Genomic DNA, 71,685 nt, shown 5'->3' with positions numbered 1-71,685 from the left:
CCCTTCAGCAGAAGTAGCAGAATTGGCCTTTGAAACAGTAAAACCCGGGAGACTCGCTATCTAGTACTACAGTTGTACTAACAGCTACTGCTTGGTCCCCATCGTGAATTAAGTTCAGGTTTTGGCTTACTCGCTATCTAGTACTACAGTTGTACTAACAGCTACTGCTTGGTCCCCATCGTGAATTAAGTTCAGGTTTTGGCTTATATACCGAGCCAGAGGTAAGGAAGCACGTGCATGGCCAGCAGATCAGACCCCATTCCTGTCAGGTGGTTAGATGGAGGTGTCTGACAGGGCACCCTGGTTTAAGGCCGGTGACTTTTTCTTATTTCTCAACATGGGTGCAAGAGAGACTAATCAGCTAAGTTTTTATATGATCTGGCTTTACGTATCTTCTTGAGCGCATTTCTCTACTACGATGCAATGTATCAACAAGATAAAATGAAACGCTGCTTTTTTTTTTTTTTTTTTTTTTTCATAGCAAGCAAAGGTAAACACCCAGCCAAATCTCCCTGAGAAGGTTGGGAAAATCTGTGGCAGACAGTTTAAATGCCAGTGCAAACACAGTCTAGGTGTTTTCTAAATATCCAAAATACAAAACCATCATTAACTGATCTAATTTTCTTACCTCTCCCAGAAACTAACACACTTTGCCTGTTGGATGTTATATCGACTTGATTTTGTGAAGGAGACACTAGACACAATGGCTCGGTTATAGATTAATAGTCACGGAGTAACTCAAGTTAGGAAAACACGTCTAGCTGCTGCAAGGGGTATCTAAAAGAAATAAAGCCAGAGCTATCGTCCAGAAGGCAAGCCAGTGGAGAAAGCCATAGCGGGTATTTTGAGGTAAAGAAAACTTTAGAGATTGAAAATAATAATAAATATGAAAAATCTGATTTAATACGCCAGAGAAATTATCAGATCCCTTATTCTCATCTCACCAAGAATAGCATAAAGGCAAGTCACGGGAACTTAGAACTTCTATGTCAAATTCAACGTGTGCTTTTTTGCTTTGATCGGTAGCCCATGTCCCAGGAATATGTATATTTAAAATAAAAAATAATATATATATATATGTTCTGTCCCTGTATTCCAGGACACAAGACATCAAGCTTGCCCTCTTACAGCCTGCTGAGCCCCTGCGCCCACCTTTTGTTGTTGCATCAGCACCGTTTCCAACGGCAGGACAGGGCACAGCACCAGAGCTGGGGCCAGCTGCTGGGACAGCTACTGGGGAGCAGGAGGTCAAAGGCAAGAAGAAGTGACACAAATACTGGGAAAGGGGGAAATGGCTTTGTGCTCCTCCTGCGCTTGCCAGTAGGGCTTGCCCAGCGAGGTGAACCTGCAGAGGTGCAGGCCGGGGTTGTGCTCATGTCCCACACAGCAGAAAGCATTTGCCCGTCACGTAATTCTCCGCCTGTCTCCTGAAGGTTTTCTCCTGTCTTCCTTTGCCTGGAGGCTTGGAAGTAAGAACTCATGGATGATGAAACTTGGGAAGAAGCAAAATCTATCCGGGATTTCTTCTTTCCTATTGTTACCCAGACACTGGACTTTGGTCGATGGCTCCTATGCAGATTGCTTTACAAAATCAGTTTTTCTCCCAGGTGTACATGGAGAACCACTACCCCGGCGTGTGAGTTTTATGGGGGGAAAAGGGGTCCGTAAGGCTGAAGATTCTGTTTCCCTATGGCCCAGGTGCTGGATGAAGGGTGAACAGAGAGATCCGAGGCAGGATTACTATCTTGAGGTGCCTTACTTTCACTGTGCACACATGCTTTTCAGACTTACTCTATTAGTTGCTCTCTGTTTGCTTTTCTGCACCATTAATGCTTCACACCGACCTCAGAAAAGCCTCCAAAGCCAGGCAAACTATGCCCCTCTCCCCCCTTTCTTTTTAGATTTAAGAAGTGTCTCCTGAACGTTGTCTCTTCTGCTGACAGCTCAGAATTGGGTCCTTGGTGAAGTATTGTGTGTGTTTGAAGTTTGACAGATTAACTTGTGTCGGCATTTTTTCAGTCCGAAGGACAAATCGCGCACACCATGGAGCAAAACACCCCTTCTGCCTTCACAGCCTTGTAAAAGCTTCTGGCTGCCATCACACATTATCCCTGGACAATGCGAGGATTCTGTTAACGTTTGACGTTGGATTATTTTTTTGTACTCGTGCTTACATGGTAGAAAGGTGGAAGAGCACCCAAAGAACTGGGCTACCAAAAATTAGGGAAAAAAACAGACATGAGGAGTCCTTCAGTCCTTCCTTTAGGGGCATCACCGATCCTGTTTAGCAACTTGCCCCAGATCCAGGCTTCACTGGTAGATGATGATGGTTCGGTTTCTGGTCTGGCTGAGGTTCTGCTGACCTACACCGGCTGAAGGTGTGAGCCAGCTGCTCCCACTGCCCTGGCTCCTCACACCCCGTGGTGAGGGCTCTCCCATCTGCTGTGTTACTCTCTCAGCCCCATCCACAGCCCTGTGCTGCTCTGTTCCCTCGGTTCTCCTTTCACTGCTTCGTGGCCCAGTTTGCAGCACTATTTCTGTTAGCAAACAGTTTTCCACTCCCACGTCGCAGTGGATTAAGAGCTCGTAATTGCTGTTGCTTTAAACTCCTCGTTAAAGAGCTGGTCAAAGCAGGTTTAATCAAGACAGCAGCAGCTGCCTGTCTACAGAAAAGCTCCCAGTGTTGGCAACAAGCGGTGGGAGCTTTTAAGAATATATCCCTGGTACCTGCGGGGCCCAGGGCCTTTCAGGGAGACTAGATGTGGGTAAACAAGCTGCTGCTCCCCACAGACTTTCTTGTGGGATCCTCAGGTGGTAGTTTGTTGGGTTTCTTTCCATGCACTTCACTCTCACCACCGAGATCTCCTTGTGAGCAGAAGCCAGCAGCTTGTCAGCATCACACCATGTGCTCAGTCCAGGCTGTAGCCACACACAGCAGACCAGATTGCGTGTGCTCAGACTCCACAGACTAGGGATTTGGCCGCAAACGCTCCTTCAGATTTTTTTTTTTTTTAAGAAAAAAAATAAATCATCCTAAATGTGCAGCTGAGGGATTTTAAAAAGCTATTTCTCACTTTTGCACTGAGCTCCTCCTTCGCACGGCTGCTTCCTTGCCTCTGCTGCCAGAGCAGGGAGGGACTGTGCAAACTTCCCAACAGCCTTGCTAGCAGCATTCAACAAATTCCTCCGTGGGGAGTCCTTAATAGCAGTCGCCCATAACTCACTGTGCTTGTTCACTCCTCGCCCAGCTGCTGCCAACGCAGAGCCTGCTGACCCACTTCCTCTGCGAGCCGCTTTCTTCTTGGGTTAATTCCCAATGCCTCACAAAAAGTGGGAAACCAAGCTCTCCCTAGCATTCGGGCATAGAAGGGAGCACATCCACACGAACACACAGCAGGAGCCGAGATTGACTGTTGATGCAACATAACTATAAGTGCAATGTAAACACTGAGGCAGCAGATGATTCGGTGCTGGAGGAGGCAGGTTGTTCAGTTCCAATCCAAACGCGGTTCATTAGTCACAACGGTCGCTGTGGCACGCTCCAGCGCGGGGAGAGGCAGGGAATGGGAGAGGGGAAGGCGAAGCTAGCCTGTTTTCCCAGTGAGTACTGGCAGGGGGATGCAAGCTGGGTGTTCTTCAGCTCTCTCCCTTGCATGCTTCTTGCCCTGAAAGGACTTTTTGGCAAGGCTTCGTAAGGGCAAGAAAGGGTCAGTTGCAATCAGGATTTGCAACTTTAATTCTCGCCAGTATCTGCATAGTTATTGCTATTGAACGCTGGTCTCCAAAGTAACCCTCTGTCTCTGTGTGGCTCAAAACCAAGGCTGCTTGGCTGGCAGCGCAGTGCCTCAGCCTGAGAGTCCCGGCAATCTTTGCTCCTTTCTTTTTGGAAGAGCTCAGCGAAGGAATTGAAAAGCCTAAGCTGTAGACAGAAATATTGTTTTGGTGCAATATGCAAATAAACCATGGAACTCCCCCCAGCGAGTCCAGAACCTGGTGAGGTTCCACAAAGGAGCAGAATCTGCACTTGTCAAAGATAACCTTGCGTTTGAGGAAGGGTATTTAGCATCTCATTTAAAAATATCGTCTAACTCCTAGCAACTACAAACAGACCTGACAAGCAGCATCTGTTATCTCACATCCTTCTGAGGTGAGGATTCCTGTGTTCCTCTTTAGAGCAGAGGATGTAGGCTGGAATGTAGGTTTCGGAGGTTCTTTTGCTTGACAACCCCCTCCCACCTTTCCCCTCAAAAGACCCCAACCTATTGCTTCAAATAATGTTGTTTTTTGTAGGAAAAAAAGCACTGATGGCATGGCCTGAAAGATCAGTGATCACACTCTGCACAGCCCTGTGAAAAGCTGATGGTGAGGGTGCAATTAACCTGTCACGCCAGAAGCACCATCAGGTTCAGTGCAGTCAGGCACAGTTTACCCAGTAAGAAAGAAGAATCCCATTTTGCAGTGGTGGGAACAGACATGATCCAAATGTTACAGAAAAATAACATCCAAAAAACAGACTCTAGGACCCCAAGGAAAAGCTGCATTTCTACTGTGGCTTTCGCGTAACTCATTGCTGTGATTTTAACCAGAAAAACATCACCGTGGGTTGATGGTATCATGCTTCACTCTCAGATTTCAGCGCTATGCCCGGTCTGTGCTGGGATGTTCACGTCTCCCTCCGAGTTCCCTGGATCAGTGTGTGACCTGGGAAGCCCTGCCCAGGCTGGAGGGAGCAGCCGTGGGGGTACTCCCCTGGGATTTACCATCTGCCACCCGATGGTTTGGGAAGGAGGGAGGTGAGGACACCCTGGGAAGCTCTAACAAGGTGACAACACACATGCCCAAACTTCACACTGGTTTTTGTTGTGGTTGATCTTCTGCCACAGTACCCATGTACACCAACAACAAACCTGTCAGAGCATGGAACGTGGCTCAGCGCTTGAGACTGCTGTGAAAGATTTTTGAGGAAAAGGGAGGAAAATTGTTTCTAACAATGGAATCTTAGTTTTAATATTTTGAAATCAGATTTCTGTAACTGGACAACCTTCACTATTAGACGTTACACATAAACAGGGCTAGGGAATAAAAATAACTTACTTTTTCTCCCTCTCTCTCTCCCCTCCTGATCTGATTTGCTGATGCAGACTTCAAATCAGCACACATCAGAAGCTCCCTTGAAAGACAAAGCATATTTTCAGGGTCTGAATATGTTCTGGTAAACAGCGCGGCATCTCTTAAGCAGGGCAGGAGGGAGCACCTCATTGATGGAACTGCTTGTGGGAGAAAGTGCTCAAGGGCAAAAGAAAGAGGTTTGAAGCTAACGACATGCACATAGACACATCGACTGGGTCCACAAAGGTACTACCGATAGACCTCATCTAGATGGGCTTTCAAGCTTCTGTGGTCAGGGATGGGAGAGATGTGGCAATCATCCTACAAAAACAGCCAGGTATGCTCAGTGCAGAAAAAACCCCTGTTAAGCTAATTTCTTCTTTATTGAGTTTAAACAAATTGAGCTGACCTTTTCATATGCTACACTTTAGGATGTGCCCATGGGAATAGTACATTGGCAAGGATTGCTTTTTCCAGACTCAGTCCTAACGTTTAGCGTTCAAGTTGCAAGTAAACAAAAAAAAAATTTTGCTGCATCTAATGGCTGGCAGCTTTCAAAGCAGGATGGAGATCAGGAAGGCTGGCTGCCTATACAGCGAGTAAGGACTATGGGACCAGACCCACCGCACTGACCTGCAAACCCCAGTCCTTGTCTCCAAAAGGCTGAGGCAAGACTGATGAGGACCTGTGACTGCTTACAGCTTTAGCCAACACCCATGGGGGCCTCAGCTGCTCATACCTGGTTCTTGGGATGCTTTGGAGTGATTAGGGTGTTACGCTCACAGAAAGAGTCCCAAAATAGTGAGAAAAGAGGCACAGACGTCACACTCACATCAGCCACTGTAGGTTAACACTACCCCAGGGCTCTCCCCCCGGCTCGGTGCCTGTGATAAGGGGCATGGAACCCATATGAGACACCCGGAGCAGCCCAAACGCAGCTGCACAGCCCGTGGGCCATTGCCACCGCAGGCTGGCCATTGCCATGAGTGTTGCCAGCAGGGACAAGAGTCCCACTTGTCTCCAGACCTCAAGGAACAGCAAACTGTGGCAGTATCTGATCCGCACTTCCCAGCTCCTCCGTCACCTAGGGGTTAAGAGTGACAGCAGCTCTAAGCACAGCCACTGCCAGGTTCTCCTTCTGTGGGTGTCAAGCCGGAGGGGGAGCACACAGTGAGTGATCTCCAGTCCTCAGGCTGAGGACCTTGGCAAATCTACCCCAGGTGCCTCCTGTTTGGACACAGCCCAAAGGAAAAGCTGCCCTCACCGAGAGGTTCATCATTACTAATTGGCCTCTGATGCTTCCACATAGCTCCAAGCAGGCAGGAGAGCTCCCACACCAGGGTTGTGCCTGCTGGGGGCAGGTCACGTTGCCTTGTAACAGCATTTCTGAAGCACTGTGGGTCTTGGTGGGCTCACCTCATTCCTCAAAACCTTCAGTCACTCAGAGAGCAGCTTTTAGGGGAGGTAAAGCAGGGCTGGCCAGCATGATGAACCACACAGGACCCAACAGGTCCTCTCAAACTCTGGTAATAACACTGTCAGACTCCCAGCCCCACCTCAGCAGAGTCCCAGAAGGTAAAGCCCAAGATCTGCCCGGTCCCAGCTCCCAGGCAGGGGTTCCTTTCTGGAAGACCACCCTATCTGCTTACTGCCCCATTTAATGGTGGGTGACCAGGGCCGTGCCACCCAGGCTTTGCCTGATCCAAGTCCGTAACTGCTCCCTCTCTGCTTCACCCAAGCCCAGCCGAGGGCTCCTTGACTCTTCTGGTGTTTATCAAATATATTTAAGCGTTCTGCTGGAGGCTGTTCCTCCCCCTATAGATACCTCCACCACTTGAGCTCATCTTGAGTTTTGCTGCAATGAACCCATTCGCGTTTCCGCTGTTCTTACACTTTCGAGGCAACATGTATTTTCCCCAACCTCACTGCAAAGCCTTGGTGGGGGGGTTAAAGGACATTCACAAGGAACTAAAGTCTAAAGGGCTGATTTTAAAACAGTGGCTTCGGGAGAAGCAGGCAAGGCTTACTGCAGCAGTGATCCTGGCGCTCTGCTCATCAAGAACTTTCTCGTTCAGCAAAGCACAGATCAAACGCTCGGCGAGTTCCCGGCTGAAACACCGTTCGCTCCTCTGGAAGAAAAACTCTGCCTTAGCTGCAAGTATTGTTTGGAGCATGAACACAGCCCGACTTTGAAGCAGTCTACAGTCTTCCTGGTTTGGAAAGATGGGGCTCTAAATATTCTCTAATTAACCTATTAGTTTTAATTAGATACCACAGCCACTTATTTTCTAATCTGGAAAATGAGCATTCCAGACGTAAAGGGGAGGATTTCTTTCTTTCTTCCTCCCTTTATTTTTTTTTTTTTCTCTCCGCTCAGTGAAATGTTTAAATGCCTTGTCAACACAGAAGAAACACAGAAAAAAAGTGACACTTGATGAAAGATTAAGGAAAATGGGGAAGATTAACAAAGCTTGATAGGCAGGCAATTAAAATAGAAGTGAAAGATCGTTAGTATTCATTACTAGAAAACACAGGCAGGGAGGACTGTGCAGCTGTTGGAAATCCCCAGTATCTAACTGCAGGGAAGTCATTCCAAAAAATAACTTGCTCTTTTCACTGGTGAAGTTTCCACCGGCAGTTAAGTGGATTAGCTGCTTTTTGTTGCCTCTTCACCCTTCAAGCCTTATCTGGACTAAAGACTGTTTGAAAGGCCTTTGAAATGTGGCGCTGGTAGGTTCTTGTCAAGGAGGCTCTTGCTTTCAGGAGGGTGAGATGGCAAAGAGCTCCCTGCAACAGCCGTACGTTCTGATTAAATTGGAGTCCAGGAGGGACAAGCTGCAGCGGAGGTGCCAGGCAGCAGGTTTTAGAACAGTCAGAGAAACAAGCAACAAGTAGGTAAACATGGGACTTCAGCCTCCCCTTGTCCCAGTTTCTGTTTTCTCTAATTAGAAGTTATTACAAAAAAAAAAAAAAAAAAAAAAAAAGGAAAGAAAAAGAAGAAGGGATATGCAAGGTGATAAAGGCAAAGTCTGCACTTCAGCAATTATTTCAGGCTGAAAGGAAGACGAGGTTACTGCAGTCTGCAAAGGGAATTTGTGGAGGGGGGGACCAGGACCGGCCTGGAAGGCGATGAGAGCAGCAGGATTGCTTTAAAGCCATTGTAGACACCAGAGAAGAGTCAGATTGTTGCAGGCAGGGACAGGATCCTACGCTTCAACAGGTCCCAGGAGCACAGTGCACCAACGCTAACCCACTTCATGGCAGCATGGGAGAGGAACAGTAATTTCCATCACTAAGGTGCAGAACTGCTGGCAATAATCCAGCCCTGGGGTAAAAACATCACACCTTCAACGCGGGCCTGGGCTGCCTCGACAACTTCTCAGTATGTCTTGAAAACAGAGATATGTTGTTTCCATGCAACATCCCCCAAGGTACCATAAAGCAGAAGAAGATTCAGAAAGTTTGAATTGCTTCTTTCTGAGGGAGGAAACCATATCTGGTCTGTTCCTCAAGGACAACTGAAATATATTAGTTGATTCTTTGGGCTTTTTTTTTTAGATAGTAAACAAAATGCATTCCTATAGATTCCTGCAAGTCTCTGGACGAGGAAAGAGGGATTTTTTTAATATTCCGCCCTCCATTGGAATGAACAGTCATGGATAGGAATTCCCACCTAGCATCACCTTTACCCCTAGGACACTAACACCAGTCGTCCTGGCACCCATTTAAGCAAACCTGTTAATTGAAAAGCAAGCTGATACTCACATACAGTACAGAGCACTAACCACAGACAGGAATGCGGGATAGAAAATGAGTCAGGAAGCAATGGGAAGTCTTTCCTGCTAGAGGATAACCTGGAGCCTTGAACAAACAGCAAGAACCACAGACAAACCCAAGGAATTGCACTGGCTGTACCTGGCCAGAGCCCCTGCAGCATCCCCAGTGCCGGGGGGGCTGCGCAGTTACACCGCAGGCATGAATCACACCTGATCCGCTTCCCTGACCGTGCTAACAGCAGCTTCATTTCTAGTACCTCTTGCTGAAAGAGCAACAAAGGTATTTTCTTCAGGAAACCTTTCCCCCAAGAAGAGTGAGCCAGCATGTGTCTCACGGAGGAGGGTGGAGGTGGGGCTGCGGGTGGCAGCTCCCGGCTCCGTTAGCCCATCTCCCTTCAAATTCTTCCCACGCCGTTGTGGCTGTACATGCTGCTTCGGTATCAATGACTTGTTAAACTTGTGGTCCTGAAAATACCTTGTCTAATGCTTCCCGTGTTACTACAGCGACAGCCACTGCGGTGAGCACCCGGCCAGAGCCTGGGCGGACAGAGCAGCATCGCTTGCACCGGCGCTGCCACTCTTCCTAAGGGAGGCTCCTGCTTCACACTTTCCCTGCTTTTTCATCATTTGTGGCCTTGTGACTCTGCTGCTGAATGAGAGCACAAATCCTTCCTTCTGCCATGGGGGAAAAAAAAACTCAAAAGAAAACGGCTGCAGGAACTACCCACTTCCCCCTCACCTCCACTCTTTGAAGTCAGGTCCTTTGTGCCACTGCTGCCAGTCCCAGCCTCGCCCCCACCTGAGCTTCCCCATCTTTAATTTGGGAGCCTTTCAGCTGAAGCATCGATTTGCTCCTGGGTAGCTTCAGGCTCATCACTTTCATGTTCCATAATCTGTGATCTGATGGATTAGGGGGATTATTTCAGGCTAGAGCCCAAATTAACTATGGTACCGACAGGCAGGAAAGAGATGAAAACTACCCCAACGTTTTTCATCTTCCTGTTGTAAATACAAACTTTGTGCTAGGAAGTATCTTGTACAGCATTTGAATGGAAACACAGCCAGAGCTTGTTGGACCAACTCCTGGAGCTGGTAGTACAAAGCTAAGATCAAAACATATGTGCGCAGGGGGGCTGTGTGCACACTGCGTGTGTGTATCAACAGACAGACGGAAATTTCTGTGCACACGCTGTGCTGCATCACTCTGGGCACAGCCCAATTCAGCTTTCATTCCTCTTCTTCGACTGAACTGAATCAGCTTGGCCCTGTCAGTAATGGGTCCAAGCTGAAAGCAGGAGCCGAAGACCCTCCGCACCAGCTCAGCCAGGGACAAAGGCCTGCTGGCTCAGGGTGGCTCTGCCAGGCTCATTGCACACGAAGGGCAGCAGCTCCCACCCAGACCACACCAGCAAGGCCCCCATTTGCAGAAATCATTTTGCTGTGTGCTCATCTCATCCGGCTAGCCTAGGGGAGGATGAACTTCCACGTAGGGTGAAAGCAGCTCTAAGCTCCTTGTCAGCCCTGGACCCTGCCCATCACTTCCCTGACACGAGCACAGCAAGAACCACCGAGCAGCTGGCCAGGCCAGCAGGCAACCCGCCTGTTCTGCTTTCTGCCCTGGGAAGGTGGGGGGCACCACGCCACGCAGTCCCTTACCCTGCCCGGGGTCTCTCCTGCCCAGCAGGGTGCTGGGGCTCTGACACAGCTGCCACAGGAGGATGCAAATGCAGTGGGTGTTAGGCAAGGATGTTATAGCTGCAATGAAAGGTTTGCTGCTCTAGAATCTTCTTTCCTATACTTGGGAATCCTGCAAAGGGCTCCTATTCCTAAAACACTTATCAGTCTTCTGGTTTGCATCTGAGCAGGACTGTGCTGGTACCCAAATCACGTTTTCTCTCTTTAGAGCTGCTCAGGCTTGTTTTTAAGGTTCAATAACATTTGTTCTTTTCCCCAAGTGAACACAAAGACAGCTATTCCAGCAGATCCCATTCACATCAGTTCGGCAATCACCTTTGGTCTGTGTTTCACCCTGAAGCACTCACATAACAGAGGAACAAGCAAGTGTAAGCAAAGCTTCCCTAGCCTCTCCCACCCTGCAGACCCCTCTGGCATTCCTAAATTGGGGTTGGACCCTTGGCTTAGCACCTGCCTCTAAAACAAGGCTTTAAGTGGGATCTGGGTTTTTCAAGAAGGAAGCTGTTCATGCCCTGGGTTTTGCCATAGGACCTGTATCCCCACGCTCACCCTTGCTGGACCCTCAGCTGAGCCAGCCCAGCTCCCCCCCCAGCAGATCGCTGTGGACCTGGGCGCTCTCACCACCTCCCTGCCTGCCAGCACACGTGAGGCGAGGAATCTCTTGATGAGAAAGAGCAGCCTGGATAGCACTGTGCAGCTCTCCCTTCCCAGATCTTCCCATCGCAAGGATCCAGCCATGTCCTTCCAGGTGGAAGGGTCATTCCCTGCCACCGGCTAGTGCCCCAACAAGGCAGCACCGGGGTTTGGTTTGCAGGGTGGGACCTTTCGTCATCAGAAAAGAAGGGGAAAAGCTGGCTGTGCAGGGGAGGGACGTGCTGAACTTGGCTAGGTACCTGGTCAGGAACAAGCTGAGCTAGTAGAAGTGTGCTTTCTGTTCGGTATTTTGTTCCAGTTTGTTGGAGACCTCCAGACATGCTCCACTTACGGACCGTGCTGCAGAGCGGGCTAGATTAGAGGGGTAATTCATGGAGATCTGAAGGTATTTTTGGCTGGAGTGAACTACTGTAGCTCATACATGGAAACAACTTTAAATATGGAAAGAGACAGTAGCATAGCTTCAAGCAAGGTTGAGAAGCTCCATGGTTTGTTCTATGACCCACTGAATCTTCAGAGAAGCATGAATAGATGGCAGCTGCATGTTATCTGTGAACTACGCACTTTATAGGTTCACTTAGGAGACATTTATCAACTTATTTTCTAATTGTGATAGAATTTTGAAAGCAGAAATAAGGCTCAGTCTATCTATTTCTTTAGGGTTACTTCCCTTTTTATGTATACCAAACACCCTAGGGAGCCAGTGTCTGGCTTTCAGCCTACAGACACATAATAATAATGAAAAATAGATCCTATGAAATATATAATCAAAGTGATTCAGCCTGATGATACAAAAGGCAGGATTTCACACAACACTTTCAGATACTTCCTAATCAATAACAGGCAAGAACAGTCCCCCTAGCAATACAGAAAACAGGAGCTCATATTTGAAACAAGAGACCAGGAATCAAACCCAGCACATGTTATTTCTGGTACGGTATTTCTGCAAACTTACAGACTTTTGGGTACAGCAGTTACCGCATCCACAAGGAACAAAACGCGTGCTACCAAAAGGACACTAAGGAACCTTTGTAGATGCTTATGAGTTGTAAGCCTGTGATGAAAGGCTCTCAAGTTGAGACAGTTTAAGTACCACAAAGTGGACACAAGGAATCTGCATTAGTTTTGCTCACCGTTGATGCTACTTATCCGCTGCTGCACCGCTCTCCTCTTCCAGGAACACTGTTTGAAGACCCACCTCTTACACAAGTGCTTCTGGCTTGTCTGCCAGGAAGGTTATAACAAAGGGCAGGGCATCAGCACAGCTTTTCTGAGTTAGGTATTTGAGGGTTTGGGTGGTGGGGGGTTTTGGGGGTTGTTTTTTGGTTTTGTTTTGTTTTTTTTCTTTTCTTTTTCTTCTAACTTTTCAGAAGTCATGTGAAAGGGTAAGTGTAACCCAGCTCAGCTTGCCAGCCACTGAGTAACCTTGCAGTGGCCTTGCTATTAGCTGCCTTCGCTTCAGATCCAGGTGGCTTCAGGTGACTCACACTTCTAATTAATGCCCTTGCCTGTCTAAATGAAGCAGTGCTTTGAAGCTGGAGCCAAACAAATTGGTCCCTGGGGAAGAGAATGATGTGTGGCAATGCTAGTTGCATCATCCAAACAGCATCATCCCAAGAGCTAGGCTACTCCGCATCCTGCATCCCGGGCTTTTGTGAGAGGGAACTGAAATGGAAGGAAGCCCCTGGGAACCAGGGATGTAATACACCTGTGAGTGTGCATCATTAAAGCACTGCTGTGCTGCTGGAGAGGCTTGCTAAGGCTTTCCTCTATGTATTTTGTGATTTAAAGCCTCTTCCATTCCAAATCAGGTCAGGCTAAAGCAGTAGGGAATATGCTGCAGCCCAAGTAAAGAGTGCAGGCAGGAGGGGGACATGTTTGCGTGGCTGAAAACGTCTTAAAATGGCAAAGCTGCCAAGAAGATTCCTTAAATACTTGAAGGCCAGTATTAAAGCAAATATCCTTCCCCCTGCTGACTTTGATGCCTGGTGGTCAGGCAGCTGTGGGAGGGATGGGACCGATGCTGATGCACGGTCAGGACAAGCCTGCCTGGTATTCCCGAGCCCCAGGCCACGTGTGTGTTGCTTCACTTCTGAGGTGAAGAGAAAGCATGACAATTATTTTATTCGTTTGCAGTGGCATTAATCATGTAGCGTGTCACTTCGCAGCAGCTATCCTTACTTCCCGCCCCCCCCCAGGTTTAACAGGAGGCTGGTGCCTGGCTGGTGTCTGGAGCTGGGCTTTGGGAGGGCAGCGTTCCTTTTGTGCATCTGTTACAATTTTTCTGTATGAGTCAGGGCAAATCATTTCATCTGTCTGCACCCAGGGTTCTTATCAGTAAAACAGGGACAATTACTTTCCTCTGTCCAGTTTGAGTGAAAACACTTCAAGATCATCCTTAAATGTGCACGTCCTTGAACAAGGCTGACTGTGGTGGAGTTCAAAGGAACCATCTGAATCCCAGCTGAACCAAGATGTAGCACAAGTAGTGTTGCAATGCCCAGGAAACACCCTGGAATCTGGTGGGAGTGTTTGGCAGGACGCCATGGCAAGCTCCCTCCTGCATTGCTATCCCCTGCGCTCCAGCCGCTGCGAACAGATTATCCCCCAGGCTGCCCATGTCCCTCACCTCAGTGAACTGGGTATCGCTGGCTGGGTGAACTTTGAACATTCACCTGATGGAAGTCTTTGCGCTCCCAGCCAGGCCAGTCCGGCAGTAACTGGGGTGGAGCTTTGCCTGACCACAAGCCAAGCTGATGCAGAGGATGTCACCCCGTCTTGCAGTTCACCGGCAATATTCCCCTGTGCCCCCCAACAGCCAAAGCAAGATCTTCACGTTGCTCGTGTCTCCAGAGATCTTTCCTCATGGGCAGCCAAAGCTTCCTCACCCCCAGCATCACGTACCAGCTGCGGGCTGCCTGAAGGTGCCTCGCTTGCAAAAGGTGGGGTCTCACTTGTGTTGCTAAGTAGCTTTTTTTTTTTTTTTTTTTTTTTTGTCAAATCATTTTATTCCGGGCACTTTTGCTGGAGACACTGAGAATGACTCATTATTAGACTTTGTGGAGGTCATTGCTTTGTATTCTCCACCCCTTCGTCATCCCTTCCTGGTACTCATTAAAAGACTTGCTGTAGCACAACCTGTTTCTGATCCAAAGGCTTCTGTCTACTCGGGGTTCTCCAAATATGTTTCTAAAGGAATTTTTCTCTACTTTTCTTAAGGAAAATCTGAAGGAGGACAGTCTTACCTGGATTGCCTTCTTGTAATGGTAGCTGGCTGTTAGGTCTCTAGCTTCTAATCTTTTAATTACGAGATGCACATGCTTTTTTGGAAGATGAGGAGGAGGAAAAAAAAGAAGATTGTTGTGCAACAACAGACCCAGCAGAATTTGCACAGCAGAAAATGGCAAAGCAAAATTTCTATGCCGACGAAATGGAAAATCAAGAACCTCTGTGGCCTAAACGTTGGCAGATTTTAAGGACCAATTCTGTTATTGCCTCACCCAGCTAAACTCTGATGACTTCAGTATATGTTTCTTCTACACTGGACCCAATTGAGAAAGAGGAGAATCAGTTCTGGGAAAACAGTAGCCTGTGAAGATCAAATGGAATTTCCCATTACATGGCTTCAGTCACTAAAACTGCCATTACACTCGCAAAATTATTGGCAGCCACAGAAGGGGACAAAAATAGTTTTCTTGGAGGGAGATGGAGAGAAAAGAGCACAGCTATGACAGAGGACCTCAGAGCATGTGTTGAGGCCAAAACAAGATGAGGAGCTAAACAGAAGCTCTTCAGAAAATGCCAGGGTCCCCTGTAGGGTCCCCTGCTTTTTCTGTCTCTGCATAGGAGCCACATGCAGGAATCCCCGAGTGCCATGGTCCCTAGAACAGGATCAGCACTCCTCACAGCCACTACTGTGTTGCTAATTACTTTTAATAAACGCATGCTGTGGAAAATGCACTGAATTTATGGCCAAATTAAGCCACATAGTTTCTGTTCTTTTCCTCAGACCCTTCATGTATAAAAAAGAAGCTTATCAATAGTAAATAGATGAGTTCAGCTTGTTTGAAGCCTCGCTCCCTAAGCTAAGTCGCGGGGGGGGTGTGGGGGTGGGGTGTGTGGGGGTGGGTGTGTTCAGGTGATGCCTTTGGAAAGATTATGGGGTTTGAAGCTGGATAACGGGAGATTTTGTTTCTGTGAGGGGCAGAAGCTGCCTTACTCCGTGGTATCAGATATCTCTACATGCACAGAAATCCTGTGTGCGGCTGTGCTGAGATGTTCCTTGGGGTTCCAACCTGCGCTACGTTCCATCTTTCCGTTGATTAGTCATGGACTTTGCTGTATGATAAGACCATATGCTTTCCTTTGTAGGATTTGATAGGATTATTTTTTTTTTTTTCATTTTCATCCCAGTGTCTTACTGCTAAAAAGACCACATTTCTTCACTTGACTGACAAAGGTAATGAATTTCAAGGAGGAAAACCTGAAAACGTGACATTTTTTGATGCAGAAGCTGTGTTTTCCAAAATGCCCTTTCTGCTCTCTCTGAAGAGGTGTACCTGCATTCACGTACAGTTTCTTTCTTAGATTTGTGGAGCAAAGCACTGAACCCATCATTCAGCCACTCTGTTCTCCGTCATGCTCTGTAAATTATGGATGAAGTTACAGAGGCGCGTGAGCATTTATAACTACAATATTCTGGAAGCGGCGGAGCACTGCAGCCAGGCTGGCCAAACAAATCCATCAGATGACATTCAGAGATGTTTAAAGGAAAAACATGGACCCCTTCCTAAAAATTTCATGGTCAAATTTTATTTTGGATTAAGGACAAACGAAAACTGAAAAAATAAAGACACCTTTCCCCAGAGGTTTCTCTGCCTTGGTTTTTTTTCTGTTCAAGGTACCAAACCCACTCCTCACTCCTCACAAATAATCAGTGAAACCCCCATCCAAAACATGCCTCTGTATCATACAGGTTCAGAGGGGGAAAAGCTCTATTTTAGTATGGCAACAAGTTCTATCGCTTAATAAATTACCGAGCTTTTGTTCTGTATGGCCAGCATCAGTGGAGGTTATGCTGGAAAAGAACCATCAGCGGCTCAGCACCGTGCGTTTTCCCAACACCTTCAGGTACCCTCACGCCTCACACCGATCCATCCACCTGCATCCTGCCTGGAAGAAGGAGCGTCAGCCTTGTCCATGGCCGGGAGACGAGCTGCGTTAGTAAAGCACTCTGAAAACCTATGGAAAAAAATTGTTCATACATAAATCAGGAGGGATCTGAAGGAACATGGTCTGGACCTGGCTGGATCGGCAGCTGGGAAGCCGTATTTTACTTGTGCTCACCCTTAGGTAACAGAACAACTCCTTGGGGCTCTGTGTGCACGCGTACAACTTTGCTGACATAACGAACAACTTCAATTTTCATTGGGAATCAAATTGCCATTAAGGATTTTGATGCTGTCACTGCTGTAGCACCTGGCAAATAGTTTATAGAGCTTCGTTCTGGGAAAGTGAACGAGGTACAACACCTGAATTGGTGGCAAGCTGGCATTTTCCACTCCTTTTTAAAAGAGGGGAGGAAAAAAAATGATCTATTATGACTAGAAGTCATAATGATATTTTCCCTGAAGGCAATGATAAATTCTGAGATTAAATGGAAGCCACTGCCCCCACCCTTTTTCTTCCATGATTTTAGGAAATCACAAGGAAACCAAGGTTTTTTTTGTATGGTTTTATCAGCAACAGGAGTTTTTAGGACAGGATTGAAGCTTTGATTTCACAATGGAGATCATATTTTAAATCACCTAGGGCTTTTTTTCTTGACATGATGCTTTTAAAGTCACCTTTTATGACCATCTGTTTTGTTTCATATCTGCAGTAATGATGCCACTTCAATTAAAAGGGACTACCCAGAGATTCCTTCAGCAGGGCAGCTATTCCAAACACCGCACCAATTCCATCTGCCGGTGATACCATGATTAAGGCAAATGAATTGATTCCTTTGACGGAGCTTGCTGGGTTTTGCTACCACCGCCTGTACAAATGCTTCTGTTTCTACAGCTTGGGGCTGTCTTCAGCAATGCAAATTGCTGATTAAAATGGTCACCTCTCCCACAACAGATGCATTTTTCACCTGAATACAGCTCAAAAATGTAGTAATTTGTGCCTCATGATGTTTGTGTTAGTCCATGCATGGGAAGACTTGAAAAAATATGGAAAGCAGAGTCCCATCACACCAAGGTTTATTTGGATTGAATGGCAGGTTTGGGGTTAGCTGCTTTGTGTTGCTAGAGAAAGACTGCAGGAAAAGATATCAAATTCTGTAACAGCTGATGATGATGATGGTGAAATCCTGAACAGAGTTATTTCTCTCCTGCCCTGGGACAGGGGGCCTGGTTACTTGGACGGATTTGTGCTGTGCCCTGTTTGCACAACATGCACAGTCCCACCGATGCTCTGCAAGGCACAGTCCCTCGCTCCCAATCATTTTTGCCCAGCAGAGCCTCCTTCATCGCCTGTTGCTGCCAGCTTGCCCTGCGCAGAGCTCCTGTTCAGCATTTGGAAGCACTGCCCTGTAACCCCGGCGCTGGGAGGACTGAGCATCTGATTCTCACTCAGAAGCACAAGGGCACCCGCTGTTCTCATTGCAGTGAAACGAGAATGACATGGTCCTTTCTCTTTACTCACCGTTTTCCATCTTTACAGAGGCTCCGTTCTGTTACTTGATGGGGAGAGATGCATTTTCCTTGGCACAGCCACAGCAGAAAATGAGCCCAAACCACCACCTGTGACTCTCATGATTCGGAAATATTTGTCATCTCAAGCTGCACAGATCTTGAGTGGATCTTACTCAGATGCTTCCCACCTCCTGCCTGGACTTCCCTTCGCTCCACACCCTCTTACCCATGTCACAGGTGCCTTATATCTTGCAGTGCACAGGGAGAGCAGTCACATTCACCTTCCCTAATTAATGGGATGATAAACAGTCATTGCTTTTTTTGTCCTTACCTTGAAATACAGTTTTTGGCTTAGGCTCTCTGCATCTCGTCTCTGTGCCAAGGACTATCTGTCTGTTGTTAGTAGGCACATCACTTAAAAATCTTTTTCCCCGGTGAATCACATACTTGACAGAAACTGTTCTCCAAAGGCTGTTCTCACAAAATGAATGGGTTATCCTGATTCCTGCAAACCACAGTTTATTTTCTCCCAGCTGGTCTTAGCACTTAAACAGCACCAGGTGACAATTTTACTATTCCTCAAGAGTTTAGAAGAGCTATGAACTAATGGCAGCACAGTGGTGCTAGGCACTGGTGACATCTCTCCTGTCCTTCATGCAATGACTTGTTAGTGTGTTCTTTTTTTCCCCACCTGTAGTTCTAGACGAGCTAGAACTTTTTGTGTCTGCCATGGACCAACATGGGGTTCAAGATTTTTTCAGAGTGACTGTTGATGTAAATAACCTAGATAACCTTGCCTAACTGCACTATTACTGGGAAACAAATTCTCCACAATCGTTTTGTGTAATACAGAGCATCAAAATGCTTAATTCCCATCCTTGACAAATGTGAATTACACTCGGCATGGTAGCTAGAAGTGAGTTAAAGGCACTATTGGAAAAAATCAGGCACCTTCGAACCTGTTATCCTCTCTGGTGCGATGTAAACAACAGTACCAGCCACAAAAATGCCACCCTGGTGATAGAAAAGTTTTCAGCTTTTACTCCTCCCAGTTCCTCCATCTCTGATTGAAGATGACACCTTCCCTTCCCAGCTTTTCTGGAACATCTTTCACTCTCTAAAATCCTTTCATTAATCTGAAGGTATGACTAGCGTCAGATAATGAAACGCATTATTAAACATTATTAAATGCATTAGATGAATCCACTGCATTTATTAAACTACGGTAGAAGACAATATAGATGTTTTTTAGCAGCTCCAGAATATTTCAGAAGATTCTCTAGGTGGAGGTTTAGGTTCTTGGGACACAGAATGCTGTAGGTGCCTGTAGATGTGCTTGGTTAAAGAAACCTCTGGTCCCCACGTAGAATGATGATGCTGTGCTGCTTTGCGCTCACCCACTGCCTGCTTGTCAAGTCCACCGCGAGTGTGGTGGGATCCAGGCAGGCAGCAGGAGATTAGCTGGGGTCTAGTGAGCCTTGAAAATATTCCAAAGTGCCACTAACCAGCGTTGCCAAAGCGGATGACACAACGTGACATCTCCTGCCAGGCAGCCAGCAGCTGGTTATGTCTGTGGTATGTTAATGCTGACTGGTATTTGGGGAGGGAAGGAGCCTCAGCTGCTCTTTTGTTGAAATGTGGGGCAGAAGGATGTTTGAGGGACTGATCACAAGCAAGATTCTGCAGCAAGACCACTTGTTCGGGTAAGAGCCCTGCCTGATGTCCTCATTACAGGAGGCTGGTGACTAGAAGAAGAAGACACACAGACTGGGAGCTAGAAAAAGAGATGGGGAGAAAGCTGCAGCGATGGAAACACCGAATCAGCCCCAGAGAGCGGCAGTGCTGAAGATCCTTGCCTATGTGGTTGGCAGTTGTGCAATATTTGGGTGTGTGTCCTTTCCTTATTATATATATATATAATATAAATTACAGGCTGATGCCGATTAGCCACGAGAACCATCTGAACGATGTTCAGATATTTGCAAGTGTAGAAGCTTAATGAAGAGAGAGAGAAGGTGCAGGACCTCCATTTGGTTCAGTGTTTGCTGCCTTCCCCAGTCGCTGTCAGGGCTCATTCGATAAGGACGAGAACCACCAGCAGCTACCAAAGCTGGAGAGCCTGGGCTTCCTTCTGCCGCTCCCTCCCACGCGCCAGCCCCCACTGCAGTTAGCTTTCTTAAAGAATATTGCTGTTTGCCTTAACTTTCTGCTTCCTGCTAAAATCCACAGGGCTGCCTTTCTGGATTCCCACTGGGACCTGCAATCCAAATCCTTCCTGCTCCACAGATGGAGGGGGAAACCCACAGGCAGAAAGAGGCGTAAAGACGCCTTGGCTCCCCGCAGCTGCTGGGGCTTTTTTGCACTAAGTCTGCAGAGTCAATGCCTTCACTGCTATATATTCAGCATATTAATTCAGATTGCATTCTCTGGGCCTAGTGGAGAGCTCTGACAAGGCAACCTATCTTTTTGTCCCTTTTATAAATCCTGTACCATTTTTCGAGCATCTTCTGGATATCTCTTTCACGGCCCAAAGCAACCGACACGTATCTTTTTAATATCTAGGGTGAACTCCTCTCAGGGATGAACATCCCCACTCATAACATTTTCTCATTCATCAGTTCCAGGTTTTGCTCTGTCTGGAAATGACACCCTAATATCTGCAGCTGTGTCCTGCTGGCTGGGCTGCTAAGCTCCTTGCTCATGTTGGTCACTTTATCACACATGACAACTCTGTGGATGGAGAGAAGCCTCAGTCAGTGCTGGACAAAGGTGGCACGAAGCTGTGAGCCCTGTGATTCACAGCCCTGGTTTGCACGTTGGGGTAGCCAAGAAGATTTTCAGGTTTATCTTCTTAGGAGATTATTTGGGTCTGGAACAACTTTCAGTGAATTCTCCTTTAATCTAAAAGAAGAATGTACGTGGGCATCTCGGTGTCTGGGGTAGCAGTTGATTTTTCCTCTGTTTCAAAGCGAACTGGAATTTTACAGTATTCTTCCCCTTAGCTCTTTCCTTTGTGAATGTTTTACTGGGAAGGAGGATTTTTAATGGCACGTGTGAGTTCTAAATCCCTGTGTTTAAATGGTTCCCTGTTCAACACTTCTGATTCCCTGTTCAAAAGTGAGAGGGTAACGCTCCTGACAGAGGAAACACAGAAATCAAGGCAGAATTTAGGGCATCTGAACATAGATATCCCGAGTGTAGGATCGTGGTGGTACTTTGTACATCCTCCATACCTAAATGTTTTTAAAACCACTGAGCATCTGTCATGACCACCTGTTCTCCTCTTTCCTGAGCTCAGCTTTACAGACGGGCTTTGGAAAGAATGCATTTTGAATCACTTGGCCATTTGCTTCTGCTAGTATGACTTGCTAGCTCAGTGAAACCCAGGAGCCACTTGCATACAACAAAACTCCTCTTTATCCTGAGAGGGATTGTCTGTGCCAGCTCATCCACTTATTGCCAAAACCATCATCTGATTCATGAGCAATTACTGCAAAACAAAGCAATGAACCGATTCTTGACTACAAATCAGAAATGGGGACACTTCCCACAGATGTTACAACCCTTTGCAAGGGCTATCTGTGAATGTAAGCACTGTATTTCTTCATGCCTGCCCTCAGGATGGCATCTGCTCTAGAGAACCAGCCCCACCTGCCTTAAGGGCCGGTGAGATCTCAGACAGGTTAAATTCAGGCTACTTGCACAGGAAATATGAAATCTGTGGAGTTAGTTCGTGCAAGCGCTTGGATTCTGGACTGATCCTGAAATCAGCTGCCTGAGGTCCAGGCTGACTCAGCCTTCATGATTCATTGTTCATTGATGAATTGAAAGAACCGGTTAAAACCACAAATGTGGCAGAAAGAGGCAAAAGAAATAAGGTAGGAACTGGAGCCTAAGTGGAACATAAGTTATAAAGGCAGTACCTTCCTCTTGCAGTTGCATGTCATTCCATGTTGGTTATCCCAAAGTTTTCCCTGCAATTGAACTAAATGGAAAGAGAAGAGCAAGTTCTAATAGAGCACTTGTGTCACACAAGCACTCTCTTCTGGTGCAATGCTCACTTGGCCATCTGTGAAATTAAGACCATTAGAGTATTCTCACTGCAGCTCCCTGGCTCTTCTTAAGCTTACAGGAATGCTGAGGTGGGAAATATTTCTTCCCAGAGCCTGTTGATTGAATCCATGTGGAAAGCTCTACCTGACAGTTCGGCTCACATGCCTGAGCTGGAGCACAGATCCCCACTGAGTTGCTGCTTTGGAAATTTAACTCCTGGAAGAAGTGTTTCCTCTTTTCTTTGAGGCACCCTTCTTTCAAATATTCTGGATAGAATAAAACCTGTGTATCAATTCCTGATGTGACACAGGAGAAGACCAGAGGTAAAGACAACTTTCGCCACGGGCTACTCTTACTGTCATTTCACTAGAGGTCACACGTAAGACAGGGACATGGACTGTGCTCTTACTGGTGCCTGGTAAGAAATGATGGGTATGCTTGAACTGCCGGCAATTTGCACTTTGATGGCTCTCCAAATGAAGGCTGGGCCCATCCAAGTCTCCAAACAATAAAAAAACTAACCAAGTAAAGGTCGCTTTGAGAGGATTTTCCACTAAAACGTTTGAGTTGGATGAGCTACAGGACTAGGAAACCCAGCGATATTCTGTGATTGAGACAGGAGTGTGTTTCCTCAGACCAAGTAAGAGACTTGGTTTGGATCCTCTGCTTTGGGTAACAGAGAGCCCTGGGATCTACACTTGATGCTGTGGCGAAGAGATCTGAGTCTCCTAAAAATAAAGGCTGTAGCATCATATAGTGCTAGCCTCTTATCTGGAACTATTCCGTGGAAGCCAACAGGACAGGAACCAGTAGCTGGCTGCAAATCCAGAATGGGACCGTAGGAGATATTTACCTTTCCTCACCAAGAAAACTGCTTTTTCAGCTTCAGTTCTTGCCAGTCTTTGCCCTGCTCTCCGTCTTGACCGTACCCTTGAATATACAGCGATCCGCCACAAATGACTGCAAATCCAGAAGCTGGTCTTGGGAGGAACAAGTCCTGCTCCTCAGCTTCTCTCTTATTTCATGGTGGACTTGGTTCCTCAGTTACTATTTGTACAATCCTTGTCTCAGTTCTCACCCTTAATTTTTAACTTAAACACTTCTACCTCAGAGCATCCTTTTTATTTATCCTTTGTGAGTAACTACAATAACTCACTGTTTCATGCCTGCCACAATGTTTTGTGGCCATGGCTTTGCATCCATCGCTTTGTAAGGAAAAGAATGTGCTTTCAGCTAGTTACACTTCGGTTCAATTTCTGGTAGCATGACTGCTGTGGAATGGAGACAGGCAGAGGTGAATCACACCGCAGCTGTTTTGCCCTGAAAACTGATCCTTGTGGTGGGACACACTCGCTGACACTGGGAGTTGTCACTAGAGCAGGTGGCTTGGGTCTCTGCGGGACCAGGCTGGTGGCATTCCAGAGGGACTACTGTCTTTATGCAACCAACCACCTCCATGCAGCGTTAGAGGAAACCTCTCCAGCTTCAAGCCTTGCCCACAGGGAAGGTGCCATTCAAGCCTCTTTGAGAAGCATTGGGAGGGAGCTACATGTCTGGAAAAGGGGGAGCACTGATCCTGACCTCCTGCTGCTGCCCTGGTTCCTCAATCCCATTTCTTTGACCTTGAGAGATGGCCATTTCAAAGCTAAGCCCAGTCTCTTTGCCAAGTCACCTGTTAAATATTGGGGAAATGTTCAAAGCAAACATGTTTATCCTTTCAAAGCAAATGATAGGTTCACTTCAAACCGAGCCCCATTCTGCTGTGATTTATTCTTGTAGTCTATATCTCTCTTTCCTTTTTTAAAAACTTATTGAATACAGGTGATGTATTTTTGACATGATTGATTTTGACCCGAATGTGCCTGAGCTAAATGAATCAACATTGCCAGTTTCCCCTGCCTGTGACTAAAGAACAGCCAAGTTGATAAGGGCATTCTTCTTCCGATTGAAATGTTAGAGCAACAGCCCCTGGTTTCCAGCTGAGGAGTCATCTGCACTGTGTCAGGCTGCACTCCGTGAAACGGTGGAAATTTTGTAGAGCCAAACCAGGGGTGTTGCATTTCCTTTGGATTCAGCTTTCACCTGTTCTGAGGCAGTTCAGTCCAGGCTAACGAAGAAAGTCAGGTGGATTGATGCTGGCTACTTGCACCTCTTCTGGCTGTCGCTCTGAGCTTCCAGGCGACAGGCTGCTCGTTAATATTTCCCCCTGAGCTGGGAGGCACTGGCCTTTTTGTGAGAAATTCTGAATTCTGCTGTCTTGCAACACTTTCCCCTCCATATTGCAGCCAACAGAGGCTCAATTTAACAACTCAGCTTACTGCTGCTGCTCTGAGCTCAGATCTTTTTTTTTGTTTTTTTTTTTTTTTCTTTTTTAGTTGTGTTTGTCCTTTGCCTTAAATGATTTTAATGAGTCAGTTCCTTGTCATGGAGTTCATACAACATCCATCAAGAACCGTAAAGTACAAAGATGCCATATCAAGAAGAAACTCTTTGGAGAAACTGTGTCAGCAAAGTGCCAGACATGCCCCTGCATGGATGTTCCAGGCTAAATGCTGCTTTGTGATCAGAAACAAGTGCCCAAATACCTAAAACAAGTTCTTTCTCCATGGGGAACTATTTTTGGCACAAAAAAAAAAGAGGATTTTTTTCCTGGCAGAGAGCTGCACCTTGGAAAGGCAAGGCTCCCAGTTAAGAGTAGGTGTCTAGGGCACAACCGGTGCTGTTTGCTCTGTCTTGAAGCCGAAGGAGTGGAACGCTCTGGGATCTGCACTGGTGTTGAGCAGCATGAGCTACATACGGCCCAAATCTTTGCCAGCGGGAGGAAAAGGGGGTTGGAGTCTGCATCCCTCAGGGTAGTGCAGGAGCAAAGGATGCTGCCTCCCTCGGCTTTGGGCTGACCTGCTCTTCCCACCTCACTGCTGACAAAGAACCTCCCTAGGGCTGATGTTTCTCTCACGTCCTTGCTGATGCAGCCGTGGCAGGATTGCCCTGTGCCTGGTTATATCAGAGGCTGGCAGATTTTTCATTTCCCAGCCGCTACCTACTTTTCTTCCACTTCTTGCCTCTTCTTCAAGCATCCGTGTCACTCCCTCTCTCCCAGTAGCTCTTACTGGTGATGTGGAGGATGTAAAGGAGCAGATCTGCTCTTGGATTGTACCACTCCTTGTTTTAGTTCTGTGCAAATGTCATGTGTCAGCTCCCAACATCACTTTGTCCAGCCTATTCCACTCTGCCAAGTGAACGCTAAGCTGCTTGCCTCTCCATCCTGTGACCTGGGTACACGAAGGAAACCAACAGCACGTTTCTATAGAGAAGTTTATCAAGTAATTATACACTGAGGTTCCCAAACACCAGGTTTTTACAGGGAAACAGCTTCTGGAGCAAGCCACTGGAGGGAGCCGCTGGAAGGAGGCTGGGCTTGGGCAATCCCAGTTAAAACCCATCCTACACCAGTTGCCACTCAGTCACTCCTTTCTGCAGGCAGGCAGGTCCACGGGTTGAGGAGGGATGTAAATAAGCGAGGAGTGAGAATCTCGAAGCCCTCAGGTCTCTCACAGACAAAGCCCACGTCATGAAAACCGTCTCCTCGGGGACCCAAGGCTAGGAAGCAGCTCAGCCTAGTTCAGTCACAGCGTTTGCTCCTGACGCAGACAGACACGGTGGCTTTGGTAGAGCCAAGAGGAAGGAGGAGGTGATAAGTATTCAGGTAAAGAAGAAGTGTCAAGCAAGCAAAGACTGAGTTTTAGTGACAAGAAGAAACTCTTTGGAGAAACTGTGTCAGCAAAGCGCCAGACATGCCCCTGCATGGACCGTCCATTTTAGAATAATTTTGTTCCAGGCTAAATGCTGCTTTGTGATCAAAAACAAGTGCCCAAATGCCTAAAACAAGTTATTTTTCCAGAGGAACTATTTTTGGGTTTCTTTTCACTGGTTGTTCTGGAAAATTCTATTTCACTGCCCGTTTCCCTTCCATCCTGTGCAAATGGGGAGGGAGGTCTGCAGTGCAGGTGTCCTCGTTATCCAGCGCTGCTGAGGTTTGAATATTCTTTAGAAATTCTGAAATATTTTGACCAAGTGTGTGCAAACAGTATGGTGTGGGTGTTGGTGTGAAGCTAAGGCTGGAAGAAATGTCCACATTTAGTGAACAACAATAAAGACAGGATGCTTTGTGAGGAAGAGCCTTCCTACCAGCTCTTGCAGTCATCGTCCCTCTGCGTGGTGGCACTCCGGGTGGTGGAGTGGGGACCAGATCTTCGCCAAAGGTGGCCCTTTGCCAGCACCAGCTCTGCACACTCATCTTCTCCATCCCTGCAGTTGTTCAGCAGGAGCAGCATCACAACAGCAGCCATCTGGAGTCACAGCAGGGGTGCTGCAGCGGCTCAGCCACAACAAGATAATACCGAAGCTGCTCTCTGCACCTGCTGATGCTCAGCCCCCAGCAAAGTGCCTGGCATTACCCTCAGAAAATCCTCTGCTCCCAGATCTGGCCTGTGCTTAGACAAGACACTCTTGTATGGAGGGAGAAGTACTGTGGGTGCAGATGCTGAAGGAAGAACACAGGAATAGGGTGAGAAAGTAGAGATTGCCCCATTTCTCCCAGCGAGCTGTGGCTTAAAGACATCCAGATATGGCATCTTTGTACTTTACAGTTCTTGACGGATGTTGTATGAACTCGATGACAAGGAATTGATTCATTAAAATTATTTAAGACAAAGGACAAACACAACTAAAGAATATGTCATAGTGTAAGGACCAGGGAAACACTTGGCACCTAGACATGTCCGTGGAGGCTTTGGCTTATGAGGGATATTCATCGGAAAATCAAGGAAATTGCACAATTGTCAGCACCTCCATCCTGCTTTGGGTTACCTGTTTTGACTCAAAGATGTCACTGAGTGGACAGCACTAGGGAAAAGAAATAGGTTTGGGGACTTTATTTTGGATTTCTCTATGCCTTTCCTGTTCAAAGAAGTAGGAGAGGAATTTGTGACAAGATACGTCTTCTGAATGACATTTTCAACAAAAACAGTAAGAGGGAGTGTGAGGAAAAAAGACAGAAGCTGAAGTTGTGGCAATTTTTTGTGACATTTACAAGCTGTCAATACATATCTACTTTACATGTGCTGCTGAAGGACTTGAGAGGCCGTAAGCTGTTCCTAGTTTGGGATTTTTGTTTTGCTGCACTTCTAAATCTTGGCTGTTAAAGCATCAGAGCCCTGGCTTTGCATACAGAACCTGAGAAGGGCTTGAAGGGACACCTGGAGATCACCTACTGCAAACCCTGCTCTTTCAGGGCCAGATGAAGCAGGTAGCCCAGGACTGTATCTAGCTGGGCTTTGAATACCAGGGATGGAGACTCCACAGCCTCTCTGAGCAACCTCTTCCAGGGTTCAATTGCCAGCCTCACCCAGGTTTTTTAATGTTCAGACAGAATTCCCTGTGTTCCACTTTGTGCCCTTTGCCTCCTGTCCTGTCACAGGCTAAGGAAAGCCTGGCTTCCTTCCCATTTCCTTCCCAGAAGGTATTTATCCGTGTTCATTAGCATCCCCTCAGTCTCCTCTTCCCTGGGCTGCAGTCTCAGCCTCTCCTCACACATGCTCCCGTCCCTTCACCATCTTTGTGGTCCCTCGCTCCAGTAAGTCCATATAATTTTTTGTACTGGGGACCCAGAACTGGGCACAGCGTGACTCCAGATGTGGCCTCACCAGTGCATCATAACCAATACTCTTCAGGTGAGTTTATAAGGGGTTAATGATTCATAATAGTCATAAAGGAAGGCTATTCAGATCTTCATGGTGTCGACAGATAAATTAAAGCAGGACATGCAGGTAGGTAATTTTGCAGAAGGAAGGGGTCTTCTCTCCCTCAAGCCCGTGCAGCTCTGGAGAGGGGGAGGGCAGTCAGGACATCCCACAGCTGAGCAGCACCTCCACGGCCCCTTCACCTCCTCCACGTCCCCCACCGCCACGTTCTCCCAAGAGGTGCTTTCACCTTTGCCTGGGATCCTGGGGGTGCGTTTGTATCAACATTAGCAGTGCTCCACATTACCCACTTGCACCTTGTTCTGGGGAGAGTCGAGCACTGCAGCCGTGCCTTCTGTTCTCGTCTCTCCATCAGGCCATCGCGTATTTCTGGAGAATTTCCTACTTTCTATTTCAGACACTGCTACTGAAGCCTAGTCAGATGAATTTATGTAGAGTGAGACAGAGATGTTAAAGTGTAAATGCAGGTCAAAAGCATAAACGCTTCTTTACCATCCTGTCACTTCTGTGCTGCTCGCTGGTGCCTTGAAGCTGACCCAGCCCTGGGTTTTATTTTGCAAAACCAAACCCCAGAAGGCATGGCTTTGCAAATGGTTTAAACAGCAGCACTCGTTCCTGCCTTTTCTGACAGTATCCGCGACTGGCAGATGGAAATTTCTCTCTCTCCCTTTCCATAGAACTGCTCTCCTCGAGCTGGAGATGAGCCCCTGCAGGGTTTCAATATTGCTTTAACACCCGCCATAAATAAACCCTGCTTTCAAGGAGAACAAAGGCAGCCATGTGGGGTGGAGGAGCAGCCCAGGCGAGGCTGAACGATGGGCTGGACCAGGGGGCAGACACAGCTACATCTGGTGAGTGGCTGGGCAGCTCTGGGTGGTCCCGTGGGGCTGGCAGAGGGACACCTGGCTCACAGGGGGGCTGCCCGGCATTGATTTCACACCAGGGACGCACAGATGCACATTTGCTTAAACTAATTAACAGGGTAGAAGCGACCTCCTCATCTGCCTTTGCTGATGGCTGGCGCAAGCTCATTTTTGTATCGGTTTATTAGCTCTGATAGCTGATCTTATCTAATTGAATTATCTCCTAATGATGACTGCACTTTGTATATGCATTAGGAAAAAGACCAACTAGACACTCCATGGCACTTAGCAGAAAATAAAAGAAAAGAGGAAAAAGAAAATACTTATTCTATTAACTTTGGCAATGTGTTATTAGGGAATCTGAGGGCCAAGGTTGAGCATAAATGACATGGAGAAAGGATTAATGGGAATTCAGGCCAGGATGCAAGAGCCAACTTGGACTGAGAGCTGAGTTATCTTCTCAAATAGGTGAAGAAAAGAATGATTCAGAAATGGTGGCAATAATGACAATGGACCTAAATAAAACCCCCAAGATCTACAACAGGGAAGTGTCTGGACAGACGTGCAGCTGTGCCATGCTCGGTGAGGCAGCGGAACCGCATCCCAGCGGAGCAGCGCCCTGGCAGATGATGCTCCCAGCTGGCTGCAGGTTGGAAATGGGTAGATGTCGATCCTGGTTTGAAAAGAAGCGCAAGGACTGAGGCAGGAACAAAGCTCAAAAGCCTGTGCCGTGTTATTCCATGTGCGTGCGCGAGGGCATTTCCCCAAAGCACTGCAGTCTCTCCAGCGTTCTGCAAAACATCGGTCCGGAGGGCTTGGTGCGCTCTCCCAGTTTGATGCATCCCAGCAGCAGAGAGGCACTCCATCAGGCCGTCTTCAAGTTCTTGCTTTAGTCTTTATTTTGTCATGCTGTTTCAGAACATCGAGATTTAGCACAGCGCTGGACAGAATGACGTTTTTCAAGAGCTCACTTCATGCGCTTCTTCTCTTGTTTTCTTCTTTTAAGAAACTAAAATTCAATGGCAGTTCCTGGATAGAGGGTGGTGATGGTCAAAAAATACCTGCAACAGGCAGCAAAATCACCACAGCCCATAAATACGCTGAAACCACTTGGAGTTGCTACAAAAAACTGAACCTTTCTGACAAAGGGCTGCAACGCCAGGGTAGTGGCAAGGAGATGGGACTGAGCTGTTCCTGTGTGGACGCTCACACTGCAGATGTGCCCATCTACACCTGTCTGGACTCTATTCTCAGTTGGGAGAAGCAGTTGTCTCTAAGATGCATCATCTAATCTGAAAGCATCTAAATTAGGCTGAAAACATTCCTCAGTGTCTATTTCTTTCTGTTGGCTGCAGAGGGAACCTTGCTAAGCAGCTTAGGTGCAGATCCGTTAGGGTGGGATGAGTCTTGCTGAAGAGCTTGGATTTGTGCAGAAGGTCTCTATGTGCTTTCTGATGAAAAACAAGATATCTTTTGCCTCGATCATGCTGTAAAATCAACTGAGCTGATCGCCTCGCATTCTTAACGGTTTTACAATTAGGCGTTCAAAGAGCTGGTAGGTCTGTTACTTTGACTGCACAATGTACCAAGCAAAGAAGAGACGCATTCCTGAGAAGACAGTCTGGTAAGGAGAAATGCTGGCATCTAAACCCTGGAGAACGATAAAAGCTGTCAAATGTCATGCCTGGAGGATTTTAAGAGGGGTGAGAAAGAGAAGCTGCTGCAGTGTTGCCCCATGAATGTTTGCTATTCTCACATAGGTGGAACTTGAATGTATTGCTAGACATCTGATGGGTAGCATTTGGTACAAGGCACAAGCAGGCAAGGGAACTATTCAACAGACTTTTTTCTTCCACATATGTCATGCACACTAGATCTCACCAGCATCTTCCTCTGTTGCTCATATTAATCAGCTTGTCCAGAGCTTGCCTTGGAGCTCTGCTTGTGATCCCCTGGGAAATGAAGCCAGAAAGAAAAAAGGTTCTTCCAACATCAGCGAACCTCCCCTATACCATCATCTAAAGTGCCTGGTGTTTACAAGCGAATGAAACAGAAAAGCAGTGCTGAAGGGGAAATTAAAATGGGAATCAGCTGGGAATGGAGCATAATGCTATGTTTAGCTTTGCTAGGCATGGAAAAATATTTACTTCAAGCCTCAGGGATGGAACAGGGGGCACGTAATTAACCAGCATCAGCAGCGAAGGCCACTGTTGCCGTGGCTTTCTGACCCCAGGGACCAGCGGCAGCAGCTGAGGTGGCAGGAGCTGGAAACACCGCCTGGGGCTGGTCTGGGACCAGCACCACCAGCCTAAAGCAGAGCAAACGTCACTGCTCAGGATTTCTTGAGGACTTTCTCTGTAGCCACAAGGCTAGGAGCATACCGGTGTGAAACCGGAGTCATCAGTCTGGTGGTGAATGTTCATCTAATTCAGATCTTTAGATAAATTACTTTTTGATTCCTAAGGTCCTTAGGTGTGCGGGTATGTTGGGGCTTGAAGGTTGGACTGCTGAGAAGTGACAAAACATAATGTGACAGCTCATGACAGGAGGGGGAGGAGGGAGTGGAGAGAGGTGATAGGAAAGCCATGTGAGAACAGAGACTGCAGCAGTATCAGGTTGGTAAAACTATGCCAGTTCCCGTACTGAAGGGAAATCACTGTCAGGAGCAGGGAAAAGAAAAACCAACCCACCAAAAACCTATAAATAAATTCTCCGTCTGACTTTTGAGTAAACCCTGGGGATTTCACTGAATCCCTACCTGGAGCAGCTAATGCCAGGGAGTCACTAACTGTGACCGCTAGCTCAGACACCAGTTTGCTTTCGGAAGGGAACGCGGCCATCCTAATGAAACGCACGGAGCACAGGGAGCGCGGCTTGCAGGAGGGTGACTGCTGTGGGACACCCATTAAACTGGGGGGCCCTGCTGCTTTGGAGATGGGGTCTATGCCCTCAGGCATTCCTGTCGCATGCTTTAACCCTCTACATGGCAGTTCCTCAGACAGAAAAGCAGAGATAGCAGTGCCTCTTTCCACGCAGCCTTGCTTGATTTTCCTAATTGCATGCTGTGTTCATTTAGGAGCAGAGACCGACTCTGCTGATGGAAGCGCCCAGCACCCAGCACAGTTTGCATTTTCTGCAGTAACAGAACAGACTTTTTGGTCTGTGCATATCTAAGGAAATGTCAACTTTCCTGATTTCTTTTAAATTTTCCCAAACGATGCTTGGATGCTAACATATTATGCAGCTGCTGAGTCATGCCAGAAAACAAACCAAAAAAAAAAAAAAAAAAAAAAAAGAAAAGGGATCGGGGAGGAGAGGAGAGCAGGGATGAGAAAACAAAGACGTTTCCTGGGGATATTATAGCAGCTTTTCTATGGGCCATTTAGACCATCCTATAAAATTATTTAGAGAATTAATTCCTTAGTCTCCAAGTCGTCAGTATCTTTAAGAAACCCATTAGCAGGAATTGTATTATTTCTAGTTACCATCTTTATTTCCATTCTGGGACCCTTCCTGATTTCCCTTCCTCTCCTATTCATCCTGTAGCATTTTTTCTGTAACGTGGCAGGTAGGTGAATGAAGAATTTTTCTTTATTCAGTACAGCTCTCTGCATCAAGCATTTCGCATGGAGCATGCAGCGGCTTCCCAAGCCCTTCCCATACCCCAGGACAGGTAGTGTCTGGAGCATCCAGAGCAGTGATGCTCTTATTTGTACGGGGTTATATTTCCATTTGCTGCCCAAGTCCCGGCACAGCCTGGCCCCAGTATTGCTATAGAAACAAGGCAGCAGCAAGAGATGTGCTGGAATCTCTGTGTCTGACTGAAAATAGCTCCTACCTACCCGGCGCGCCGCAGCCTTTAACAGCCTGACCTTTCCACCGGAGCCTCCTGTGCTTTGTAGCAGAGACACAATTAGCTCTTATTTGGCCCCATTAAAACTCGCTTCTGCAGCCAACTGTTGTGCTGCCAGCTGGATTCCCGAGATGGCTGCTTGGAGGGGTGGTAAACGAGGAGAGTGTACTGGACCATATCCCAAGAGATGCTGTCCTCCCTCCCGATTGCTGGGGACCTCTCACCTCAACCCAGACAGGGCAAAGATATGCCTCAGCCAGGGGGTATCAGAGGACAGAAAAAGGCAACAATCCCAAGTACGAGCTGCTCCCTGCACCCCTCCCCAGTGACAGAATGCAGGCAATCCCACCTCCTCTTAAAGCACCTGGATATGCCTGCGTGTCTGCATGCATCAGACGAGTCACACCGCAGACCTTGCAGCAGCGAGCTGACCCTTCTCAGGGCTTAATGTTGACTGAATGCACCTGGGCTCACACTGCTGCCCATCACCATGGCATCAGGCATCACCCCGATGGAGCAGCAGCATCCCTGCTGGATGCTCTGCAGCCAAAAGGAAAGAAGTCTATCGTTGAGACCTCTGGGGGAACAGCCCTTCCAAGGAAACCTGTGACTCCTGGGCCTTGCAGGACCCAGGGCTCCCAGGCTTTGCCTTGTGGCTCTCTGGGAATGGCAGCACCCCACCGCTGGTAAAAAAAAATACCCCGGTATTTCTGAGGCATATGTCAGACAACTGCAGGATGTGAGAGAGCCCGGTGCTAATTTCTATTCCTAGGACACCCTGAGTCACAGAACCTGTGAGACAAAGCCACATCATGTGTCCCACCAGGGGCTTTCTACGGGGCTAAATCAGGATGACAAGCTCAGACTCTAAGAAAAGAGACACAGACCCTCATCGTTGCCTCTTGCCCATTCACCAGCTGCTGCCTTCGGTGATGGGCAGAACTGGCACCAGGAGAGCCAGCCCTTCCTCTCCCACACCCTCACTGTGGAGCAACACACCTCTAAAATACACACTGCAACCCTGCATCCTCCTCTCCATCACCTCAGAGACCCCTCTCCACGCTGCCGTGGCTCCTCTCAAACACTTCCAGCTTCCTGCAAAGACTCCTTGGATCTGTGCCTTTGCAGCAGCTGCCCTCCTGGCTCCTCCATCCCCATCGCATCCCTGGTGTCCACGGGCACAGCTCTGGAACCGGCTTCCCGTGCAGCGGGGTGGATGCCTCAGCAGCAGCACGGGCAGCCTAGGGTTAAATATCTCCTTGAAGCCGAGAGCTAGAGAAGATTTGGAGGAATTATTTATAAACAGCTACTGGATTTAAGCCCGATACCCCATAAAGTTGGGTTTTCTTTTCCTCCAGCTTTCAGAATCAGATGGATTTCTTCATCCATCAGCTAAAAAAATAAAAAATAAAGAGAGAGGAACATTCATGCCTGCTTCAAGTGCAATTTCTTTAGGACCCAGTAATGTCAGCTCTCACCGGACTGCCTTCCCTTCCATGCCTTGGAAAGGAGTGGCAGGCAGGCACCAACACACAGAAGGACAGACAGTGTTTACAGAAACCTTGCTGCTCGAAGGCGGCAGGCTGAGCACTTCGTTAAAAGATGACCTCTGTTTTAAACATAACGTTGCCCCTCTTAAATTATTCAATTTCTCTCAATGTTAAGTCCATCTCTCTCTGGGCTGTAGGGATGCTTCTCCCCCTGCCCCACTGAAAGAACTGGAAAATCGGTGCAAATATTTTTCTGAAAAAGAGTTAATTTAAAAGCATCTCAGCAGCTGAGGCAGTTGCCATTGCAATAGTCTGCAAGTGGACCATACTCGGGGAGCCAGAGCAAATGGCCTCAGCAATCACAGCATTAATCAGTAACTGACAGTAATAACAGGCCAGCGTTTATGACAGGGTTTATTCTGTGGGAACAGGGCTTTGACTTGTTATCTCCCAAAAATCCTCGCTGCCAAATCCTGCCCTGTGTATTGTGAATGCTACCTTCCTTCTAAGCCAAATACTCACTGGACATGTTAGAGCAAGTTGATGGGAGCTAATGAGGCTGGGCTGATTTATTGAAACCAGCTTGCTTGTTTTTTCCCCTCTCTCCAGGGCTGCTATAAACAAGGGGTAAATGCACTGACATCACTGGCGTGAGCCTGATGTAAAGCCAGGGAAAGGAGTGGCAATCACACGCTGTTTAATCAGATGCTCTGGCTGCCGATCTGCTTGGCATCCCCTACTTGTTTTGCGTGTCTCAAAATAGGAATTGCCAGCACTTTGCTAAATGCAGTGCAAAATCCTTCTCTTCCAGCGCTGGGGCTGTATAATCTCCTTGAGCTTTCTCTGCTATGCTGCTTCCGAAGCATCCCCCGAAACGCTCCTGGGAGATGCGTCGGCAGCTCTCCCTGTCTCCGGCAGCATCTGCACGCTGGAGGGACCGTTCCTCTGCTCGCTCCGGATTCCCCAGAGCCCTGTGCCTCCTCACGCCCCTGCTGCTTTGCCCAGGGTCTGTAAGAACTTCCAGCTGGACCAGGGGCTGCATCCACCACTTTGCAGCCCCTCTCAGACCTCCAGCCAGAACTTTAAGGATGTAAAAACGGGGTTTGCAGCTACAGCTGTTTGAGGTGCCTCCGAGCTGGCTGGCTGGCGGCTTCTGTAATTTACACTGCATGGGCAGCGCTGGTCCTCTGGGAATCTTATGGCTTTAAGTCCCCTGATAGAGCCATCCTGACACATGCCCTGCGTAGGTGTTTCACCACTTAATCTGCAAATGGCTGATCTCTTGTTCATATTTCAGCCAAAGCCTGATAAAGTTGGACCTAGACAGACAGGGTCATCTCGGTGACTCAGTCCAGCAGGAACAGAAATGCATATAAATCCTCCATTGCTCGGTACTGCAGCCGTCTTGGCCCTGCGCGCGTTCGGTACGTTGCACAACAGGAATCCATCTCTGTTTGCGGCTTTCAAGGTCTTTGGTAATATAAATTAATCATGTCATAAAATAGAAAAAAAGGACAGAGAAAGAGAAAGACTTTTCCTATAATGAAGGCTCCAGTGGAATACTTCATCCTGAAACCCGCTCGCTGCCAGTTTGTGGCAGCCATCGCAGAATTTCAATGGGAAAACGAACGATTTCTATTGGATCAGTGTGTCTGTCATTAAAAAGTGGCACTAAAAAGCTGGATTTCCAAATTAGTTGGTTAAAGAGCCTTACAAAGCACTTAGATTGGAAGCAATTCACAGGAGGTAACAGCTTGTTTTATATGTCTCTGAAGTGCCATGTACATTCCCAGTGGCATATAAATAATAAATAATAATAAATATGCATATGCAGAGATACAGAGAGCCTTAATCACAAACCACGTACGCATGCTTGCAATACAATGCAGGGGATTCACCCTTCAAAACCTGCCCCAAAGCTGCAGCTTTAAATATGCAATGAGGGGTTTTATGGCCGTTACACCTCTTCAGCCTTTGGAAGAGCCGGGGCTCCCTCCTCCTCTCCATCTGAGCCACGACCTGTGTCTGGTGGCTTCTCGTGTGCCCCCCCCCCCCCCCCCCCCCACAGCACAGCCAGCGCCGCATCCCTGGTGCCCACACCCACGCGGACAGTGGCACAGAGTCCTCTGTAACGAAAATAACACCAGTATCTGCACCACCTGCACCACAAACCCATCGCACAGGGTTTCCTCGAACGTTCAGCCCCAAAGCTTTTAAATCCCAAAGGCCCAGGCTATGCCACTTGGGGTGAAAAGAGAAAGTGCAGCTGCCTGTGGGGCAGTGTCTATGCCCTACGCACCATCCACGAGGGATGAAGCAGCCCCACAGCCTTAAGGAAGGGATGGCTGTCTACTTTCTATCTCTTCTTCATATTTTTTTTTTTCTCTCAGGGCTCCCATTGCCTCTTGTTCCAATACTACCGCCCCCAAGACCAAACTGCACTGTCAGTAAAAATTTTTTTACTAAATGATATACATCACGCGCAACCGAATTTTTATGCTTTCTGAATAACGGAGATTAGGACTTAAAACCCAAGTTTTCCATGCGTCATGCATTCTTTCTTTGTAGGAACTAGGCTTTTATTTAAATGGGGGTTTATTTGCCGATTACAAACAGCGCATTCATGCATTGGAAGAAGTTATGCCTTGTTTCTCAGCAGGCATAAATCAACACGGGCTCCCTGATTCCAGAGCTGCACTGATTTACCCCTGCTGAAGATATGACCCTTTTCCCCACACAGCTCTGCCCTTCTCTAAGCAGTCTCCAAATTCTAACCCTACCCAAAGAGAAAGAAGTTGCTCTATCTCACAGTTAACTCTACAGAAGGGGAGTAATTTTTGAGTTGCAAAGGTACGTGCATTTCCCTGGTTGGATGGTTAGCTCATAAAGGTTCTCCCATCTGAAACTGGAACCTCAGTAAGAAAAAGATGAAGCACACTGAGCTCCAGCTGGGGCATGGGAAGGAGGAGGCAGGCATCCTGTGGTCCAGGTAAGCTCTGAGACAGTGGAGCAAGAACCCAGCCAGGCTCCCTGAGACCACAGTACATCCCACATAAACCACTGCAGGCTTCTTTCCTCCGCTCTTCCCAACGCCACCTTGCTGGCACCAGCTCTACCACCACACTACCCTGTTCACAGGGATGATGGAGCACACCCATTCAAGAAGCTGAAAAACCCTCACATATTCAAGGGTCTTGGAGGGACCTCCTAAGAGAGAGCAAGATTCACCATGACATCCAGGACTCGTAACCCCCCTCAGCTTTAGTAGCTACAGGAAAACACAACCGAGAGACAAAATCGTCAAGAGACTGCACAGCTCTTCTCGCGAGCAAGTATTTCCAGAAACTATGGGAGGAAAAAGCAACATCAAGAGGCAGCACTAAACAGGCTTTATTTATTTATTTCACAGCAGCCACTGAGTCATAGGCTAATTAATAAAAGCCCTTAGATGCGACAGCTTTGTGTTTAGCAAACTCATCTGCATTTCTTTTGCCACTCTGCATCAAAGCCAAGCAACCCCTGGGGCTGTTCCACAGCCAGCTTCTTACATCTGCATCCAAAACCTGATCCTTTGAAGGAGGCTTTCTAAGAGGGTTCCCTTAACTTATGGGAGACCTGGCTCTGTGCTGCTGCTCCCCTCCTGGTATGCTACCATTAACTTTTGTTGTGGAGAAATTTCTGGAGCTGGATGACCTGCATACTTACTTTAAATGTGTGGGGGTTTGGTTGTGTTTGGGTTTTGTTTTTCTTTTTTTTTTTTTTTTTTTTTTCCTCTCTCTCTCTCTCTCAAGGGAGCACCTATCACTCATGGTGTGGCTGTTCCTGCTTCATTGGCATTATCACTATTCGTCCTTCTGTTTGTTTAATGTTTCATTTTCACTCCTTTCTTGGTTTTAAAATGCCCTTTGGTGAGTTCAGCTAGTGTTCAACTCCATTTATTCCTACAATTGCAAAACCTATGCTTGAAGCCAGGCAGGAATACTTCCACCTCATGGTCCAGTAACAACCTCTATCCAAATCATGGTGCCTTGAGAGTATTCTTTTAAAGGAAAGATACACAGCATCTGAATTGACCAGGTGTTGTAAAGTTTGATGGATTTAAATCTTAGCTTCTGCAGATTTAATCTTCTGTTAAACTCCCATTTTTATTCAGCCCTGCAATGTCACACACTTGAGGGTGATTTCTCATTTCCTACCGAGTATGCGGCAGAATTTCCTCCTTTCACACTGCCCTGAACGATGCTGTCATTAAACATCAATGTCTTGGGCATGTGTCTGGGAACAACTTGTATTCCAGGCCTCACCAGTGATGCTGCTTTATATTTTGATCTGCAGAGATGGTCCGCTCTGAATTCAGCCATGCCAGGAAATGGAGCTGCCAATTGCAATTTTTGGCTGGGGCAGTCAGGCAACTTTCAGACATATGTTAAATTACATTTGAAAATTAGCATTATTGGTCCCAATATAAACAGGAGGAGAGAGTACAGGCTTTCCATTTTCTGCTTCATGGGGTCTGAGGTAGTAGAAAAATATTCCAACACATGATTGTTTACCAGAGTAGCAATCCCAACACTTAACATACGCCAGATTTTTTAAAGCATTTGTAATAACAATGGTCCAGATCTAGATCTTGGAGAAGCCAAGGAGAGTCAGTCAGTTGGATTCTACTGAGCTATATCCTTAGCAGGCATAAAGTGGCCCAGCTCCAAAAAAATTAGCAGAGCTGCAAGCATTGACACCAACTGAGGATCTGGCCATATGTGGATTTGGATGAATATTTTGATTTTATGTTTTCCAGGCATTGGGCAAAACATTGGCTAATTGGCAACATTTGTATTGAAAAGGCAGTTAAAATAGTAACTGTATTTATATATCCGAGTATAGAAAAATAGATGCAGAGTGGGAGGAGAAAGCCTAATGGATGTAATCTTTAGGAATCAAGAAGCAAAAATTCAGTTTTAGGGCAGCAACAGATTCTGTTTGCAACCTCCCATAGTTAAATCCCAGCCCATTTCTTTGCAGACCTGAGGTTCCTCTAGGGACTTGGGTTTTTCATTTAGAACAAGGAATACAGTGACCCTTAAAGAAAGGCCAAATGGCTCTTAAGCTCCATTTTTTTTTATTGACATGAAGGTCCATGACTTTTAGTAAATTGGTATTTTAAGACAATTATCAAACCCTTTTGCTGCTAATTTTTGTACAAAGAACTCAAAAAAGCGTATGTCACTCAGTGTCAGGAAGAGTGAAAAGTCTCCAAGGTACTCGCATATTCTTTCCGGTTTAAAAAAGAAACAATAGTAGGAGAAAAGCAAAAGCATCTTTTCCCTGGCTCAGAGAGGAACTGGAGCATTTTGGAAACACACCATTCTAGGCAGCTGCGTTGGTGATTTCAGTTTTGCCCATTTCCCGTTTTTGTTCCTTGGTTGTTCATTGGTGAGCGCAGGAATTCGCTGTGCTGCTTGCCCCAGACTGCGGCTATCCACGTGCTCCCATGGATACGAACTTCCAAGGAGAAGACCACAACAGGTTGCCCAATTCCTCCCATTTCAAGAGGCACTGCAGACGCAGGCAAAACCCCAGCTGAGCTGGCATGTCGGGTTTGCCTGGCAAGGTTTGGTAGCAGGGGGGCTATGGGGGGGAGCTGCTGTGAGAAGGTGCCAGAAGCTCCCCCCATGCCCGATGGAGCCCACGCCAGCCGGCTCCCAGAAGGACCCACCACCAGCCAAGGCTGAGCCCATCGGCGATGGTGGGAGTGCCACTGGGATGATTGATTTAAGAAGGGGGCAAAAAACCTTTGCAGCAAGTTACAGCAGAAGAGAAGAGAGACACTGCACCAAAGCAGCCCCCCAGGTCAGGGCAGGAGGAGGTGGGGGGGCTCCTGGCACGGAGCAGAGATGCCCCAGCAGCCCGTGATGAAGACCCTGGCGAGGCAGGCTGTGCCCCCAGCCCATGGAGCCCACGGGGGAGCAGATCCCCCCTCCTGCAGCCCAGGCAGAACCCCACACTGGGGAAGGGGGATGCCCAAAGGGGCTGTGACCCCTGGGCAGCCCCTGGCAGGACTTGTGCCCCCAGGGGGACCCCTGGGACCAGCTGTGCCTGGGGCGCTGCACCTCCTGGGAGGGACCCCCCAGGGCAGTGCGTGAAGAGCTGCAGCCCGTGGGAAGGGCTCGCGATGGAGAGGTTCATGGAGAGCTGTCTCTTGTGGGAGGGACCCCGCTCGGGGACAGGGGCAGAGTGTGAGGATGAAGGAGCAGCAGAGGCAGAGTGTGATGGATTGATCGTGCCCCATCCCAGTCCTCCGTGCTGCGCCAGGGTAGAAAGGAGAGAAATGGGGTGTGAAGTTGAGCCCAGCAAGAAGGGAGGGATTAGGGGGAAGGCATTTTTAAGTTTTGATTTATAGTTCTCATTATTATCATTCAAATCAGAGTAGGATAAATTAAACTAATTTCCCCAAGTCGAGTCTGTTTTGCCTGTGACAGTAATTAAGGAGTGACCTCCCTGTCCTGATCTCGACCCATGAGATCTTCATTATATTTCCTCCCCCGTGCCCGGCTGAGGAGGAGAGTGATGGAGCAGCCTTGGTGGGCACCTAGGGTCCAGCCAGGGTCATCCCACCACAGATGGGCAAATATTTACTTCAGTTTTGTTTGTATGGAGCCTGATACGAATCCCCACACAAACCCAGCTATTTATCAAGTAAAAAAAACCCCAAAACTATCCCATGATGAGTCTCTACTGCAAAACCAATATTTGATTTTAATATTATGTGTACAGGCACTTGTAAAATAAACAGCCCTGTTTGCATTGGTATCTAGGTGCTTGGAGACAGAAAATCAGATACACCATTTTGTTCATTTTTCCCTTTCCAGACCAAGATCATACAAAAAACTTTGGGAAAGAGAGAAAGAACTGAACCACCAAGTGCAAATCTTTATTTTAAGACTGAGAAAGATGCGGAGCTGCGCATTTATGAAGAGGCCTCTAGCTTACACAAGCCACAGAGGCAAGAGTTGCCACTACTTCTACCAGAAGACCACCAATTTAACCTGCATTCCCCCCAGCTGTCACCCCCATGTGACAAGTGCTTGTTTCAATAAGATTTCCTCTGTCAGGGCTGCAGTGCCTTCACCCAAAGAAATAAACCCAGACTAGAACAGTTCTGTTGCAGGGGATGTACAACCATCATCTAGTCCAGCTACTTAACCCAAAGCTCCAAGCACGTTATTAAGGGCACTGCCCAAGTGCCTCGTGAGCGCGGACCGGCCCAGGGCATCGCTCGCCTCCCCAGGATCCTGCTGCAGTGTCTGACCACCCTCCATGAAGAAATGCTCCCTACATCCAGCCTGCACCTCCCTGGTGCAGCTCTGGGCCGTTCCCGCGTGTCCTGGCACGGGACCCTGGGGACAGGAGCTCAGCGCCCGCCTCTCCACGTCCCCCCCCAGGAGGGTGCAGAGGGTGACCAGGTCACCCCTCAGCCTCCTCTTCTCCAAACCGGACAAGCCCAAAGCGCAGCCGCTCCCCAGGACGTGCCTTCCAGCCCTGCCCCAGCCCTGGTGCCCTCCTCTGGAAGCGCTCGTGGACCTGCACGTCCCTGTGAAGCGGTGGGGCCCAGCCCTGCACCCGGTGCTCCGGGTGAGGCTGCACAGCGCGGGAGGCGGCAGGATCAGCCCCTCGCTGCCAGGCTGGTGGTGCTGGGCTCGCCGCACCCCAGGCTGCGGTTTGTGCTCCCGGCTGCCAGGGCTCACTGCTGGCTGCTGCTGAGCTGCTGCCAGCCAGCACCCCCAGAGCCCTTCCCACAGGGCTGCTGGCCAGCCGACCCTCTCCCAGTTTATACTGGTGCCTGGCATTACAGCTCTGCCTCCCCATCCCTCCTGGACAGCCTGGAGCCCTCCATCCCACCACTCCAGTTGTGGGACTCCTTCCAGCAATACCACTAATACCAACAACACCCTAAGCTCTGGGAGCTGACCAGTGCTTCCAGTTCATCCTGTTTTTCTCTCATACTGCATGCGCTGGCATACAAGCATTTCAGAGACACCCCTGAGCCCCCCATGCTCCCAGGAGCAGCATACACATCCCCACTACCACCACCAGCCTCGGGCAACGCCACACCAACCCCTGGCTTACCTACTGCAGTCCTGCTGGCGTCCCCTTCCCACACTGATTAGTAATTAAAGCTTTCTCAATCAGTCCCGCCAGCTTATACCCAAAGACATGCTCTCCCCATCCCACCAGGCCCCGGCATACCTTGCGCCTCTAAGGCTCTTCCATGCTTTAAAGCCCCAAAGTTCTGGTGCAGGCACCAGTCCTGGAGCCAGATATCAATATGCCTCCGCGCATCCCGCAGCCGGAATCCTGGGCGGCCACACGCTCGAGCAGGAGCTCTGCCTGGAGCTGCGCCGGCCGTACCGGGTGCGAGGAGCTCAGGAGCAGCAGAGGACACTGCTTTTGGAAGGGTGGTACCATGCTGCCTGCTGGGAGGTACAGGGGCTGGTCCATTGCCACCAGCTGGGCTGATGGTTTTCAGCTGCTTAAACCTCCCACGCTGCCATGCAGGCTCTGCCCCTCGCTGCCTCAGCCCATCAGCAGCTCTGGGGTCAGCTGCTCAGGGAACACCCCCTGCCCAGACAAGCCAATGACTTGTCCACGTGTGTCCCTTGCATGTCCCATGCATGTCCCACAGCTGCTGCTCCTCCATGCACCGCTCCGGTATCCGCCACAATCAAAATAAATCAAAGGCAACCTATAAATGATGGTTCAAGTACACAATTTCTTCATAAAAGCTGTTTTTCACGTCAGCTTCATCTCCACGCCACGTAGTTGGATTCGTATCAGTTGGTGGCCTTCTGCTACCCATGTGCTACTCTTCCCAGCTGTGCAGCCAGGCAGTGTTATCCCTCTGCTTGCTTCCCCGCATGGCTTGCTGCAGGGCTGGGGGAACAACAGATGCTCTGGGATGTGTTATTGTGCATAGTCAGTGCTAAAGCTTTAAAGGCCATATATAAAATGCATGTGTCCAAAAAGCCTTTCCAAACAGATGTTTGGAACCGGGCAGCTCTGACGTTGCATGTTTTTTGCCTCCGTAGATGACCGTGGGTGGTCAAGCACTGGAACAGGCTGCCCAGGGTAGCGGAGGAATCACCATCCCTGGAGGTGGGGACTTGGGGACGTGGGTTAGTGGTTGGACCTGATGATCTTAAAGGTCTTTCCAACCTAAATTATTCTATGATGATCCAGGATAATTTTGCTTCTAAGATCTTCTCCCCAGTTCTTTTACAGCTTCGTGAGTCTGAAATAATGCTTTTAAGCTGAAGGGTTTGCTCTGGTGCAGACTTGGGTCCCAGGGAGAATCTAGCTTGCAATTTCCATTTCTTCCACAGACTTCACTTGCAGTTTATCACTTGCATCTGTAGGCTACAAGGCTCGCTGCAGTCCGGACAGATGTTTTAAAAGATGTAAAGGGTATGAGAGGAATAATCCAGCTGTGTCCTGCTGGACTTCGTGTCTCCTCTCTGACATTCCTGTTTCACTCCCTGGGTCCCTCACAGAAACTAATCAAATTCTGTTTGCTTTGACCAGACAAATGTTCCTTCCCCGGTAGTTTGAACTGCACTATTAGGAAGCCTGTTTAGAGCCCTAATTAAGGTTTCTGCCACTTAAATCAAGTCAAACACCATGCAGAGTACTGAGTAATAGGACCCTGTTCTCCACAGCAGCTTTTTTTTTTCCCTACATAAAGGAAAATAAATGGCACCCATGCCTTCTCCAGTCTGTTGTGTGTTTTCCAGCAGTGGTCTCTGATGCAAATTTTCAGGGTTTGAGCTCTTGCCTGGGAGAGGGGAGGGAGCGAGACATATTGCCTCCCCCATGCTGAGATGAGACACTTGAAAGAGGAAGGTCCACGTTTACATGCTAGAAAGGCTGTAGCAAGCATGACCTGGTAAAGTCCTCCTTGCTCCCTAAATCTCCCATTCAACCTGCAAAACTTCACCTTCCATCTGTATTCCAAACCCTCCTTTGGATGCTCCTGCTGCAGGGATGTCCTTGCTTTCTTCTGGCTGACATACAACGTGGTCCTCAAAACATGATCAAGATCACTCTGCTGTAGCCATGATGGAGGTGTATTTTTTAGCTGACTTCTATGTAATTTCGCTTCGTTTTGTGGCCTGGGAGGAATTATCTTCTCTTGGCTTTTATCTTCCTGGAAAGCAGCAGGTGTTTTCACATACTCTAATTCTTCAGGATAAATACATTTGTTGCTTCACCTGTAGCTAGTGCTTAGTAGTACTCCTGTTTGCATTATGGCTGGGATGTGCTGATCTCCATCTGTTTTTATTTCCAGATTTCATTCTACTTCCTTATGTAAAGAAGAGCCAGTAAATCTCATTTCATCAGAGCGTATTCATAATGAATTCACATCCAAGCCTCTTTACAGGCTTTTGGCTTCAGTTATCGTGTTTACACCTCCAAATAAGTAACATTTTTTCCTCTTGCACAAGAATAATGTTCTTTTCAAAGGATGTTAGAGCTCAATAAGATAACTGTAATAGTGCCGGGCAGCCGATTCCCATCTGTAGCCTATCCCTGTGCCTTGCATGTGAAACCACGTGAATCCTTGTGCCTGTATTTCCTTAGTGGCATGGTATTGTAACTGGAATATTGCTTCTTCCCATGCTCTAGTAAGCAGGTCTTTTTTTATGTGAAGCATTTCCCATATCACCAGCTCATGGGCTGCAGCTGGTACCGACTTGTCATTTTTCCTGTGGGTTTCTTTGCAGACCCCAGTATCTCTTTAGGCCTCCTCTGAACAATGTAAGTGGGTCGATGAGAACTAAACTCTCCAAACACTAGTGCCCTAATTAATGTTCAGAATTAAAGTGCTAATTGTGAAATGGCATGTGATTCATCCTTCTCCATTCAAAAGCCCTTTATCCGTGCGCCTGAGACATGGTTTGGCTTTGTTTTGTGGCTGCAGAGGGGGATTGCATCTACCTCATGCAATCCAGAACTTTGTTTTGGGGTACCAGCATGTGCAGACCTTAGTAGGTCCAACACTCCAGTAGTGTTTTAATTAGAAAATTACGCCCGTCCCCGGCTCAGTGGCAGGCTGACCAGCACAGCCTTGGCCCACTGGGGCACAGTGGAACAGCAGCGGCCCGAGGTGCGTTCGGGGGCTGGTTTGTGGAGCCGTGAGTGGCACTGGTCAGCTTTGAAACCCAAATACCAGGCAGGGAAGTACCAGCCGCTCGGTTGCATGACTTGGGCATGGTGGGAGAGCTGCTCTCCTTGCATTCACTGTATGAGAGCAATGCAACTGCTTGGAGACACCGAGGCTAGGGAATTTATGGTCCTTTCTTCTTGCACCAGCTAGGCTTAAAGGCTGTTTTTCCCAATGACTCATCAAGTGCTTTGTACCTTTTAATGCTTTCAGACATAAATAATCCATGACATCATCTAACAAAGGAAGAAACTGTAAATGAAAATCAATTGTGCTTGGCACCTATTGGTAACAGAAAACCTTTGGTGCCGTATATTGAGTTACATTCATTGTGTTAGACCTTTTTTGGCTGATACTTGGTGCCAGAGAATTCCAGAGCATGAAATAATTTCTTCATGTGGTGTGTTAGTCAGGGTTATCAGAGACTCCTGCATCAGCAGGACGATGCACTGTGCTTCCCTGTCAGTCATGGAGCCTATTCCCGGCCTTGTGCTGTGACTTGTGTGACCTTGAGGAAATCGTTCCGCCTTCCTCTGCTCTCCTATCTCTCACGCAGCTATCTGGCCCTTCTGGCTGTTTGTGGCAGGGCCTTTTCTTACCCTTTGCCCATAAATCATCCAGCACCGCAGGACGAACCCTTGCTTGGCTCACCACCTCCTTTATGGGTTTCTAGAGAATACGAACAATAACATCAAGGTACCAAATTACCAGCACAGGACAATAACGGTGAGATCTGCTGGAAATCAGAGATACTTCCACAGCAAAGCCCTGCTCTGTGAGGTGTTAAAATTGCATTAATCCTTGGAGAATAATGAAGGAAATCCAAAGCCCTGTGGGTGCTTTCCAGCACCTTACGCTGCGTTCCCCTTACACTGCTATCTCATGGCAAAGGAACTGAACTCTGGATCACCCTGGTTCAGAATACCCCCTTCCCCTATCGCAATTTCCAGGAACTCAGAGAGAGGCTTCGCTGCTTATAAATCAGAAATATTTGTCAGGAAAGTATGTCCCTAAACGATAAGGACCATAATCCTGGATCTGAAATAACTGAATAGTGCAGTCCCAGGCTCCTGAGAGCCTCTCTGCCCCAGCTCATCACTTATTCCTTTGAACAAAGCAACAGCTGCTTCCTAGGAGTTTTGGCACAAGCTTGCCTTGTCCTGGCACTGTAGGACTTTGCTTACATTCATTAGTGCTGTATTGCATTTGCATAAGCAATGTCTCAACAAGCATGGCCCTTTATCACTGTGATTCATGGAAATGACACAGTGGATGGTTGTGCTAACTTTGCCTTGAGATTAGGATGATTTATTCATTGCGGGGGGTGGGGGGGGTGCTATGAAGTCATTGCCATTGCTGTTGTGTCTACATACAATCAGAAACAAGGGTTGTTTAAGTGAGGTACAGAGCAGGATGAAAGGCCTCTGGGGTCCTCCCTTGTCTGTACTCTTCAAAGTGTGCAAGTAGAGGGCAGGAGAAGAGCAAAGCATGGCTCAGGTGCACTGACAAAAGTTTTGGGGCCCAGAGTAGATCATTACGAATTCTTGTGGTAGCCACTCTAATCTCATTAGTTGTGATGGATTCTGATGATGTCCACGTTGTAATTTCCATTGCTGTTCAGCATTAGTCCACTTAGCGTCCACTTTCCGTGGAGTGTTTCCAAGCAATTAGTATTCTCATCTTTTATCCGAGGGGTCATGGGTTACAGTGCATTACTGAGAAGGATAGGCTGGAAGGAGGGGGGGGGGGGGCAGCATCTCCTCTGCAGAGGAGAAGGATAAAAGACAACTCAGCTTGCTACAGGGAAAGTAACGTGCTGAAGTCCCACCTGCTGAGCTCTACAAGGGTGACCTGTACATTCATACTGTTACCTTTTTCAGATTAAATCCCAGCTCCATTTTCGAGTATCTCTGAAATACCTCAAAGAAATATGGTGCAAGAGGCTTGTTTCCACACCTTTAGCTGAAATTTATTGTGCCTTCTGGAAGAGGGCTTTGAAGATCCAGGCCAGGATAGCAGTGGGATGCGTAACAGAGCCCTAGGTGGTCCCAAAACACACGAAACTGCATTTAATAGAGACACAGCTCATGTAATGCACTCCCTGAGCTACCTGTGCTTTGGGGTCCCTGCCCCCAGAGACCATACTGGACACAGAAATGCCCAGTGACCTCTAGTCCCTCTGCCTCTGAAGCAGGCTTGGGTGAGGTCCTAAAGGCACGACGATGGCAGAAACCGGCAACATTGCCTGGCTCACGGAGAGTATTGGATTGTTGCCACTCACATGCTGAAGCAGCCTGGAGATGCCTCCTACCCACCTGCAAACAGCAGGTATTTCACCCTCTTCGGTGCTGTGGGGTCCTGGCGGTGGTGAAGCAGCGGTGATGTCTGGCTGCATAAGCCTGTCTTGGGCGTCATGTCCAATCTGATCCCTTGACCCCTAGGGAGCCATGGGGTGATGCACACCCTTCTTTTTATAGCCCAGCAACACTAGAAATACATGCCATGGTCTGCACCTAAAAACCTCAGAGGAGGAGGAGAGGGTGAGCAGGCATCCACCTTGCCCTCAGCGCTGCCTGAAGAGGCCAAACTTTTATTTAAGCTCTAAATAATTAGCAAGCCCACGTGTTGCTGGCTTTCAGCTACTTTTGGAGTTTGAACTGGTGCCCTGTTTGCTCGCCAAGCTGTGCAGGGTGGTGGAGGACAGGACAGGTTTCCTGAGGACAGCTTGGGGGTGTTAAAGGGAGGTGATAATAAACAAGGGAAAAGAGAGCAGAAGACTTCTGCACTCTTTCTCCTATCACTCCATTTATTTTCCTTTCAGGCACCAGCTCAACTGAGCAAAGCCAAAGGCGTGGTGGTGCCTGTATCACCTTCGTGGGACACGGTGCGAGTGCTCCCACGCTGAGCAGGGCAGGATGCTGAGCAGGGCTCCCACCAGGCTCCAGCCACCCCTGCATCCATGTAAGGACAAAATCCTCTGTTTTTAGCATGGAAGGTTATCTGAAACACCAGCTATTGCCCCTTGTCCAGGGACCACTTGACCTGATCTTTGCTCTGACCTACTACAGCGAGTAAGTCCTGTAGTATACCACCGAATTCTGACAGTATTTGGCTATCGGAAAGGAACAGCTTGCCAGGAGTATTTTAAAACGTCTGTTGGTGGAGAGGTTAAACCCAAATGTTCTTCACATCCTCGCGTTCAGTAATAAATTGTGTTGCTCTTCCAAATGCTCAGTCTGTTTCAGGGACAAAGTGTGAACAGTGCCACCAAAACGCAGCCTGACCTCTTTGTGTGCCAAAACACATTCATTTCTCTCTCAAGACAGGGTTACAATTTGACAGGAGAAAGCAAAACATTTCTTTTTCTTTCAGAGAAGAGTTCTACAAGATGCTTAACATGTTTTTTAGCTCAGCATGCTAACCAGCAGAGTTTCAGAAGCTGGCCTGAGTCTGGCAGTGCGCAACTCCACGGATGCGGAGCAGTGGGAGCCTTTCCCTGCACTTGCAAAGACACAGATTGAAAATAATTTCCATGCTTTCTCCTCCCTCTTTGGCAAGGCAGTTTGCTTGTTTCTGCCTCACGTGAATCCTTCTGGCACCGATGAGGGAGGCACACTGCCTCCTTAATCTGTGAAGCTTTCTCGCAGAAGGGGCTGGGGAATCGGGCTTGCCAGAAAAACAGCTTTGGGAAATGCCCGCTAATCTCCGCTCCTGCTGTGCCGGGGCAGCGCGAGCAATTGCTGCCCGTGTGTTCCAGGCTTGCAGTGAAGACATCAGACCGCGGATGCCACGTATGTCCCAGCAGATTTGTCACACGGGCACGTGCTGGAGTTTCCTTGGGAACCTGTCTTTCGACCTGGGGAAACCCTCACAGCTTTCCTGGTGTTAATTCCTCTCTCATTCCCAGACAGCTCCGCCTCTGTCTGGCAAAGGACATCCTACGTTCCTGAGCAGCTCCTCAGGGAGCTGATCCCTGTATCTGTAACATCAGCCTAATCCTCCAGCAGCCCTCAAGAAAGGCAGCCTGGCCGCATCTCCTGCAAAACCCTGAAAACCTCACTCCAATTCCTTTTTCCTGGTGACCTCTGCTGCTGCTCAATGCCACCATGTGTCCTACCAGAATTAAGCAACGTTTCCAGCCATCTCTCAGGTGATGCTGCCAGCAGGCATTGCAAACATTTTAGATGTAAAGCCACCACACAAGGAACAAGGTTACCTAAAATTGCTATTAAACCATAGGGGAGCAAACACAGCCTTTGAAACGGCATGCAAGCCACAGAGCAGCAAACTACTCAATGTCACTTGAATGTGACTGAGCTGTGTGAATCCCTTTGTCATGTTTGGTTTGTGTACAGGGTGGTAATGGAAATTGATTCAGTTTCTTCTCACAAATCGGCTTTGTTTGTTTCAATAAGATGGATTTTTCTGTAGATCCCGCTCCCAATTTAAAAGATGAAAGTACAGATAGGAAAGACCGACTCTTCCCAAAGCTACTGCCAAACTCCTCCAGTAATCCCATTATTAGGGAAAAACAGGATTTGCAAATGACAGCTCAAGTGTTCTGTCTGACTGCAGGATTCAGGATTTTGGAATGAGTATTTAAAAGTATTTCAGTACCTAAGGATTCAGAGAAGCCTTAGGTGAGTTTTTCACAGGCAGCTCCTGGAACTGGATATCTAACTGTACCTAAACGTGTTTGCAAAACTTGACCCCTCAGACCCAATTAATTTTGATGGAGCTCAGCTCAGTGCAAGATGGAAAGGCTCTGTAAAGGCGCTGGCCTGCACGGGCTGCTGCCGTCCCTGAACTGCCCCTGCGGTTTTGCCAATCCGGTAATCAGGCACCAAGGAAATTATTTTTCTGGCAGGGGATGAGGTAGCAGAAGGCTTAACACTGACACCTTATGATGAAGCCTTCAACAGCTACAAACCGCCTTGTCCACTGTGGCTTCCCGTCCAAAACTTATGGATGGTCTGGATAGAAACATCTGGCTCTGAGCCTGAAAACGTGAGTGAAGTCACCGTGGACCTAGACAGACTGGTTTGCTGGAGTGATGGAGACACGTGGGAAACTGTCCTTTTTTTCTCCTTTCTTCCCTCAGGGCCAGATAAAAAAAATAATAAAAAAACGGAAGAAATGGATTTGTGCCCCCTCGAGCAGTGGATAGCATTCCGTCTGTGAGCCACTGGGATGCTGCCTGGCGATGCGCTCTCTTTTCCATCTTTCCTGAGATGTTCTGTCAAGGCATCCCAGGAGAAATTGCACCTTAAGATGACCACCATGTCCAAATCTTTTCCTGGCCTCTTGATATGGTTCAAATGCAAAAGGAGGCTTAGGAGATCCTCAGGGCCAGGCTAAGCAGAGCGGGTCAGCTCCCTAGTGGGGGGAAATCCCAGGGGGATATTTTACACGGTGCCTCTGGAGGAGCAGGTTGTGGGGTTTTCCCATCTCCTTCCCTTCTGTGCCCTACGTGGACAGCACAGCCTAATCAGCACTTCGAGGCCACGGAAATACTATTGTTGAGGGAAACCCCTGAACTTCTTCCCCCAAACTAGGAAGGCTGCTCACCCAAAGGTGGGAGCAGGTGGGTGACCTGGTTTTTGTGGGTCTGCCAGGGCGGCCTGAGAGCTCCCACCAACAGAGGTTTTTAAATACTCCTCATAATCTGCTCCTTTCCAATAGCCAAATACTATCAAAACTCGGTGGTACATTGCTCTTCCCAGGATCTACTCGCTGTAGTAGGTCAGAGCAAAAATCAGTTGGTTTTTTTTTATTGACAGAGGCAATAGTTGGTGTTTCAGACAACCCTCCATGCTCTCCACGTTACTGAAAACAGAGTTTTGTCCCATGTGCTCTGTTCATTGCTACTGAGCCAGAAATCCGGGTGTATTAACCCAGGTCTGACACATGGTAAAGGTTCAGCGTTTCTCCTCCGTCAGTGAGGATGCGACCACTGGGACAGGGACCAGCAGCAGCTTCTCAGTGTGTGCTCATCTCCTCAGCGACTCCTGATGAGTTCAGAAAGTAACTCCTGGTGAAGCACCTTATTGTATCTTCTTGGCAGCTGCCTAATCTATAGATGTCAGGAGAGATGAAATAAACTTGCTTACTACAGATTGGCCTGTCTCCCTTTACTGTGTCTCCAGGTGATGGATGAGCGCTACCTGTGATCTTTGAGTAGCAGCTGTATCTTTCAGAGGTCTAACTACAGCCAGGAACTATAAATGCTGCATTGCTTCACTGACAGAGCAACCTAGAAGCAATAATCTTTGCCTCCTGCAAAGGTTAACTCCTTTGTATCTTCACAGGACAAAAGAGAGTCAGGAACACGGCAGTTCCCAGGTCCATCAGCTGGTTTGTGTTGTGCAGGGATAAGCCCAGTAGCCAAGGAGGATGAGGACGCCTTCAGGGCTGGAAAGGGCAGGTCGATGCCCTGTCCCACAACTGGGTGCCTGATCTCTCTAACTAAGGTAGCAGAACCTGCAGCTGTCCTGCCAGCTGGCTTCCCGGGAGATCTCACTGGCTTGTGCTGACGGGCCACTGAGTAGAGGGAAGAACGCATTTGTTTTCATTATTACTGTTGATAGAGCTGCTGCAAAGCAGGAAGAGTTGGACCGTGGAAGCAGCAGAGCTTGCGAGGCATGCCTGGAGGATTAGCAGAAGGCTCTGGGGAGTGAAAAAATGAAGAGGTAACAGTTGGAGAAGAAAGAAAAACAGCAATCAGTGTAGACTGGTCTCTATCCTTCCCTTCGCTGATCACAGCTAGAGACCACCGATGCTCGCAGTAGAGCAGAAGTGATGCAGAGCTCAAGCCTGGCTGCCGAGCCAGGATGGGGAGCAGAGAGATTTCGGTACGCAGGTGCTGCTGCTGAGCTTTCCCAGTCCTCACTTGGTGCCTTAAAAGATGCCACTCTCTCCTTTGCATTTCATTCTGTGCAAAATGCCACTGTTCTGGTTCCATCACATGTCACATTGACTCGGTGCTAGCAGAAATTTTGTTTTTAAAAAAATAATCCTTTGGATCAGGTAACCAAATGGTTGTATGCTGCTGATTTCCATAGCCACAGGTAGCAAAACAGAGAGTAAATCAAAGCAAAGCAAAAGTAATTGAAATTCTGACTTTGGCATCAAAGAAGATTTCAAGATAAAAGCTATACCAAAAAATGGGGAGAAAGGCAGAGAAAATGGGGCAGAAAAACTGCAAGAATAAGAAAACACCGGCCTTTTCTTTTTCTCTGTTGAACTTATGGTCTTTTGATTGGGAAAAGCACCAGTACTAGGTGGGAACATATTTTTCATATTTCCTAGTGCTACAAAGAGAAATGTAGCTCTTTCCTACTGCGAGCTGCGTGTATGCGTGAAGCTAGACAGCTCCTGCCCCCTCACCACTTAGGACAGCCAAAGGAAAGAGCACGATCCTCACTTTACAGATGGAAAGACAGAGGCACAGAGATTCTGAATAGGTCTTAAAAAGAGTCTGCAGCAGATGTATGGATCAAACCACAGCTTCCTCAGCGATAGCTCAGTGCTCTCCCAGCTGTTCTCTTCCTCTGTGCTCAAGGGTGTACCTGAGACCCCTTGCAAAGTGTCAAGGCTTGTGTTGAGGGGAAGGGGGTTGCCCAGCAGCCGCAGCCCCTCCCTGGATGCCGTCAGAAAAGACCTGAAGGGGACAGGGCTACTTGCTAGATTTCAGCTTTGCCTTGCAGTGCCTGAACACCACAGCTGCTGCTTCCAAGTTACCTGATGTATCTTGGAGCCCATCCTGAAGCCCAGGGATACAGAAAATTTGTGTTCACACCTGGGTGAACGCACAAGGGGCAGAAGCCAGCTAGCTCCAAGGAGCCTGTCTTGCCTATGCTCTGCATCTCACGCCATCATTTACTGCAGTGTACAGCACTGCTTGTGACATTGACACCTTTGCCATTTCTCCATTGATATTCTTAATGACTTATAGTACGTCGGTTGGTCCTGACCGATTTAAGAGAATATGGTTAGTCTGAGCTCTAGGCTGATCTCATAATTTGACAGCCATACAAACCTGTGACTGATCTGGATCGAGGCATGTACAGATGCCAGCCCTTCCTTAGGAAGGTGGTTAGCTGAATTTCCCCTCTCTTGTTGGTGAAGGCAAAAGACACAACCAGAGAAAATCCCTTTCTTGTGAATCTAGAGCAAACTGGGCTCAATGCCTAAGCGAAGAAGAAAAAACTCCTCTAACACAGGAATGCAAGAACTACCGTAGGCAGAGTCACTGGAACTTCTGAAATAACGTAGTTCTTGGCTCTGGTGCGTGAAGCAAAGCCTTGTTGCTTTCTATTCAGAGCACACATGTTCATTTGCTACAATTCCCTTTTGCTGTGATTTAATTGCTTGTTTCTTTTCAAAATTCAACAAAGCATTTGGCAAAACAGAATTTCCACACCTAATCCTCAAACAAACAAGCGGCTACTTGCTTCTGCTGCATAGAAGGAATTAATGCATTCAGTGTGGCTAAAACCCAACAAAAACACGTATAAAATATATGAGCTGCTATTTAATTTTGGTTGCACCACGTTGAAGACTTCTGCACAATGAATCACAGAGCAATCTTGTTGCCGGGGCTATAGCAGAATTGAACATCAGCCCTAATTCTGCCTTGTTGTAATGTCTGGTGGTCCTGGGGTGTCACCCCCATGGAAATCCAAATGCACCATTGCAGGCTGCACTGTTCTGGCTGCATCAGTTTTAGACTAACTCCAGCCTGTTGGTGCTCAAGAACGGAACCAGGGGTCATTCCCTTCTCTCCGGGTTCCCTGCAGGAGCCTCTGCCTCTCTATAGATGCTCGCGGCCCTCCATGCCTGAACATCACCAAACCAAAAGTAGAAAGTGGGAGCAAGACCCTGTTTGACTCTAGGACGGTCTCCACTGGGGCACGGAGCGTGATAACGGGGTGAGTGACGGGGCCAGAGTGGCTGGAATTGAATTTCTGTGCCGTCTTTCGGCTCTGCTCACAGCAGCTTGGTTTCCCTGAGGATTGCTCAGCTGGCTCTGGGCACCAGAGCACTGATCCTGTATTTCTTCTCTATATTAAAGGAAGGGACCATTAACCTCTCTGCCTTAAAATTCCCGATCCAGACCCTCACCAGCATAGATCAGTGTAACTATCGATTTCTAACTACACAGTGCTGATTTACACCCTTGAGTCACGGTCCTGGTTTGTATGACCAGAAGCTGTTTCAATGGTTCTGTTTTCCTGCAGGCAACTGGTCAGATCCAAGTGATCCCAAAGCAACTGGTGAGACAACGGCCGGCTCTACTAACTGCTGCTCCACCACCCACCTCTTCCATCCCAACCCTCCAGGGAAGCTTGCATTGGTAGGAGCACTACACAGGCTATAATTTAAAATCTATTAACTCGGAACATCAGTACAGCACATAAACTTAACTGGCCCTTGCAATACTGCAGCAAGTTCCTGTTCCTAGTTATTCCTATAAATCATCCCGGATCGGCTAGGACCCAATCGATGGGAAGAAATTATACCACAACATTAGATTTCATCATACATGACTTGAACGATTACTTTTCTGTCTTGTGGTATGAAGAATCGTGAAAATGAATAGTCTCTCTGTGCCCAAATGAAGTGTTTATGGGGCAGCATTATCTATCCTGTATTTCTTACTTAAAACCATACGTTAATATCTTTGGATTTACAACCGGTCAATTGTTTTTTGAACTTGCTGTTGTATCAAAAACAGGGAAACTTTATGGGATTTTTTAAAATTGTTTTACAGTCTCCTTCTCCAGAAACCTTTTAATGCCCCTTCCATAGAGGTGTCACATCCCACTAGACTTTGCCTTGTGCATCTGCACCCAGGTGGTCAGGGCTTAGCTCTGGCCAGCAACTCTCACTCAACACATAGTTGGCCTCGTGCAAACGGGTTGATGCTCAGAGGCAGGGGCAGGATGGACACAGCTTGTCCCAATGTGTCTGTTCTTGCAACAAATTCATATCTCCATGCTTCAGAGCTGTCAGTTTAGCATGACCTGACGTGGACCATCCAGACAATCCAGGGTGCTAACCTCAAAAAGGTGGCTGGACTTGAGTAGATTTTACTAAACATTGAATTGTTTCAGCTTTGGTGACAAAGCAAGTTAAGGATTCCAGCTGTGATTTTATATTGCAAATATTTATCTGTGTCATAAAATGCCTTTGACAATTTGTGCCAAGTAACTGGGTATCTGAAGACCTGTGAAAACTAAACCAGATGTCCTGTGTTTTGTTCTTTGGTCTCCTTCTTCAGTTGGTGGCTGGCATGCTCAAAATTAACTCACCTGTGCAATTGTAGGGGTGAAATATTTTATGCAGCTGCAATGAGCAGACACTATTTCACCTCTGGGGATTGTTTTTAGTACCTTGTTTTGAAGGCAAACCAGTATGTATGTGGTTAGGTTGTGGGGAGGGGATGCAGAGCTGTGCTTAGAGAAGTGCAAGACGCGTGGATGCGGAGCAGCAGCCCTGTGCCTGCCCTGCAAGGAGCACGCTCCCTGCGTGTGCAGAGCTCCCACCTCTCCCTGAATATCAATTATAACGAGAGGTGAACACGGGCCCTTGATCCTCACCATAAGCTTCACAGCCGCCCCCTTCTAGGGATGAAAGGGACCTCTCAACCCGCCTGCTGCTGTTGTAAGAGCGAACCAGGGAAGCCGGTGGCTGTGGCATTTCTGTTCCCCATCACACTGGTGTGATTTCTCTTAGTGCCTCTGATTAGACAGAAGCATCTTCTTATTTTTATCTGTAGCCTGGAGGTTATTGATGCATATAAACAAAGGGAGATTAATGTTTGGCTGGTTAAAACTGTGCACTTAGAAAGATCTGGTTCCAGCTTTTAGCCGTGCTATAGATTTTTGTGCAAGTCACAGGTAGATTTCAGAGGTATTTTGATCCCTGAAGATGCAATCCTTTTGACCTTGGCATTCTTATAAACAACATCATACACTTACCTAGTTTTAAGAAGAAAAATCTCTTCCTTAATCTCTTTGGTTCCCAGCTGTCAAATATTTCTTTGCATCTTGGAAGCTCCAGAGATTAATTTGTTCACATAGATGGTAGAGTCTGTGGTGTGAGACATGAGGAAGAAAACATCTTTAGTAGTAGAGGATAGCTAACAAGTTTTAAACAAGAAATGGTTTTTTATGTGGTTACCTCCAGATCAGGAGGAAGGGGGTGGGGGCAGCTGATTTTCCATTTCCTAGGAAATAGCAGAAATTAAAACTTCCATATATTTATGCATTCCATAAAAGAAATGGAAGAGTTTTCAAAAAACCTATGGTAACAGAGTTCAGACTGTCAAATATCTCAAATTATTTTGATGTTGAAAACATGAGTTTCATTTTGAAACAACCTTCTGAAATGAACTCCCAGAACTACTCTGAAAACGTTGCAACAGGATATTTTGACACGGAGACATTTTGCCTCTGTTGTGGGTATGTGAAGTGTCAGAATTAACATGTATTTCTAAAACATGTCCATTTCAAAGACAGAAGCTTTTGTTAGAGTATACAGTAAAATGGAAAAAAATAAAAACGTAAATAAGTCTCAGCCTTTTCACTCAGCCCATGTCAGAACAAGGACCATCTGAGGACGCAGCAGCAGGTCCTATGATCCCTGTTGCACCACCCAGACTAGAGCAGAAGCGAGCCCCCCATCACCTGCCAGCACTAACTACACATCAGCCCTTCCCAAAACACTTTATCAGTTCTCTTCAGTAACAAGCCTCTGTCAGAGAGCTGAGACCATGGGGACAGTCACCCTTGCCAGGGAGGTGATGGTAACCAGCCCAAGACAGGCTAAAGCAGGCAGATCACAAAGGGCACGTGTGACCGCGAGCGAGTCAGAGCGGTCCCGCACCATCTACCCAGCCTCCCTGCTGGTTTTCAAACCCAATCCATTTGCAGCGAACGACAAATCCAAAGCAGAACATTTGTGGCAGCGAAAAAAAAAAAAAAATCAATTGAGGGACCTGTGATAGAATGGAAAATACTGTAGTGCATGCAGCGTGTTGCCCTTAGGTAGAGGCTGCCCCAGCTGCCAGGCGCTGCGACGTGAGTCCCGGGGGGCAGAGGGGACCGCTTCCCTGCTCGTGCTTTCATCCCGTGCAGTCTCACCTGGGCTGCTGACTCTTAAACCTACCATGAGAGCGCAGACTTTACTGGGAAAAGCAAAAGGAGCGATGCAGGAGCGCGCTGTGCCCCAGGCAAGGGCTGCTGCAGAAAAGCCATGGGGCAGGCTTATCCCTTTGGAGCTGCTACGGCTTGTGGGTGGCCACTGCGTAAGGCATCGTCCTGCCCTTGTTGTTGGCACGTGCCGTAAGAGGAGCAAATCAGAGTCTGTCCTGTTGCAGCTTTATACGTACTTCCCACTTCTTGTCTCTTCAAGACCTGTCCAGAGCTGCTCAGCGCCTGCACACTGTGCATGTGGGTGGACCGCATGTATGGCTGCACAGGAACCTGTTTCTCATCATGGAAGACTTAATCCTCTCAGCTGCTTGAAAAAAAAAAAAAAAATCCATTTTCTTCCATTTGGAAATCAAAAAACTAATGATAATTCTATAAATAGCAGTGGCAGCATTTCCTGAGATGGCTTGCAGAACAAGAAGCGCATCCGAGGAATACTGGTGTGAGCTCAGCACCTCTGAATGTAGCTGCTTAATTTGTGCATTGGGGCAGGCTCGTAATCTGGAACACGAGCAGCATGAGCTCACGTCTGCCTGCTAAACAGCGTGTTGAATGCACGTGGTATATTTAGAAACTCAGAACAGTTTGAGAACTTTGACCTGAAATAGCCCCTTGTCTCAGCCTGTGACACCCAATATTATTTTATCACGGCTTCTCGTTATTCCTTGCTGGGGCCCAGCACATCTGCGCCACACAGAACCAGACCAACAGGCAGCCTATGCCCTGGGAGTCCAGCACAGAGCTCCCCCAGTGTGTTCTGTGGAGCTCAGCACTGTAAATTCTGCGCTGTGAAAGGATAGAGCTGACTTCAGGACTTCGTGCTAAACCCTGATTTGACTTTCTACTTCATCTCCTCGTTTTCTCACCCACTCTTTCCTCCTCCTTATGTCACATTTGTTTTACATTTAGTAGCTACAGAAACTTCAAGTTTTGCAAATGTAATAACAATTTTCCCTCCAGAATATTGAGTTTCCCTTGGCAACTGTCTCAGCTTCTGGATTCAAAAATGTATTTTCTTGACCTCTAAATAGGAAAAAAGAGCAGCTGTAATGCAGATGAAATGTGTCCTACATCATCTGGGATTCTCTTCCTAGTCCTGGAAGCTAGAAACAACTTCCCTTCTGTGTGTCTTTTTTTTTTTTTTTTTTTTTTTTTCCACTTTTTTATGGAGAAGAGTTGAAATGTGGTATAATCACACGAGGAACTCCAGGAACCTGGACTCTAGGCATGGGCCGCTCAAACCTCATACTTAGTCACAAGTCAATGCTCCCTTCAAACTAGCAGCGCTCGCTGTTAGCTCAGCAAAGCAGAAGCCTGAGGTACCTGGAATTTTACCGTTCCTGATGTGTTTTGTCCATACCCTGGTTGCCTCGTGGCTTTGGAGGGAGAATGGCAGCAGCCTTTGCTGCCACCAGGCTCTGGCTGGAAGAAATCCTGCTCCACAGCACGAGGATCTCCTGCCGTTCATGGCACCATCAGTAGCTCTCTGTAGGCTGTCAAAAGTCACCCATGAGCAATTCACTCCAAGGAAAAAAGACGACCCTATGAAGGCAACACTTCAATTGGCATTAGGCTTAAAACCAGAAGTCATATCCTAAACACAGCGGTGTGCTCCATAGTGGAAGCAGCCCACACCCCCTCCATCTGGGTAGTCTCACCTGGGTGATGAGGCTATCAAGGGCTTGGAGGGGAGGAGATGATGGTGTAGTAGTGCCTCATTCATGACACCAACCAACCTATCCCAGCAATAAGGACGTCACCATGATTTCATGCAGGTAAATCATCCTCATCTGACTGTTACTGCAGCTACAGGTCCTTCCAGCCGTGCAGGCAATGCTCTAACCTACGGCCACAGAGCCTCGGTTGCATTCCCAGGAGAGCTCCTCCTCTAACATATCAAACAGGGACTGTGCTCACATCTCCTATTCAAGCCATGCTGCAAACTCACAAGCAAAGTCCCAACAGTCCTGCCTGAGTGGGAAAGACTTTGGGGTTTTGGGGGAGTTTGGTTTTGTTTTGGTTTTTATTTTGTTTGGTTTTGTTTTGTTGGGGGGTTTTTTTTGGGGGGGAGGTATTTTTTTTTCCAGTTGGAGGTTTATTTTTTGTTATATGATTTAAACAGCTAGGCATGACAGATATTAACCGTGTACAACCAGACAGGGTTACCTCCCAAATGATTATAACCTTGCCTAAGACATGAGGATAGAAACCAGTGAACTAAAACGCCTCCTTAATTTATGCAAGATCTGTTAGTCTAGACTGCCAGCTACTTTCCAAAATGATGGGCTAGTTTAAAGACACAGCACTTGAATCATGGCTTTTCAGCATTGTTAACCTGTTTCCTTTGTGCCCTTATAAACAAAACAGTTGGAAAAAACCCTCCTGAGAACATTTTCTAGTAGATAGTTGACTCCCAAGGACAGACATGAGCTCTCAGGTCAGAGCAGGAGCGTTATCTCCTTCTTAAATGGAAATTCCAAAGAAATTGTGAGCCCAACAGCAAGGCTGCGATGGTACTAAGCTAACATCACGCAAACGTGGTGGTGCTTCAGCAAAGCAAACTCCCTCCTCTTGTCCATAGGCAGCGAGGGTTGGTAGAGCTGGGAAATACATTCATGTATAAACACCCTGCTATGGCTTCATCCTGAACAACCAGCTTCCATGGTGAAGGACCACTACTAAAAGAACATTTGAAGTTGTCAGTTAAGGATTCTAGAGAATTTATTCTTAATAGGAAAACAAACATTTTTCTTGCAGATTAGTTGGCTCTGCAGAGGCTGTCCATGTTTTCCTGAAAGATGAAGGCAGGGTGGGCTTCAAGCATCAGGAGGAACAAGGGGAATAAGTTCCTGCAGCCTGGGCTGGAATCACTAGGAAGCCTCTTGGTGGCTGATATAGCTCAGCCCTTCAGCAGAATTAAAGCAACAGGGGGATGATGATTTCATTCTTTAAAATACCAAACTGTAAAATCACTAAACATCCTGGGGTTAACAGTACTGTCATTCTTTGACAGCCTAACACACAATAAGGATATTATATCCTAGGTCTGCTTCATTATACTGTATAATACAGAGAAGAACAAAAGGATTACAATAGGCAATATAAATATTTTTGATTGCTTTGTAGTATGGTGCAAGTTTTTAGCTTTTTTTCCTGCAATGGAATGGGCTCACATTGCTGCCCCTGTGGCTGTGCTCAGCTTGCCAAGGAGCGAGCAGCACCATCAGTCCCCTGAGGTCAGTGATTTGTGTCTGGCGAGTATCTACCCTCTGCATTCCTTCCCTCTGGAATAGATGGCTTACCTTGGCACAGAATCACAGAATGGGTGAGGCTGGCAGGGGCCTTTGGAGATTATCTAGTCCAAACCCTGCCCAGGCAGGGGCACCTAGAGCAGGTTGCCCAGAGCTGTGTCCAGCCAGGTTTTTAACCCCTCCAGGGATGGAACTCCATGACCTCTGCAGGTCACCAACAACCCTCATTAAAAAAAAAAAAAAAAAAAGTTGTTTTTTACTGCTCAGTCAGAATTTCCTGTGTTTCAATTTTTATCCATTTTCTCTTGTCCCTTCACCAAAAAGAGTCTGGCTTCATCTTCTCTGCACCATCTCGTCAATGCAAAACCTGTTTCCCTCCTAAGCAAACCAACACGCTAGCTATCTGCAGGGGAGATGAAAGTGCTGCCAAGCAACAAGACAAGACGTCCCACTGGGATAAAGATGCTAAAGCTGGTACAGAAGTCTACGGGCTCCGAGAGCTGGATACAACTGAGTTGTACATAGATTATAGTTATTGATTAAGAAAATTAGTGGGCAGTGAAAAGCCATGCTGGTTGTGACCAAGAAACCAGCATGGGAGACTTCCTGGAGGTGTCACCTTGGTTGGGGCGTATCGATGAGCTCAGAGGGATGCCCGTGCTGCAGAGGTGGCCGAAGGCAGCGGGCTGTGCAGAGATGATAAACACCTCACAGCCTGCAGGACCAGCAAGTCTTTCTTTTCTAATCCCTCCTATAGCACAAAAAGAAGGCAAAGCCAAAGGAGATGCATTCCCGTGTCATGGAAGGTGAAGCTCGTCTGAGCAGCCAGTATGGGAGGTGCATTGGAATTGCAAGCCTTTCTGAAGCCAGAAGGGAGCTGGAGCACACACAGCTTGCCATTTTTCCCTTTCTGTGTCACTCCCCTGTACAGTCAGAGCAGTACAGAGACGAGTGAGCTGCCTGCAAGGGAGCCAGCTCTGCAACCACGACCCGTGCCAGCGCCCACCCCAATTCACTCCAGAGAGAAGCAGCACCAGTGCAGCTGCTCTGGGGCCAGCACCTCCACAAGAGGCTGCACTGCTGCGCGGACCTGGCTGCTTGGAAGCATCTCTACAACCCAAGCTGACAGCCCTGGGCAACACTGGACAGTGAGGGAAAATCATCTGGGCAAAGAAAGCGTGGCCAGCAGAGCACGTATTGAAGCCCAGAGTGCCTTAGCTGCTACGCGCGCTCTCGGTAGCGACAGCCCTCCTTGGCAGCAGATTCATCCTGCAGCTGTCGCAGGAATTGCATAAGTTTAAGATGCAGCTGCCACTTCTGTGAGTTCCTTCCCTGCCTCTCCTTCTTTCCCTCTCCCTTGTGACACAGGTGTCCCCCTTACACCTGACCAGCCCCAGTGCTGGGTCCTCTCTGGTGCTGGGTCCTCTCGGGTGCCGGGTAGCGGAGCAGACGCATCCCTCTGCATCCTCCCTGCAACCGCTGCTGGGGGCTCGAGGCCAGCCAGTCCTGGCATTACTCCGCGGTGGTAGGAACAGCAACAACCGCCCCCCCCAGTGGACCAGAGACCATTTCAAGCTAAGAAATAGCAGATTAAATACACGGGGTGGGGGGTGGAATGGGGGCACTCACAGTTACCCCGCTTGTAAAGGCAGCATGGCTTTGGGAAGTTCTGCTGTTCCAGGGGCCATAAATCAATCATAATTGCTCTGCTCGACTCAGAGTCTTTATAATAGAAATTAAATACATCCAGGAGCTTTGGGTTCAAGTCACCATGGCAACCCCAGCCTAGAATGGCTGCGGATGATCCACCTTAACTTTTCCATTGATCCTTATCTTTTTGTGAACACGGATTACCTGGTGCTTCCTGACACTTTGAACATACCATACTTTCCCTTTAGGTCTGTACTTAACTCGCCTTGTGGCAGCATAAATATGCACAAGTAGGTGCTGCCTTTGGGGCATTAACCCAGTCAGAGTTTAATTAAGCACTTGATTTGATGTGGCGTTATTCTTCGACATGTGGATTAGAAACGTGCAGTCAGGATTTACACTTTTATAGCGCCTTTAATGCAACAGCCATGAAATTGTTGAGACATATATACGAATACAGGCGGATGGAAGCCAGAATTCCCCTTTTCCCCTTTCCATGGCAGCTCTGAAGTGTTAAAATAATGCTCATTCCATCTGCAAATAAAAACTTACTATTTGGGGAGTTTCCTGATGAACTGGAGCTTTTCACTGGCAGAAGTTAATGGGACATTGCAATGCAGCTTTTGGGGGGGGCAGGGGGAGGTGTTTGAGGGTTTTTTTGTTTTAGTAGAGTACACTGTTGAGGCATAGGTTTAATGACAAAAAAATTCTGGGATACTGAGAAACTGATAGCCCTGACATTGTTATTTTGGCCTTAAATTCTTGGAGTTTCCAAGCTCCTACCTCTGCCTGAGCTGTAGGTTATCCACAGGACACGAGACTAGTTTTCTATCCAACCCTGCTTCATTTCCATCATCGTTAATGAAAATTAACTGCAGCCTTAAAAGAGTTAAAGATGAGAAGTTTCACAGAACAAACATCGGTAAGAAATGTTCCGATGGACTGATTAAACCTCATAACCAAAGTGCTCAGAAGCAGACTGATTAGCCACAGTTTCCACAGAGGTATCCTTGGTCACAGGGAAGTCTCCAGGGACACCCCAAAAAAATGAATTAATAGCTAAGCTGAGGTGACAGTCCTCAATTCCTGCTGACGTCACTAATGAACTTTCTGTATCTCCCTTTTATTTTTTTTTACAAGGGAGTGGCGGGGGGGTGAAGGAGGAAGCATCCTTACTGCTTTCTGCCAGCCACACAATATTTGCCATGGAGACACTTGGAAATCAAAAGGTTGTTAGACTTTTCTCAAAATAGCTTAAAGTAATCATTGCCTTACATATAGCTTTTAATGCTAATGAAAGTTACACACATTTTGTGGTATTCTCCTCTCTTGTGCTTTTTTTTTTTCTTTCCCCATCCACCACTCCTTCATGGTTCCCTTTAACAGCACATTTCCCACCACTAAAAGCTCTGTTTTAAAATAATTTTTTTAATGTTCAGTATAAATGGCTTAAAAATAAAACCCTGCTGTATGTGCATCTCAATCATAATCCCACTCCTTCAGACACTTGAAGGATGCTTTTCCCTCCGCATAGCTGCTGTTGCCAAAAGGTCTGGAAAGCTGTGTTATTTCTACTCTAGCAGTCACTTTACTTGCCATGGAGATTAAAAAAAAAATAATAAACTCCCAAAACATACAAAAATCAACCCTCTGCAAGCCCTCCCCACCTCCAGACCTGAAGAGGGCTGATTGTCTTTCCACTGTTCGAAGAAAGCCTTCTCCTCAGGTGGAACATCATAGAATCATTTAGGTTGGAAGAGACCTTTAAGATGACGAGCCCAACAGTTAACCCAGCGCTGCCAAGCCCACCACTATCCCATGTCCCCAGGTGCCACATCCACAGGTCTTTTAAATCCCCCGAAGGATGGTGACTCAACCACCTCCCTGGGCAGCCTGGTCCAATGCTCGATAACCCTGGCAATGAAGAATTTTTTCCTAATATCCAATCTAAACCTCCCCTGGTGCAGCTTCAGGGGAAAAAAAAAAACAAAAAAACCCCACCAAACCCACAACCCGAAAAACAAAGACAACCCAGGGAAAACTGGCTGCTGGCACAAAGGGTGTGGTAGAAGCCCCGAGACACAGCCCTGGAGCGAGATCTTTATTATTTTATATTAAAGAGAGACAGAAAGAAAAGGGAAGAACAGAGAAATATCCAGTACACACTGAGAGCGGAGACAATCATGCAGAAGCAGCACAGGGAGATGGAGAAATACAGGGCAAGAAGAGAGAAACTCCAGGGAAGACATGAGCACAGGCCTGGGGTAGTATGGACAATGCAGCTGCAATATCTTGATGTAAATTACATCAGGGACTTCACTGTGCTTTGTACCAGCAGCTCTCCAAAGAGCCACACATTTAGCACTTGCTTTCCCACGGGCATTTGCTGACTTTCCCTTAACTCATTGGACCAATTAAGTTTTATGAAAATATAATTAGCGACAGTTCAGAACAAAAACAGAGGGTGTGACAATAAAGGTGAGGCAGGATCAGTTGAGGCAGATGGACAATCTCTCCTATGGGTTTGCTCCCTGTCAGGGGAAGGGTTAGCTACTGGGGAGCAGACGTAAAAAAAAATATAAATAAGTTACAACCACCAAAAAAATGTTACTCGGAGAAACACCAATCAACAAAGAAGCCCTCAAAGAAAAAGGAGGGGAAAAAATTTTTTAAAAAAATTTAAAGTCTGTTCTTGGCATCTTTGTGGCTTATGGCTTGTCTATGCAATGGTTAGGTTGGTCCTCCAGCTTGCAAGGGCAGGCACTGATCTGCTTGCTGGCTGCGGGAAGGAGGAGGGGGCAGGCTGCCTGCAGGTGACCTGCTAACCTCAATTTTAATTAGGCTTGGCAAGACAACAAACAGAGCAGGTTTCCCTTCTGAATGCTGAGCAATCCACAGCAGCAGTGCTGCAGAGTACAGCACAGAGGAACAAACATGGTTCTGCTGAGGAACCTTCAAGCACATCCCTTACAGGAGGCAATATTCCTGGTGTTACCCACTGGAAGAAAATTAGAGCCATCAATAGCCTTCCATGGTGCCACCTGGAAGAGGACAGTGCTGCACCGTGTGTGAGCACCTCCGGCTGAGCAGCCCGCTCATGCCTCCCCGGCCGCTGCCTTTATCAAATACTCCCAGCACTGACTGTCAGCATTTATGTAACAGTTTATCTTACGCAAATTGAACTGTCGGCTCTCATTTGCGAGTAGTCAATAAAGAATTAAAAAGGATGCTGCAGACATGGTTTGACCATTTTCTTGACATCTGCAGGTGCATCACTAGCAGGTTTTTAGATGCACACTCCAGATGCACAGGCGCACGCTTACCCAGGAGGGCAAGCTTAATGCACATCGAGCAGAATTTTGACGTTCCAGAACATTCTGTTCTCATTGGCACTGATAAGAAGGCATCTCTACATGCTTTGTGCTCTCACCTATAGTGCACCCATCTACTAGGCTTCATGGGGACTGCTAATGGGGATCAGAGAGGTGAACCTTCCTGCTCTCCTGTGGGCACTCAATAGGATCACCCTTGCTTCATGGAACACCAGGTTCCTATCAAAGCACACTCCTTCTATGAGGGGAAAGAAAAAAAAACAACCCCTCAGAGTTTTTCCAATCCATTCTATGATCTGTCAGACTTCCTATTAGGACATTTTTTAAACAGTCTTAAAATATCTTCCAATCACTTCTATTTCTAGTCCTTTACAAATGATGTTTCAATACAAACTTAATTTAAGTGTATTTAGCCTTGGTTTTCAAAAGGAGTTTCAGAGAAGTAAACACAGAATGTTAATGAAATCCCGGTCTTCCAGACACCTAGGTGTCTTAGAAGCCAATCCTGAGCTGTAAAATCCTCTATAGCTTCTTGCTTTGATATAACTTAATAAAAACAAGACTTGCTTCTCCCATTCAGGTGTGATAGAATTGTATTTGTTTCATCAGAAGGGAGTAAGACAATATTGAGACTAAGTAAAAACACCTGAATCTGATCGTAAATTACCAAGGAATCAATTGGTTTGGTGATAACATGCAGTGGCTCAGAATGAATTTGTGTGAAGTCTGCAGCAAACCCTGGGTACGTGTCTTAGCATTTTCAGCTTTTCCCAATTTCATCTGCGACGGGAAGTAAAAGTCATGGTATAAGCAGAAGGTGGGGAAAAAAAAAACAACCAAACCAGCCTTGCTAGAGAGGCTCATCTAACATGAACTATAAGCTTTGAGAATCCCAGAGCAACGAGAAGGTATTACTGCTCACACGTTATCTGAGACTTGCTACTTAACCTGTGCACGCCTGCCTCCCTGGGAGAGCTCCTCGGGGCAAACCACAGCTGGGTAATTCAACGGCGTGTGTAATGGGACCAGGATGGGGTTTATCCAGAGAATGAGCCCAGCTGTAGGAGCTACAGCAACTTTTAGACATTCTCTGATCTTTAACCGAAGCATCTGGAGTAGATACAGCAAAGCAAAGCATCCACATCGCTGTGAATCTAAGGGCAGGCTGAAGTGGGTTCGGAGCTTTTACTAAAGATGGTCCCATCAGCAGCCTGACGTTCCTCTGGCGAGTGAAAAAAAGGGCACAACAGCTCGGCAGCTCCTGGTCCCAGCTGGAAACGTGCGCCCTGGAAGACCCGTGCTGGCTCAGTTGACCAACTGCCAGTTCCTAGAGAGAATGGAGCACGTCCAGAAACACCCAGGGATTCTGTTTTCCCTCAAAAGGGCAGACAGGAACAGTGAAACGATTCTGCAAGGCTAGCAGGACATCAGACACACACAGTTGCTTTCTTAAAAAAAAAAAAAAAAAAAAAGGCAGCAAGAAAGCAGCTGTATAAATCCTGTTGGATCAGCATCTATGTTTTTCCCCCAAGTTGTAGTCAACTGATTTCAGGTGCCATCATCAAACAGGAGAATATTTGGTAATCCACAGACCCACTGCCAGGCTTTGTCTGGTCAAATGCTTTTGAAATTCGTGAAATTGGCTTCTTTCCGTTTCCTCTGTTCTCCTCCCAATTGCTAATGGCAGGAAAACTCCTGCACGCTCCTGCTAGAAGCTGTGTCATCACACACATGTACAAGTACACAAACACTGAGATAAACCCCGTAACACGGTGAGAAGAGCTGGTTTCCTGACACAATCTTACCTTCTTGCTTGTGTATTTCCAAGGACAGTACTCCTCTCAGCCTCAGACTTTTCATTGTTGAAAACCTTAATCCCTAAAATTATAAACCTTGCAGCTTCATTTGCAGAAAATTGATTTCTTTTATCTTCAGCTTTATTGCATGGAAAACTACGAACAAAACCCTCTGAAGCCAGCGGGTGGGGTTTGCAAGCACCTACTGCCTTGCACCGGCGGCAGCTGTGCAATTACAAATGTAGTGGGTCCAAAATACTTGCAAAGAAAGTTTCTAAGTTTCTTCTTGTTTGGCATAAAAATTTGATTTTAAAAAAATTTAAAATATTTTGATCCTTTGGGATTGTTTGTTTTGGTTTTTTTTTGGGGGGGGGTGTTGTTTGGTTTGCTTTTTGGTTTTGGGGGGTTTTTTTGTTTAGTTTTGGGGTTTTTTGGGGGGGAGGCAGGGGTTGTCAGTAGAAATTCCAAATTTTTATCACCTCCCAGCAAAGGTAGATGCACGGCACTGCTGCTGTTCTGAAATGCCTTTGGCTGCTGGTGACAGCGCTGCCTCCGTTTCCCTGGCACAACGAGGCCTCCGTCCCTCAAGCCTCCAGGTACCAGTGCAATAATAAAAACAACTGGAAATGAGTTTGTTGAGCTCATTCCAGAAAATAAGTGTTACCCGGTAACTACAAAGCTATAGAATGCAGTATGTTCTGAAATCAGTTTCCTTGAACCCACACCTAATATTCTCCACAGCCGGTCTTTATTAAACATTGGAAGCTAAACCAAGCCTCCTTTATGCACACAAATGCCAAACCCCAATTTTTAGCTAATTACTGGAGAAATCTTTTTGGCAGCATATGGGGTAACCAGTGGGCTATGCATCTGGTGCCTAGATTATTGGTTTGGTTAGATCAAAGCATGAGTAATTTTTAAATTTCCACATCATCATACAGAGAAAGAGACATATTGAACATTGCGTTTGACAATGCAGGTCCACTCCTGCTACTGACTTTCTGAATTGTAACCCTCTTTGGAGGATTTATGTTTCTATTACCTGCTTTTACTTTTTCATTATCAACTGCTAAGTAACGCAATATTGCAAAATAAATAAATTCAGTTATGACTCCCAATAAAATAAAAATTGTTTATACATCTGAGAAATGCTTTCTGTTCCTACAGCCTCTTACAGCAGATCTCAAAGCACTTCACAAAAAAAAAAAATCAAGATTTGGATTACATGCAAATGTGGTTTAGTTGCCTGGTATCTTTGCTGTCTAGTCAAACTGGAACAACGATGCACAGCTATGAAAATCCTGCAGAGACTTAAACTCATTTAATGTCATTTCAGCTTATTCCTACAAACACAACGTAAATTGCTATCAGACAAACCTTAAAACAACAGCAGATACTGTCAGACAGGTACTCACTCTATAAACCTTGGAGCCAGTTGGAAAAACTTCATTGCTTCTGCATTTTTTTTGGAGGTAGCAGCCTGTTAGTCTGTCGGTGGGGCAGTTTATGTAACTCTGCCTATAGTGCTGCAGGCAGAATCAGCTGGTGTGGCTTAAACTGATTAAATTGATGACCCGAGCTCACACAGCTTTTTGTTGTTGTTGTTGTTGTTGTTGTTTTTTTTTTTTTTTCCTGAAGCAGGTTAAGGAGTGCTGGCACACACCACTTTGCCTGCAGATCTGAAGGATTTCGCCGCTGCCCCCCATGTGGCATTGGGTACCTGCCGTGGTGATGCAGCTGCCGCAGGGATGGCTCTCCCTGGAGAGGTTTGGTCGTAGCCTTGCTGGGTGAAGCGCCGTAAACCAAGTTTAAACCAGTACCAATGCTGGGCACAACTGGAGCTTGTTTCACGGAACTGGTGCAATGGTTTCCAGCAACCCCCCCATCTCACAGCTTCCTGCGGAAGGGCACTCGGTAGATGAAGTTGTCCTGGAGGCAGACAGATGGTACATGTATTTATGTGAGAGCTTAGATGGGTCTTCACTTTTGTGCTAGCCCCTCTACAAAGAACTGAGTTGCATCCAGAATTATTACTTATTTTTTTAGCAAATGTGAAAACAGGGAGTGACTTGTCTAGGCTACCTTAGTCTGTCAGAGGCCAAAATGCAGCCAAGATGCCCTCAGCTGAACGTTCCTCCTTGCCATGCTTCCACTGAGTGAGCTGAAGCCAACGCCTCTGGCCAATATATCACCTTTGACTCCGTGGCAGTTTGATCCAAAAGAAACAGGAGTGATGCTACATATTGATCCCAAAAGTGAGTAGGAAATGCTCCAGGTCTTGTCAGCAAGCATGGGATAATAAAAGAAGATTATGGCAAAGTCCTTAAGGGATCATGCTGAAGATTATTTCTCTGAACCAATTAAGCATACAAATTAATTTCCTGAGGGGATAATGTTTTATTAGCAAACAGCTTTTGTAGAGACCCTGGAGTTTGCCTTGCTTGTGTTTTTTTTGGTTTGTGTTGGGTTTTTTTTTCCCAAATTTGTTGCGGACGCTGCCATCACCCTAGGGAAAATATTTGCTTAGTCAGACTGTGTTTTTCTGAAGTAGCTCTTCAGTAATTTTGCTAGAAGTAGATGAAATATAAGTTATCTGACAAGGAAGATTCACAGCCAAAACTTAATAAGTGACTCCTAATGCAAGAATGAGCTGGTAGTTGCATATTAATTAATTAAACCTGACTCTAACAGGGCATGTTTCACCAGGACTTCTTAGGTGCTTTGCAAAGTGTATTAACTTCTTACAGATGAACAAAAACAGCATGGAGAAGAAAAAGAAGCTCCATGGTCAAAAGAACTTACCTGTCTAGGAGCATGCACGGTGTCTGATGCTCTCTAATTAGCACCTAACACCAGATGCTCTGGCTTGTCAGCCTGACACCAGGGCCATGTATGAGGACATGCAAATGTTGGACTTATGCAACACGCTAATTGCTGAAAGACTGTCCATGGAGAGTCAGCTCGAGGCCTTGGCTCCATCCTATCCACTGCAAAGATACGCAGAGTATCAGGGTGATGCCAGCGGTCCTGCTTCTTGCATCCTCTTGATGCTCATCCAGCGTTTGGGGAGCATATTCACATTGGGCACTATCTTTAGTTCCCAGTCCCCAAGGAAACCTGCAGGAACTGTAGGATGATGGTGAACTCACCCTGGAAGATGAGGGTGCAGGTACTTAAAGGTACTTATTTATTTTCTTGTAATAAATGCTTTGTGGATTTAAGCTTGGAACTGTGCCCAAAGCTCACAGTTCTTGTTATTTCTCTCTGCTTGACTTAACTCGCCTTTTAACAGGAGCAGAAGAAAAAGGTAAAAACACGTTACAACATAGATACGTACAACATCAAGTGTCGGTGTGCCTTAAATTTAGGAGCACTTTCCTTCCTTCAGATTTCCAGGATGCTGGCTCCTCTCCGGAAACACTGAGCTGAACAACCCACCCCTGACCTCAGCAGTCCCCTCCTCACCGAGAAGAACCAGAAACAGTTGGAAAAAAACCCTAAAAAGCACAAAAATAAAAAAACATGGCATGGAAGTATAATGTGGTATGGAGGAACTGGAGGCGCCGTTAGCCTATCTGCTAGCATCTAAATCTAGAAGTCCAGAAAGAATGAAAGAAACACCTTAAACGCCTTCTCTGGGGAACCTAAGCCAATTCTTCTGGCTTCTAGCCAAGGCTCTTTCAGCTGTACTCCTTGGCTCCCTGTGTGGCTGGATGCAAGCCACAATTTTCTAGACTTAATCCACAGCTAGATGCCTCATTTCCTCTGTTGCTAAACATAGAAACCATCCACAGATCTTCAAGGGATGATAACAGGAGGTTCAAGTGCTCTGTCTTTTCATAAGGGAAAGCTGTCTGCCTCAGATCCCGGGGCTTCTGTGTTCCAAACCCATTTTTGATTCTAGCCTTGGGAGAAATTTACTTTTTACGTGCCTGAGCTTCAACCTAGGTCAAATCGGTAGGACAAACAATCTGCAGGCTGCGGGAGGTATGAAGAGAAGCCAAGTCTCCTGCGAACCTCGTCAGAAATATCAGGAGCTGGCAACAGCAGCATGCTAAAGCAAAGCGATGCTTTATTCTCCGGACTAAAAGCGTTTGCCTTAGCAGACTGCAGGCTATCTCCTGTAAATGCTGTAAGAGGCGAGAATGTTAATAAGCCTAACTTGTCCTGTTCGGGTTTTCTTCTTTCCCTCTGTCCTACACCTCAGGTTGATATTAACCTGTATTCACAGGCCCTTTCCAGGCGGATCTGAACTCTCACAAGGTTCCCAAAAAGCCATGAGCAACCA

General features: G+C 47.2%; 1 long non-coding RNA gene across 2 annotated transcripts; it reads right to left on the bottom strand.

Annotated features, from left to right (window-relative positions):
• Nucleotides 1–16,126: 16,126 nt before the first annotated feature.
• LOC119158235 lies at nt 16,127–68,914 on the bottom strand. 2 transcript variants are annotated; one of them, XR_005107810.1, is made up of 3 exons: nt 68,813–68,914; nt 56,136–56,247; nt 16,127–16,475 (listed from the first exon to the last, which is right to left on the bottom strand). It is a non-coding gene; the product is annotated as an uncharacterized LOC119158235 (long non-coding RNA). The 2 variants fall into 2 exon arrangements; XR_005107809.1 differs by lacking the exon at nt 16,127–16,475 and adding an exon at nt 42,331–51,819.
• Between the last annotated feature and the right edge of the window lie 2,771 nt (nt 68,915–71,685).

The sequence above is a fragment of the Falco rusticolus genome, chromosome 16 (assembly GCF_015220075.1).
Source record: "Falco rusticolus isolate bFalRus1 chromosome 16, bFalRus1.pri, whole genome shotgun sequence".
Classification (NCBI taxonomy): Eukaryota; Metazoa; Chordata; class Aves; order Falconiformes; family Falconidae; genus Falco; species Falco rusticolus.
This window is presented reverse-complemented; position numbering and strand designations above follow the sequence as displayed.